Raw genomic sequence first — 71,486 nt, forward strand, 5'->3', positions numbered from 1 at the left:
TTAGAGGTGGTGGTGGATTGGGAAAATAAAACATAGGAGATGGGGGGAGGGGTTGGTTGTGGCATGATATTGGCAGTAGCTTTTTTGTTTGTTTTGCTGTTGTAATGACCTGGGCCAGGGTAAGTGGTGAAGCCAAGGCTTTGAGTGTCCTGCCTAGCTTCTTTCAGGGTCAGTAAATGCTTGAAGCAAAGGGCCACTTCCGATTCAAATTTGTAGACTGAGCAACCCAGTAAAAAATGTTATGCTTGCCAGCACAATTGGCGCAAATGCACTCTTGTGAGTGACAATTGGCTTACCATGGTCCGTTGAGCTGCACACAGGGCAGCACGCTTGTGATCTACAAAATTTGGCTGGGTGGCTGTAGCGCCAGCACTGTTGACAGTGACATTGCCTTAAGGGTCGTCATTCTGCCGAGATCAGACTTAGCACTGAGGGCATGGTTTGACTTGAAAATCCCCCCCCCCTCACGTTGGGCACTCTAATTTAGTTATACAGGTGGAGCGGCATACTGTCTAACTACACCCTCCTTCAAAGTTACTAGAGCAGTAGTGTCCATAATTCAATACCATGCAAAGGTCATTAACAAAAGAGGAAGAAGGGAAGGGGAAAATTAATAGGAAGAGGAGTAAAGGAGTTAAAGGTCTCAATGTTTGGTTGAATCCAGAGCAGAGAGAGTAGGCATAAATGAGCATACTCTCTCTGCAATGGATCCCTAAGCCCCTGCCTCGTCAAGGGGTTGGGATCAGGGGGGATGGGTCAATGAAGAACAATATTCTTTGAGGATACAGCAGCAACACAATTATGGATTTTCTTTATTAAATGCAAGTCATGTACAAAATTTCTTACCGTAGCACCACATCATCACCTAGTTTGACTTTAGATGTCTAAAAGACTGAAACTTAAAATTTTGTATACATGACATTTTCTGGAATGTTCATAATACAAGTATCTTTAAAAAAAAACATATCACAATAATTATATCAGCTTTTAAGTTTGAAAAATTATAACTTTTCTTTGTATGTTTCTCTAAATGGTAGTTACTGGGATTAGAATAATTCGTGCTCAAATGTATAAAACTAAAATCATATCCAAATAATGAAATAATGTACTAATTAATTCATAATTGACAAACCAGTTTTTACTTACACCTGACATGAGGGTAGTAACATGTCTAAAAAACTTCAGTTGACTACTGATCAAACCAGCATCCTCCTCCCACTGCTAAAATTTTGCTCTTTTCCTACTGATATGTTTACCTGGTAATTGAAGTACACATTTCTGTGTAGGATATGTTTAACTGGTAATTGAAATACACATTTCTTTATGTATTTTTTAATTCACTGCTTATATATAGCCTTCTGTTAGCAGAAATGTGGAGTATGTGTGGGCAATCTACTACAGTAACCAGGAAAAGTTGGAAGAGGACATGCTTTTAGGACAATGCTTAATTTTTAAGTGAGGGGATTTCTATGAGTATATTAAAGTAAAGCTGGGCCTATGTTTCCTGTGCTTTTAGGACAGTGGGACTGAAAGTTAGGTAATGATGCAGCTCATGGCAGGAACAAGTTTTCCGACAATGACAAGAAGGACCATTTGAAGGTGCTGAAAAATAATTGAAGGAAGACAGTCTATCAAGTAATTCGAGGACATCAACAAGTGCCACCTCTTCTCAGAAAATTAGATAAAATTCTTACTGAGAGTAGGATTTGAATCAACAAATGAAGCAAAATTGACAACCTGGATGGATTTTGCATAACAAAACTTTTGTGTAAAGAGCATTTTCATTATGAATGTTAGTCATACATCCATAGTCTTCTCAGAATGACATGTACTTCATGATACATGGTGGGCTACCCTCATTGTTACAAGGGGCTTGATAGAGACACTTCCACATCCATTCGAAGCATTGCACATGTGGTAAGCAGACTGAAACATGGATAAAGAGTGCCCTTTTGAAGCACAGAGCTTTTGTAGTCTGTGCAAGTTAAATGTCCCTGTTAACAACTTCAACCTTTCCCACTTAACATTCTCAACAGAAAAGTGCCTTGCTCCCATCACCTAACTTGCAAGTTTCCTTGGTGTGCCAATGGAGTTTGAATTAAAGTGAAATGATCACTCTCACTTCCTGGAGAGATGCCTTTTAACTCTTTATTAAACTCTGCTTCATTACATCAAGCATCTATTCACCACTGTTAATCCACCCTCAACTATGCATCAGGTTTAAGTAAAAATAGATTTGTATTTATAATCAAAATAAAATTTAAAGAAACTACAAACAATCTGTAAAACAGTAAACAAAACAATAACACTCCAGAATTTTAACCTAATGGGCACAACCTGGACACAGACTTAGTGAAATTGGCATATGGGAACAATACTACATAAATCTGTTCAGTGGGCATTGGACAACTGCTAATTCAAGATAAAAGCAACCAAACTTTTACTAACTTACATAATTCACATGGTACAAATTTCAGCATTAAAGTTATTAATAAAAAAAAAAAGGGAAAAATGCTTTTAAGAAACCCAGGTAAGGCTAAATCAGCAATACATAGCATAGTTTGACATACAATATTTCCTTTGGCAATTAAAATGGGAATCAGAAATAATGAAGTTTACAGAATAGTGCAAAATTGTATTGTTAAGCAGAATTAAAAATACTGTATATTTCTTCCTATACTTTCGATTTAAATATAGAAATAATACAGTAAACACAATGTTAATCAATGGAGTATGTAGTTCTTGTTAATGGATAACACCCCTTCAATCGATGTCATAACTACTGTACAAGAAAATTTACTGATGTGACACCTGTCACTGAATCCTACCTCAAATTTAGTTAATTTGTCATGAAACTTCAACAAATAAACATGATAAAACAGGCAGAGATATTTTTGTGAAGCAGTATCAAGATGACTGTAGCTTTGAAAACACCTTGGGAAATGGTGGTATTAATACAGAAAATAGGGGTAACAGAGCACAACCTGAGTGAACATAGGCAATATGAGTAAACTAAACACTAAAACTCAACTTTATAAAAATAATTAAACTTTCAGACAATTTTCACAACCATATTAGTTTTGGGTAAAATAAAATTTGCAATACATTAATTACATAATACTACAGCACCTCATCACTAGACAAACAAACATGACTGAAGAAGCATGCAGTACCTATTATATTTCAACAGACAACTCTATTTCTTTCATGTGTGGCTCAGGCTCAGATGTGAGAAAAAAAAAAAATTGAGGCTGGTGAAAACCAACTTTTTTTATATATCACTCCAAAAGAGCCCTACCTTTACACATGGAGACTGATTTAGGGTCTGCTTTAGAGATGGTAAAATTCAACTGCTGAATTCATGTTCAGTAATATATTTAAAGAATTTAATGTTAAGATGTATTTCGGAAGAAATTCTTGTGAATCCAGCCAGAACACAGCTATTGATGATCAGCTACTACAGTAGACTCAACTATGGCTTTGGTTTAGAAAACACCAATTATCAATCATAAAAACTGTAAAGTAAAATATCTCGAACTTTAAAAAATATATTGTGCTTATTGTGTTATACCTTCTTTATAGGCCTATTATTGGCAATGAAAATTTTTGTGCTTGACATATTACTTTGAATATTTACTGTTTTAAAGTAAAATTGGGAGGACATACTTTTTGGAGACATCACTGTGAGTTAATTTATAAGTGGAAGCAAATGTTATATGAAAACATAGTCAGTTATTGAAACTCAACTAAAACATTCTACAAGATAAAAACTGAAGAAAAAAGAAAGTAAACATTATGTAAATCTGATTATAGATCATCATGAATGGCTGTGTCCTGGGCAAATTCCTATACAACTAAATGAAGATAATCTGCTACAAATGCTCGCATAATAATGTTCAAATTCTGAATTGTTTCGTAATGCAATGCTGTTGCATTATCTGAATCTTCATGCCACACACTTGGAAATGGCACTGGAATTAAATGGACAACAGGCACACCTGTAAAATGGAAAAAAGTATATTAAAAAAGGTACATATTACAATTTATCTCTGATATACTTTGCAGTTATTTGGTTAGGTTACCTAATTTGAATGTTTTTATAACCTGACAGATGAAACAACAGTTCAGTACTGTGTTGTACTATATACATATTATTAGAAAAATTGCTTAGTCAGTTCACAAAAACCAGTGCCACTGTCATTTAAGATTGGCAACAACAGATTATTCATTGCTTGTTTTGGTGCCTCTCTTAAAAATTACCTCTCTGTAAGTAGGATGTGATCATCTTCAATGCCTGGATTCAGCATTGACCTTTGCTTGAACATCGTGGCAACACTTTGTTAAGCATCCTAAGTCCTTGGCTTATCAATTTCATATGATAACATACGAGCATACCAACGATCTGTATTTTTGAAATAGTTGAAGAACTGGACATCTTCAGTTCCCAGAAGATCTAAAAGGACAAAGAGGTCCTGAAAAGCAACAGCACACATTAAGGGACAAAAGAAGACTGAAAATAGCTCAAAAGAAGTTAAATGATACCATTATTAATGCCAACATGTTGTTGCTCCTTTATGAATAAGTAGCGTTTTACAAAATCCAGCAGCATGCAACATTGTAAGCAATGTAGTAATAAATTTAAAATTCATCACTCATAGAAAACTTTCTGCATTACAAACTTTTTCAGCATAATAACAAAGCAAACTACTGCTGCACATTTCGACAAAAATATCTGTATCAAAACCAAGGACTTATCTCACTGAAACTAAGGTTTAAAAAATTGCATGCAGCTGGATATTCAAATGATAAAATCAAAGATATAACTTTTGAAACTTTCAAAATTATGGTGTTTAGCTTAACTCTTAGGTATGTATATACAATAATTTTTGCTCTAGCTGAAGTGTTTACACTACTGTACAGTATTATTTTAAAACAAAGACAAAGTTTGTAGAAACACTTAGAATGCCTAATAATTTATGAAAAATAGACGAAAGCCTTTAAAAGTATTAACCATTCTTTGAAGTTTACTAGTGCCATCCTTATTGCCTTCAGGATACAGCTGGTTCTGTAACTTTGCAGCCAAGTTCCGGGCACCATACAACGAATCTGTTTTGGACCATGTTCGGAATGCTTCCTCGCCATCAAAGAAAATAAATTGTAGAGTCAAATCAGACTGCTGTAAAAAGGAACCATATTGTTAACCTCAAAATTAACAACAAGTATGCAAAATTAACTCTGGATTTCTGAACTGTATGGAAAATATATCTCATAATCATAAAGGCCAGTTTCACAATACATTTACATACAGCAGTCATCAATAAATTTTTATAAAAATACATTTACAGTAATTTACTATCAAAGAAGTAAAAAAGATTATTTCCTAAAGATTATGCTTATCAAAGTAACTTTTGTAATGAATTCCATGCAGGTGTTAGAACAAGGCTTACGATTTAATGAAAATTAGATCATATAGTGCATTAGCTGAAATTCAACCAGACTATTTAATGGTACCACTGAAGGTTAAATCTTACATGATGCCTAAAAAAGGACTACCTGTAGCAAAGTACCTAATATTTTTACTTGGCAAACAAACAGCTAGTATAACTTTAGGAACCAGAAAAGAAAGAGTGCAAAATAGTGGTATCTACAAAGTGGATATTTCAGAATAGAAAGCAATACACAACAAAATATTAAAATGCCAACCTTGTCATAATAGTTATGTCAGTCAATTAACCATTTAAACCACATAAAAAACCAATTAGTCTCTTAAAGGCATCATACCTGCATCAGTTTCCCAAGACCTCCAACAACAATAGAATATAAAACATGAAAGATAAATTCTGCAATAAATGCTGCACACAGCACGCTGACACTCAGTAAAGTGCACATAAAAGTTATGTGGAAGGATCTTTTTTTAAACTGGGCACAAGCACAACTACAGAGGTGATGAAATAAACCAGCATTTCAGTGATGGAAAGAAATTTATTAATAGACTTTCACTAGTAAATTGTCTCTCAGTGAAACAGGAGCCAAAATTGCTGCAATATTTCCAAATTAACTTCAAATCCAGTCATGCATGGCAAAACTATTTGGCAATTCATATCTTAGAGCAATGAGCACAGTCCAGGTCATGTAACCAGCAGTTCTCCACATACACACAAAATTACCATCCTACAAACCATCAACATTCTAGCAAGAAGCCCCATTAGACACTGCTAGAGGTGGTATACAATACTGGAAATAACATTAAGGGATGATACACTAACAATATTTGGGGTGATATCTGGGGGATCATTGAGCAGCTGAGAGGTATGGCAATCAGTGACAGAAATTTTGTGAAATACTGAGACAGATCAGATTACCGAGAAATTTAGGCAATGAACCAGATGGGAATGTGACCATAAAATTTCCTAAGATACAAAAATGTGAAATAAATCCACCTTAAATCTAATTCCACATAAAGAGATCTTATGCAGATTTCGAGACGTAAAGGACTTGACAGATATGGTAACCACATGAAAAGAACATCTTGTAAATTTAAGACCAAACCTCCAGAAAAGGCACTGGATATTTTAAGTACAAACCTCCCAAGGAAGTACAGCACTGGTTATTTCAAGTACAAACCTCTGGAGGAGGCACTTGAAATTTTGAGCACGAAACTCCAGAGGAGGCACTGGATATTGCAAGTACAAAGCTCCAAAGAGTAGCTAATGTATAATAGTACAGTATTGAAAGAAAAAAGTATAAAAACATAAAACAGCTTACAGTTTAATTATGTAGTGTTTGTTTGTTGCCTTGGATGGCACTGTAACCTTGGTTTAAACCTAAAAGCAGTAAGAAGACTCGCTGCTACCAAATAGGTAAATTATCTCGTGTGACAACATGAAAGGAGTGTAATGGAATGACATTCTTCATATACTGTACTTCAAGAAAAAGTAAAAAAAAAAGTTATGGTATTCCTTTACTGTACATTGCAATATGAATGCAAGACCAACCTATGCTGATCAGGATAATAAAAGACATCTGCATCTACAATACAGGCATAGAATATTTAGAATGGGTAAAGCTTTATCCTGGCATGAACCATACAATTGCCCTGTGAGTATACATTTCAGATTTATTTTATATTTTACTAATAGAGTACTTAACCTCAAGATATTAGACCCAAACTGATTACTATACCCAGAAACAGATCTAAAATCCCAAAAGTGAGTTTTTCCATTTTTGTATACAGTACAGTATTTCTAAAGTTACAGTTCTTAGTTTTGGTTTTAAGTTTCACATTTCTATGAAAAAATGGTGATTTACACTACTGTACGCAGTTAACTTCATACTGATGCAGTATTGAGAAAATAATTACCTTGCATGTGAATTCTGCAAGATTACTACAAAGCTGCCTCCAGTACTCCAAAGTTGCAATAATTTCTCCATGAATATTCTACAACACACAATCAATTTCCCAAAGTAGGGTAACCGGATGAAGATAAAAGTCTAACAAGCCCCTATCCTTTGAACAAACTTAAAGGTTTCCTCCCAAAATACAGCCCTTAAGAGGTGCACTCTGGGCTGTACTACAGGTACTTTGCAACATCTCTACTGCACCCAACAGGGGTGCTTTCTGCTTTTCATTTTTAGCATTCCCTTTTGTCTCTTCTGAATTCTCTGTTCAACTTCATCTTGTTTGAGTTTTTACCTCTTGGATGAAATCCTTGGGTGAACACTAATAAGAATCCAGAAGTGAGACTCAGTGGGTTACCTCATAAAATAACATTTGTAATAATCCCCAAAATACTGTTGTGAAAGGTACCCCCAAAATACTTAAGATTTAAGAAAGGTACTTCACACACCATCCTTAAACACAATCCAGTTTTTTTTTTTTTTTTTTTAACCTAAAACAGTACCCTATGACACATTGTGATGCCTTAGAAAAACTCTTCAAATAAAATGTTTGCTTCAATCATGATAATGGAGTGCTGGGTGATTATCTTATACTAAATCTTGGGGAAATACAGCTAACCTTATATACTTTGCCATATAATGCTATATATCAGCATAATTTAGAACGAGTGAGTCAGGACACTGCTGATATTCAAATCTTGAAATTTTTTTTAAACTTTAATTTTAAAAACTGTATCTGAAGTTAAATTTATTTAAAGAATAGCAGGGATAAGCAAGCAACTATCCCATTCTAGTAAAAATTATCAGTCTCTCGATCTTAAAACTTAAAAATCAGGATATTTCTAAAAACTGTCTCAAGCATCTTGTGTTAATCTCAACAATTTCACATTTTTGCTAACAATTTTGCACAAAATCCCTCTAGAAAGCATTGCTAATGCTATGCAGGCAAGCAAGTACAGTATAAGTATGTCTACATTTTACTGCAGCTTGATGTTAAGGAAGCAACAAACGTGCTGAAAACCTTGTGTCTACTTAAAAAGAACACACTGGAAATCAGATCCTCAAGAAGTACTCTTCACTATACAATGAGCTTCTAGGTAAAAGAGTATGTAAGAAGTAGCACTCATAATTTCTGATTAAGGTACTCACAACTTTAGGTATAAACATCAACTTGTATGAATTTCCTGGCTCTGAGCCACAGCAACACTTCAGCTTGCCAAAGTACTTCAAATTATGCTGAGGCAATGTCACATTTGCAACAAAGTCACTTCCAGTGGTTGCATCATTCTGACTTACAACAGATCCCATCAAGCTTTGATTGCCCAAAGGCTTCCTCCTGTTATTTTTCTTCCAAAACTCACGTGCCTTTTTCTTGTTGCAGTTCTTTTTTGAACTACATACTCGCTTGTTTTTCTTCCTTTTCACCTTCAAACACTATAAGAAAATAAAATTCTTTATACTATAATTAGAGTCCCAAGTGTTAACCACTTTTCTCTATCAATGGCATTATATAATAACAGCAATATGCATGCCCTTTTAAATAACCTCAAGAGCCCCATAAAACATAAGGACAAAACATCATTAGAATAAGCATTAAGATAGAAGCAAAGAACTGACACTCCATATACCATTTATGGAGGCCACTACAATACAGTATCCACAAAGGAACAAATTTTTTCCAAACATAGTTTAGCCATAAAAATTTTTAATTCAATTACAGTAGTCAGCTTACCCATGAAGAGCAAGTAGAAAATAAACTGATCATCAAGAGGTTTCCTCAACAGACACTACATACATCCAATACTAACTCTTCCATGGACAAATATTTTCACAATAAAACAAGCTTTTTATACAAATCTATTATTCCTAATTGGCCTTTACTCCATATGACTGACCCAGTCATGCCAATTTGATAGTGTATGAAAGAAGAAAAGTTCCACAGTACATGCCCAGCTCATACTTAACTCAGTATTCACACGTAAACTACTTCAGAATACTGGTGAATGTGAATATGCATACTGAAATGACATTTAATGAAATTAAAAATGGCATGATAACTTGGAAACACTCTGTAGACCCTGGAGAGCACAGCACATGTCCTACTCATATGCAGCACATGTCCTACTCATAAGAAGTCACACAAGAGGAAAGAAAAGTTTTGCTCGGCAGGACACGAGAGTAAGCTAGGCATGCGTGATGGAACTTTTCTTCTTTTGGATTCGTACAAATTAGTGTGTGAATGGGTGAGTTTCACATGGGATAAGGGCTTATTATGATTAATGGGTCCATATAACAAAGTTTTGCATAATTGCAAAAGAACATATACAGTGCATATTCAGTATCCAACAAAGATTACAGTACTACTCTGTAGTAATAAAGTTTCAGCCTGAGTTTGAAATCTCAAATTCTCTGAGGATCGCATAAGCAGGAACTTGCACAGTAAGAATTTTGGCAAGTCAGTAAATTTGAAGGGACAGTTTGCTTTAGCTAAACTGTGTGAAAGCACAAACCAAAGGCAGCCATGAGTACTGAATTTAGATTGATATTTTTTGCTTTTCCTATACTGTACAAAATTATATAGTACAAAGGGAAATTTTAAGTACTGGCCCAGTAATAATAATAAATATCTTCCTATTAGAAAATTATGCAAATTTACTCCAAACCGCATTTAACAAACAATCTAGACAAACTGGCAAATCTCAGTGTTCAACAATCAAACTGTATACTATCTGCCCAGCTTAAGCTTGTGTTAGTTTCATGTGTTCTAATTGCACACGTGTCATGGTACCTGTACTCCACTACCAGCTACTTAAATGATATATGTACTTCCATTTCCACATAAATGAAACTTTCATGATTCCATGCACACTTGTATTAGCCATGCATAATTGTGTTACAGTTCTTCTAAGAGCATCATGAATTATGCAAATTTCTTTTTTAAATAGTCAGTGAAGGGGCAACATGATATTTAAGATTCTTCAAATGATGGAAAAATTGTATTGCAATTCTCCCTTTATGTTGATGGCCTCCATTGTACAACATATTCCTGTGTGAATGATTTCACACATGTAAAATGACAAAATAATGGCACTAACATTTCTCAATTATAAAACTCCAGTAGTTTTTTGCCTAATCAACTTCTTCAGGCTCAAAAGTCAATCTGGTTTTAGTGACCAAAAAACATGAAACTTTGTCTTTAATGCTCCAACTTTCTATCTGCAATTTTCTTGCTCCTACCATACAGATACTGTATGAAAAGCAATTTGAAAGGCCTCAAGCCTAAGAGTTCAACCTGTGCACAGTTAGCACTGCTTTCTCAGGGTGACTTCAAGACTTATGGCTACCTTTAATATATGATCTGGGTTACTGCTTCAGAGGTACAATGTTACTTGTACGACACAAGTAAATTTTCTTGATAGCTTTTACAGCAGTTCTCTTTTCATATTTTTGTTAAATTATGGCACATTTACTTTTTTTTATCATATTAATTAGCTTTTCATTGAAACCTTAAAAACCCCCAAGTGTACAGTATTGAGATTTGATTATATATTTACAATCTCAAAAATTAAAAAAATGAAGACCACAAAGCAAGAATAACGTAAAATTAAAAGCTGCAACACATAAAAAAATATATTTCACAGGAAATCACATGACACCGTCAAGTCGCAGAAAAATCAAAATCTAAACTTACCGTCTGTTTATTTCTCTCAAGGTTTGCCTGCATCACTTTTGCCAAGTTGAGCATCATAGCACATGGAACTGCTGAATCTGTCTTTTAATGAATGTACCTTCACGGTCAATTTGGAATCATAATGGCAGGCTAAGACTAACTGTCGTGGGGCATGTGGATCCAAAGTTGCTATTACATTGGTAAAGGTTTTACGGCCTACAGGGGTATTACTGTCAAATACATCTTCTTCCACAGTCCAACCAAGGCCTTTCATGGTATCAATAAGGTGCTGGAAAAATACAGTTTTGTCTAGAAAGAGCTCTGAGTACATGGAATAACCAATCTCTCAGGAATCAAAACAAAAAGTGAGAAATATTCATCAATAACCAAGCAGAATTCAAGTTGTCTTTTAGAAAAATTGCCCATGAAATAAAATTCATTTGACAAAAACTTAATAATTTTTCAACTTTCACAATAAAGCTCCTTAAACCTAAGAGTATATTCAAATGAAGGTATTAACATTTTTATACAAATGGATCCTTGTTAAGCTGAAAGTTACACGGATATCAAAACCTGCACACGAAAGGATAATTCTAAAACCTATGTGACCTTGGAAACCATAATCCCCAACAGTCCCACTACTTTTGACAATTACAATATCACTTCACAACAATCTACAAATGTCACTGACTTTGTAATGAAGTTTGCTCTCTCTTAAGGCTCAAGTACTAAAAAATAATTCTATTAGCCCCACCATGGCTAAATGCTCATCGGAAGAAACTTATTTCATGCATAATTAAACTGAATTAGCTTGCATTCCCTGTAATTAATTCACACAAAGTAAATACTGCAGATGGTCATTAATTAGAAAGGAAAAAGCAGTTATTAAAAAACATTATGTGCCTTTAGCTACAGATCATCTTTTCTCATAATAACATATTAAGAAGCTGTCAAAGTGGCATGGCTCTTAACTCGAATAACTAGCACCCAACAAATTATAATTTCATTAAGTTAATGACTTCACTTCTCTAGTACATGCACTTACATATTATTATTTTACATTAACTAAGAGGCCTTAATAACAACTTATCACCAAACAAATGAATTCATGGGCAATTCTTCACTTGAGTGCTCTTGAATCGGATGCAGCTCACTTTTTGTTTTTCTCAAAACTTATCAATATAATTATTGCATACCATACATGGAACAAACTTGGAAACAGATAATACAGGACAATGAATAAGAATTACTAAAATATGAGAAGTCTGCGGAATTATGTTAGTCAGTACTATAGTCAGGAAAAGTAAATTACTAAAAATGTACTGTACTATAATAACCTTTAAAAGGAGCTACTGTACATTTATCTTAAAGAAGCAATGTTCGTAAATTATTACAAAGTACTAAAGGGATATTTAGGTAGTTCAGGTTTTACTAACATAACATGTATTTACATCACTCTGACATGTGTAAATACAGGTACCCCTATGGAGTGGATAACTGTGTATAAAGGAACCACCAGTAGTATTGTATCAGAATCAACCTATCACATAAACATGCTTGCAACAGATATCTTTAATCATTTAATACAATACAGAGTATACTAATATGAGAAACTGTCTAGTTCATGTAAATAATGAGTAACTGAATATTGCGAGACTTGTAATCTACTAAACATACATACATCATATACTGTACATACGGCAGCCATGTGATTTCAATCCTGTGGACACAGGTGCATGGATATAGCTGTGCAAGAACTGTACAGTCTTCACAATTGTTCCCTTGATCACTGTGTGGATATATACAACATACATCAACCGGGCATGTAATCATTCTTGCAGTCATGCTGTGTACCAATTCTGCAGTCTACACACACACACACACACACACACACATTCAAAATTTTTTGGTGGCTAGAAATAGTCACTTACATTGCGCACTTTTGTATGGTTTTCAGTGCCTACAACACGAGGAACCATTATAGGATCAAGCACTGTTTTGAAGTGGTTCATGTCACTCATCCCCGCTATTGCTCGAAGTTCCTCATCGCTGAGACCAAGGCCTTGGTGCTCTTCCTGAAAAATAAAGATTAATTATGTAGCCTTGTTCAAGTGTATAACATGCTGTTTAAAACAAAACAACATGCATATGTTCAAAACTCCCTGTGAAGATCATTGAACATATAGGTAAAATTAGAGGGGAAGGTTAACGTGATATTACAGGATGAAGATTTGTACCCATGTAAACAGCCTGCATACATATGGAACTATCTATGCGTACCCAGTACTGGGCAGGCTACGCAATATATGTACAGTACAATACATGTATACTGACCCATATTTTTTAACTCTCTATCTCTTACTGGACTTTCCATCTATCTATTTTAATTCTTTATGGGTCTTTCCATTATGGCACTAGCATACTGTCATCAAACTTTCACTATTTAAGTTTTTTTTATGAGTATAATTCACCTTATAATAGAGAGAGAGAGAGAGAGATTGCCAAAAAGTGCCTCGGACAAGGTCTTAAATTCAAAATAAGTTTACGACTGACGTACATAATGTATACCACTTTCATACAAAATGAACAGTAAAGTATTAAGGTCATGGTTGAACATTCATGATAATCCACTGGTTCTTGTGCATCGGAAACTAGGCAAAATAATGCTTAAATTGTGAATCAAGTTCTTAAAATCTATTCCCCACTCAAAATCGAAAGCTGATTAGGCATATATGCAATGCAAAGTATGATTCTTTACATTTCATGTGCTCTTCGAAAATTATAACTAATAAAAAGTACTATGAATTCACGATATTTCAATCCCATTAGAAGTAAAACAAATCCTTTACTGTTCTTCTAAAGGACCAACGTCGACAGCTAAGAACAAAGTGGCCTCTCGGAATTCAAAGGGAATATCTGTTGACAAAAACTAGTTTTCCGACGGTAGAGTAAAACGAGGAGGAAGTGGGGGTGGGGTTGGAAAGGGGGGAGTACAGCTCCCTTGAAATCATAAGCCATTGGGAGGGGGGTTGGCAGATATTCATTACAGAGGAGGCATACAGTGTCAACAGGGAAATGCAACGGTCAAATAAAATTATGAAAAGGTAAAATTAATGGCAAGGTGCTGCTGATAAATCAACTAACACATATGGTAAGTAAAAATCTTCATGAGAGAAAGACAACACAATAAAGAGAAAAATCTGCTGTATGTACAAAGACATACAATACACGGGGGAGATTTGTGTGGACAACAGAAAGTGATGCTATGAATAGTGTGATACTCTGCACAGAGCTCTGGAAGCGTCGTCTGCCTGTGGCGGTGTTTGTGGCGTAGTAAAGAGGAACCAGGTCTAAAAAATACTTAAGACCTTGATAAGAACCACCTTTGATTTTACGAAAAATACGGCAAAAGGAATCTTCTGAAGTTCAATGTTTGATAAACACAGGCTATTCAAGTATTTAACACCCCAGCCCCCCCTCTCTCTCTCTCTCTCATTACGCTGATGAATTTGAGAAACTATGTTAAGGTATGAATTCTAGTACCAATCACAGCACAAATCGATCTAAGCAGCTACATCACTGTCAAGGATAAAATTTCCACTATAAATTCTTTCAAATATTTGTAGCAATATAATAACGAACCTATAATACCTGATAACTTTTAAAAATAGTCGCACACAATTTAATATATAAAAATATAAAAATCACGATGAAACGGACATCTACGCAAACAAACATGCAAAAAAACTAACTACATGTTAATAAGATAGTGAATGGATCTAAGAGAATCTATAAATTTTCTTAAAACTGCAAGGGCATTTTGGCACCTGAGACACACCAGGATAATTAGGTCACTTCAATTCAGAATGCTTACGTCACCATCATTTAAAGAGGTGAAATTTTCATGTCCAAAAATAGCCAGGTAACACATTTTCTCATGTACTGCCAGAATTAATTTAGATTTAACATTTTTTTGGCTGGATTACCTCTTAATATTTCAGTATCAGTCTTAAATTATAAGACCCTGAAAATCCGAATACACTTATCCACGTCAGTTAAATTTTAGTTCACATTTATATTCTGCTGACGCAGTTAATCTCTGTTCAAGCAACAAAATGACTACCATCTCTTAACTCTAATTTTATTTCGTCACGCCATGTTCTTATATTTGTTTATGCGTCACTATGAATAATAACACTCTGATACATCCAGAGTGGAAGATCTTTATAACTGTAATGCCATTTTATATCAAAATTAACCCATGTGCATACAAAAAATATTTGTATAAAGCTGTCATTTCAAACTAATGAGGACTGTCAAGTTGGTAAACATTTTTAACCGGCACACGGAGAGAGAGAGAGAGAGAGAGAGAAAATTCTCATTCATGGTAAAAAGGATATAAACTGCCGTGTCAGTCATTAAACATTACAAAGGCAAACAGCCTTATAAACAAAACTGTGTGTAGCCAACACTAATTATTACTTTTAAAAGCCTGACTATTCTCTTGTCCAGTAACCTACAACGGCCACCAACAAATTCTAAACCTATAGTTCACATTCGTGATAACTGCGACGGACACTACGCTCGCAAACCCTACGTTATTCAGAGTGGCCTTACTGAGAAACGAAGTCTGCAATCGATGTCTCTTCCAAGAATGTGACAATAACTCTGATAGTTGATCGTAAACTAACTACGATTTGGCGGCAGGGTGACTCCAAAACACGAGCTTAACTCTCCAGAGTGTGAGAATTTCATAGCACGTAATTTCAATATAGGTTTTGTATTGAAGGACAAAGCTTTCTTCATTACACATACAATTCGTTAATAATTCAGTCGCGATTTATAAATTCTAAATACTTCTTTTTGTATATCAGTTGTTTTTTTATGATTTACCAAATACGTGACTTGGATCTTAACTACACAAAATGTTAATAGCATACTTTTTACAATCTACGGCAAAATTAATGCTCCTTTCGAGCATGGTTTGTAATGTATTAAAAAAAACAAAATTTAAATCCTACATTTTGATAAGCGTAAACAGATAAAGAAAAATTTCCCTTGCTTCACGAGAGGAAAGACATACATATTACGAGTTTTCCCCCAAAATTTCACTTCCTACCCGACTCACACGGGCACGCAAAAACAAATTTGGAGAGTTTTTTCCATAAAACGCTAAGCACTTACTTGAGACTTGCTAAAAAAAAAAGACAAATATATATTCACACCAATACAGCGTAACATACGGACTTGATACTGACTTTCATACATTAATAAGAAAATAAACACAAGACTACGTCAATGACTGTACTTCAGCTACATAGAATGATTCTCTTGCAGACAGGATACCTAATCCTATCAGAAATAGGACCCTAACAAATAACAACGACTCGGCTGCCTAGGATCAAGACCTCCCATGGGGGCAACGAGTTACGCGCAGCCAGAGTAAAGTAAGCGTGCCATGTTTCGCCCATGCGCCCCCCGCGGTGTCAGTGACCTGAGATATCCAATGTCATACGAGCTTTATTACCGAGGACACCCCGTTCCCCTCCCCAGCACAAGGACCCCACCCCAGCCCGATCCCTTCTTCTCTCTCTGTGTGTGGCAATTTATCAATAAAGGCGACCCTCATCTCATAGGAAAGAGATGGAAATAAATATTGAGGAAGGAATAAATCCAAATAACAAAACTTCTCGAGTGCAAAATTAAATGGTATTTCACCATGATTACACTGCGTTCCTATAAAATAAAATATATTCCATTTGCAAAATCAATATATTCCATCTGCAAAATCAAACAATCTCCTTTCCCCCATTACAGGCCAATAAAGCCAGCCAAGAACAACCAGACGCGGTCTAAAAATACACTTCCAGGACAGCTTTCCCTTTTTTCCAAAAGAAAACCAGAGAACCAGAACCGCCCACGTTCTGACGTCATTAACTCGCAGCACGCCCACGTGAAGGCGTCATTAAGCCCGAACCTCCTTTTTCTCGTGCGGGACTCTCGATAAATACAGTACTTACCAATATTAACCATCTCTCTCTCTCTTTCTCTCTCTGTATGTGTGTGTAAGAAGTCGATGTCTTTCTCGTTAAAGAATATTTTCCAAGCTCAAGGAACACGAGTTTTTAAGATTTTCCTTTTATTTCAGTAAATTAATGCCAAAACTGTGTGTGTGTGTGTGTGTGTGTGTGTGTGTGTGTGTGTGTGTGTGTGTGTGTGTGTGTGTGTGTGTGTGTGTGAGAGAGAGAGAGAGAGAGAGAGAGAGAGAGAGAGAGAGAGAGAGAGAGAGAGCATCGGTGCCACCTACATTACCGCAATATAAAAATATTTGGCATTTTCTCCAATTCCACCAATGACCAGAAAATCGATAGAGCCATGTAATCAGTCGCGCCAAAAGAGGCGAAGAGGATATTCTAAGGGGAATGGATCGCAACGAGGCCCAGCCATCAATTGTGGACGCTACTGAAACCTATAACTTTCCATACACGAATGAGAAGGGCAATTCTAAGACCAATAGGTCACAAGGAGGCACGCAAACCACTGACTACCTTTATACGTCACTGGAATAGCTCGTTACTTTCCAATAATGATCGAGCCAATGGTTATTGGGCAGAGAGCGGGACTCGTTAACGACCTTCCGTACAGTCACGCTTCTTTTTGGGTAAAAACCAAAGCGTGTTCACAAGGTCATCGCAAGGCAATTCAAGTTAGTCAGACGATTATTTTTCCCTCATGGAGGTAATAACGAAACTCGTTTCCAGACTTCCTTAATTGTCCACAACGAGGCGAACCATTCCATAAATGGTGCCAACCTAATGGACCATATGAGTGCCGACAGGAAGGTATCCAAAAATAAACTTGGATAATGATGATGATGATTCCGTGCTCAATCCTCCGTCCATTTACGTAACTTGTGCAGCAAATCTATCAGCTATATTTACCCACTGGTTACCGTACAAAACGAACCTCGTTTGGAACCAGACAAAAGGCGCCATGAGGACACCATCACAAAGTTTTGTAATCTGCGTCCTTTGATAAATGATTATGAGGTTGGAATTAAAGACATTACCCTTGACAATCTAATTTCTGAAGGGGCTGGATATAAAGAGGGGTTTTTAAATCAAGCAACTGTGCATTACTAACAGTGGAATGAATAACCCTGAATTAAATTAGATAACACAGGAGTCCACGAAATCAGTAATTAAACACATGATACAGTTCTGACACCGGCGAACACCACATCCCAACATCGCTCCCCCCCCACTCTCTCAAAATTTTAAAGGTTTCACATGACTATTAACTATGAAACTAGAGGTTTGTAGCTCAGAAGCAGCAGGAAATTGTTAGAATTTCTATAAATCCGAACCAAAATAGCGAAAAAAAAAATTTCCACAACTACAACCAAAATTGCAGAACAAATTTCAACGTTAAAATGTTAAAATGTTAAGTTAAAAGACCAAACATTTGCGATAAACCCCAATAATAACCATAATTCACGTATGGTTTCTTGCAATATGGTTTCAAAAGAGAAAACGAACGCAACTACCGGCCATGATACAGCAGATTCACACAAAAATAGATGAAATCGGTGGAGACAAGGTTATTAGGACGCGAAGAACGCATTTCTTCACTTGCATTTCATGAAGATTTTCTTGGTAACATTCAACTCTTTCTTGGCTTAATACCTCAGTCAAGATGATCACAAATAGGCTATTGCATCTGAAGTCCTACTGCAACACGATCCTTCACATATCATTATTAGAAAGGATTTCCTAAAAGTTACAGTTTCTCTATATAACTGGGAAGTGAAGAGTCTGCAGTCAAGACGAGATAATGATGACATTGCATGTATTAACCTACATTTTTTTGAGGTAGGGGTGAGAGTTTGGGGGCGGACAGGTATAGAAAGTAGCACAGAATTACCGCTGAAGAGGAAAAGCTCCCAGCAACTTCAACCATCCACAAAAGTGGAAAGCTAATTCAGATGCCTATAAGAACTCTGCACGCTGGCGAACAAAATTCTGCACTCCGCCCAAATTACGTCAGGAAACAGACTTCATATCCTTATAAAAGGCTCACGAAAAAATGAGATGTGAGAGGAGGTTCACAAGTTTTTTTTTTTTCAATGAGAGGTGAAAATGAGGGCAGGCGGAAGTTTTTCAAGTGGAAACACTCGTGAAGAGGATGGAAATGCAAGGGATGATAATTAGAAGAGGGCACATTGGCATTGAACCTAAGGTACCGGCTACGAGTGAGTTGCGCAAGGCGTACTGTGTGCAGTAGCCTCAAAACCCAACAATGGGACAGTGGCTGATATTCAGCAATGGGATATAGTTGTGAAAACGTAAAAGGACAGACATACTGACCATTTGCTATTTTAATTACTGCATTCATTATTAGCACAACCACCGACTTCTCTTAACTGTTCTTCTTAACAAGGATACAAGCTGTCTGGTGATGTGAGAGGTTTTAGCCTTGGGAAATAAACTATAAAAATAACTACTCACCGTGGAGTTCACAGAGACTAGACTTGGTGGGAAAGGAAACATATGGAGGCAGAGTACGATAAATGATTCCGGTATTCTGTAACCGAAAACTTGAATAAGTCCCCTATTCACTACAGAACACCTGATAACCCTGGCTGGTCCCTGTAACGGTCAATTACACTTACAGCATTGCAGTTTGGCGTCATTAGCAAAAGGCCCCCAATATTAACACTGACATTTTAATGGGACTTCGTTCCCAGCGATGGTGGGTGGTCCACTTCACGTTCGTTACAATTACATAGACAGTCCAAAAGAAACTTATAATTTATAATCAATATATAAATTCTTAATTTATTATTTTCAAAAGTCGTAAGGCCCACTTCCTTCATTTATTAACGAAGTCCTTCATACACCTCATTATCAACCTTTTCGATTTTGTTTTTGCTGCCATAAATGCGAATATAAAGCGATATGGCATACCTTAGCAACGGGTATGATAACTGACTCCATTTAAAAAATTATTTCCCGGATGAAGATGGCTCCACACTTGCTGACGAGGATGTCAAAATTACTATAAACCACTTGTAACATCTGAATGATTACGTAGCTCGCCCTCTCTCCCTCTACTCATTTCGACTAGGTCCACGGATGGCATACATAAATCCCTACTTTCATATATATGTATAAATACATATGTATAAGCTAGGACATACAAACATCTTATGGACCCAAGAAAGAAAAAATCATTGATAGAGAAGAGAAGAGTAATTTCCTATTTAAGAAAAAATGGTAGCCGCTGCAAAGGTATAACTTCATAATAGCACGCAATGTTATTCAAAAAGGTTTGCAAACTTTCTACTGCTCTCGATTTAATTTCATCATGTCTTTAGATCTTATGTAATCAGTATACATTTTACGGAGGTAAGCACGGTAGGTACAGAACTCCAAGCCAGGTGCGCGACAGTCAAGGACAAACGGGTATAACTTTAACAGAGGAAGTAAGTCCACACGATGGTGTAACAAAGAAACGGAGAGAGAGAGAGAGAAGAGAGAGAGAGAGAGAGAGAGAGAGAGAGAGAGAGAGAGAGAGAGAGAGAGAGAGAGAGAGAGAGCCTGCCAATTAAATAAACCACCCTTACTGTTAATAAGGGAGGTTTATTTAACGTCCTGTAATAATCTGAAGAACTACGAATAGGCATCTATACACTATATTTTCAGTTCTAGCTTTACTGGATATAAACTGCTCATCATCTTCAAGGACGTTCGCTGACCAACCGTGTAGTTTACTAAAACCATATTGGAATGTTAAGCACCGAATTTCGTGGATTGCCAAGTGTTATTCTTAATAGTTTTAATCCAATCAGTTATATATATATATATATATATATATATATATATATATATATATGTATATATATATATATATAATATATATATATATATATATATATTCCATCAATTACAATATGTTAAATCTAAAAAATACTTATCTTTATTCATTCTAAATTAACATTCTAGTCAGTCCCACAGGAAAACAAGTAAACTTGACTCTGGGTGTATGCAATATACTTCAAAGTAATCATAACAAAAATAAGTGCAGCAGTTCGGGTAAACGGCTGTAACAAAATTATGCAAACTGGTGAAACTACAGATGATGATACAAGGCTCGGGTTAAATTACTTTTTAATACCACGCAGAAATTAAAATAAAATTCAGATTCACATGTCTATATCTGACACGAGAATTTAATGCCTTAAACATATAGGTCACCACGAAATATGGTAGGGTTTATAAATAAACACCAGAAACAACAATGCAATCTACTTAATTTCTCCACCACCCCACAAACCAAAGCTGGTAACTGAAACACGCAAAGCTCATTAACTTGACCACCTGCACGCTGTAATAAATACCTCTCGTGTACGGCTGTAATGATAAAATTACTTTTTGCTTAGAAATCTCAACGTTACTTCCGAAATAGGAAAGAGAACAAATAATTGTTTAAAAGTTGTAACACAAAGCTTCCGACATCATGAATGAATTAAAACGGAAAACTGATCTACATAATGTTGGCAATTCCAGAACTGAAACTAAATAATTTAGTTGCCGATACCGATAACCTTCAAAAAAATCTCGCGCTCCAAACTAAATAAGAAAGATAAAGACCAGGATAATAAATTTCAAGAATATTTAATAAACTGACTACAGTAGCTTGGAAGCTTTAAGCCCCCAGAGTTACAGTGGCGACTAAACTGGTAGTTCACAGGGAGTCTCTATACTTACTGTCATAGGTGGAGCTTAGGAACTTTTTGAAAAATAAACTACCAGAACAACTGTGCAAAGGATTCACTGCGTTTTTCTGTTAGAATTCAAATGTGATAAAATGCGTTTTATACAAGGAAGATTAAAACCGCATAAAATATTTCAAACCGTACTGGGAGGCATGTCCCTGCCTTTAAATCTATGGTATATGCTATTATTTTTCAGAAACTGTTTCACAAACATCTCGTTCTGTATATGGGAACTGTTTGTCGCATTATTATTATTATAAACGGAAATTATTCTAAATTAACTGCCTTGACATCAACTTCAATTCTACAAACACGTTATATAAGTTTACCTGAAACATACATTATACACACACACACATATATACACTGGAAAACACAACATACATGTATCTACCGGAAATCCGGCGGTGACAGAACAAATTCAGCCATCCGCTTCTGTCAATTTCGAGTTGCCGTGACCAACAGCCGTCACCATTTGTCACATGATTCCGACAAACTATAAATAAGCATAACTGTGACAAAATGACCGGTAAATACTATAAAACACGGGGCAATAATTCCAACTTTCGTGGAAAAAAAAAAACGGATGTTAATATTATCAAGAAATTCCTCCCTTCCTTCCTAAAGCAATCTGACATCGTTTCCCACGACAGCTGACATGTCCTGCCTCAAAATTTATATGAAGGTAGTGTCCGACATCTGGCTCCTGGCGTTTTAAACACCCTGTATTTAACTAACTTGTTTCCTGACTTCGAACACCCTATATTTCGAGGACGATTGTTCCCACATATTTTTTTTTCAAAGCAGAGACCAACCGAATGCAAAACCCAATGCCTCAGACTTTACCGGAGCTGAAGAAAATAACCTTCGGGCTTAACACTCAAGGAAGCGATATCAACTAAAAATAATAAGATTCCAAACACTTTTGCTGTAAGAATTTTTTTATATTACCTAGTCAGGCACTTCAGCGTCTTAAATCTTATCACATAATGATTATTGATTCTAGACACGACTGTACACAATCTAATCAGCCTAAAAAGAATGAACGTATTCTACCTTTTGGATGCATCCTACTCCAAGATGGATACATCCAGAATATGTAAACAGAAATCTAACTGTGCTTCTGTACCATACCTCGAATTTACTTTCTATACTTCTATTTTTCGTGTTCAATTTTATATGTCCATCTACTCATTTGATTTAAAATGGTATTTTATATCTTTTGTCTCACTGACACACTCATTAATTAATAATACAATGACGACGATGCTACAAAGCAGGGATAAAGATAAAACAGCAACAGTTAATAAATGATGTCCGTAAATGGTTAGGGTTATCAGAGGCCGGAATTAGTATGTTTTCATTATCTTTTTATACATGAGGAAATGCTTTCACTACCGCTAGATATTAGGAAAACAAATCTATCCTTTGGTTAAATACCGTACTGCCGCTAATTTCGTGTTTTTTTTTTTCTTTATAAAGCACATGATTTGAGTGGACTGACATTTGAATTATGAACATTTGCTGACACATTTAAATAAACCGTAAGGTTGTCTACACCCACAATGACAACAATGGAATCTAATCGTGTCATAGAGAACCCAACCTATGGTGTGCTTTAAACAATAGAGTAGCGAGTTGGACGTGACTGTACTACAGCGTGTTTGGATGAGCTCCTGAGAGAGAGAGAGAGAGAGAGAGAGAGAGAGAGAGAGAGAGAGAGAGAGAGAGAGAGAGACTTGTATGCGTGGAAACATTTGATGTAAACGTGAAATGTCACTGAACATGTAGGGCTAAATACTTTCTCCAGATATCGGCTGCACGTCTAGAGACACTCTCATGTTGAAGAAATGCCACGATTTACAATACAACGACCTAGTCGATATAAGGTTACACCGCAATGAAATATTAATCGACTGACAGGAATGGCTACGCATTACAAAAGCCAGCCAATGCCAATGGAGCTAATATTACTATTCCGGCATGGAAAGAGAGAGAGAGAGAGAGAGAGAGAGAGAGAGAGAGAGAGAGAGAGAGAGAGAGAGGAGAGAGAGATTGTAATATGAAGATAATGTCATTCTAGCTTGGACAAGGCTCTCGCTCTTCTCAGTAGCCTGAGAGAGAGAGGAACACAGCTGCTTACTCATTACTGGCATAACCCAAGGGCATATAGATGTAAAATGTACAAACGAAAAGACATTAGTACATGCACATTCATTGTTAAAAACAGAGGTAAATAAGCTTTACCATCCAATTCATGCAGCCATGATGTATACTTTCTGTCTGGAGAGCGAGACTTGGGGGATATTCACCCCCACTTTCTCATCGCCAAGTTTCAGAAGACGTCAAAACTACGAAGTTATTAGTTTCGATGTATTCCCGGAAACACGGCGCTAGGATCGTTACACCTCCCTTCATGCTCGTCATAACGTCTCTCTCTCTCTCTCTCTCTCTCTCTCTCTCTCTCTCTCTCAAGATGTCCATCCCCCTCCTTTCATACGCACTCACGAACATATGTAGATACTCCACAGCAGACAGACCTTATTCATTTACAAAACCATCATTAAGTTTTCTTTTTTTAATTCGTCTTGACATTACCCCTAACGGGGTATTCCCAACTATAACGGATCCACAATATTCCTAGAAGCCAGCATGGTCCGGGTGAGTTGGGCAAGAAAGCATCTGAAGGTAACCCAGTAATATACTCGTTCCTCGATGGTTGTCGTGCTACTGTTTCAAAGTTTCAGTTACTGCAAAACGTCTCACTGCGTCTCACTGCCATTCTTCCCCTTTTGGGAGACTGGCCTTGAGGTTTATTTAGATATCGATATGAACTTGAACATTTTAAAATTGCCGAAGGAATTCTGACTAAATTACCCTGTACGTTTTCCTGATATGTACTCCAACTTTCCAAGGTGAAATCAGGCTCGACTTTGGCAGAAATGTATTGGTTATCCTGACAGTAGTAATATTCTTTTGGGGGGAGAGAAGGGAGTTGAGAGGGGAAGAGTTTCAGTGATAAGCAACAAGGGACTTGTTTAAAGAGCTTTACCTCCCTTTATGGTCCTATTATGTTGCAAGGTTCGAAGTTCCATCTTTAATATTATCGAAGCTCTTTGGGGCAAAACTGTAAAGAACACAACTATCATAATGCCAGCAAGATCCATATGGCTGTTCACAAAATGTGAAGTTATGATAAAATTCTCTCCAGTTTGATGGTGACGTACAATATTCATAACCATGAGAGGTTGAAATTTCACCTCTACAAAATGCAGATGAATTAAAGAAATCCCTGAACTACGAAGGATAAGGATCGATCCAAACTCTCACTGCCCTAATCACACACACACACACACAAACACACGGAATACCCGACATTATATACATGGGTATTTAATGCCATTAACAAATACTTGTCAATGAATACTACATATATTCTTACTTCATACAGGCTTATCCTCCTCATAGGCGAAAAAAGAATTGCAGAAGAGGCAGGAGTGCCAAAATTCAGAGACAGGGGAAAGGGAGTTTGATGGATGATGAACGACTTACAAAATTTGCAATATCGGACAAAGTTTTACCTGTAGTGTCCTGCAATCAAAAACTAAAGTCTACATAAAATCCTCTCCAGAAAAATTCTCAGGGGAGAGAGAGAGAGAGAGAGAGAGAGAGAGAGAGAGAGAGAGAGAGAGAGAGAGAGAGAGAGAGAGAGAGAGAGAGAGAGAGAGAGAATCTTGACAATCTATGTTTTTGTCATATGAAAAATTTAGGTTATTTCTTCAACAAGTTTTTGAACTAAAATTAGAAAAACTTTATATACCTAAAAACAAGACAAACCTTAGCAGTAACAGCAAACCCAAGTCAAGATGAATGAAAGTCCCATATAGCACTAGAAGACCTATTTACACACGAGAAATCTGTCATCTACACAGAAATTCCAGCATTTTAAAGGCAAACTTGAGAGTTTCACTTTCCCTACTCCAATAAGTTGCTGTTACTACAGTACTAAAAATATACCTAATGGGCATAATATACACACATACAGTACAATACAATGAGGTACTTAATCAATGTACCAGGAATGTACTTAGTGTTTCACTTCCCTTTCTACAAGCTCATTACAGTGTACTGAGTTAAACTTTGTATCTCAAAACCTAAACTGATGCTGTTAAAAAAGAAGTACCAAAAAGTTACTCAAGATAGAAGCGCAATATATGAACTATCCTACATAACCTCTTTCTAAATCTGCTATCAAAGAAATCTGCTTATCAGAAAAGACCTAACGCATTATGCAAGGCTGGCATATTCTAAAACCATTTCCCACGTGAGAAGCTATATGGGTCATTCATACAAAATATGAGCTACACTCTAAAACACACACAGGTACCAGTGGGTTCTACTTCAGCCATGTTGATATTGATGACATCAGCAAGTAGCTTCAGGTTCCCAAGTAAAGATAATAAGGTCACTAACATCTGAAGAAACCTGAAGCAACATATTACCATCTTGGAACTGGCACCCTATTAAAAGAAAATATGGACTCCTCAGAACAATAAAAATCCTAAATTCTCCAGGTATCATTGTGAGCCACAGCATAAAAAACACATGCAGTGGATAACACACCCCATTAGTAATACAGGCTTTGAAGGAAATATATGCAACAAAGTTCATTATGGTAAATTACGCAATAACAAGAGCATGATGGGTGCTACATCATGCAAACTGCTTCCTGTTTTACAAAGTGTATTCAACACAGCTAGGGAAAATAATGCTATTTTAAATGTATGCCACAGGAATGATAAAGAGGCTGTCAGTCACTGATTTTACAATAAATTCTATCAAATACTGAAGATATATATTTTAACCTAAGCAGCAAATCTGTAAGAAAAAGGCTATAAAATAAATTACTGCAGAGATTTCTCACAGTTAATGCATAATAAATAATCTTTCCCTTTAGTACTGGATTAGGGATTCAGTACCTGTCATTAGTTGCCAGTGCCACAAAACAATAAACAGAAATTCTACTGGTTGTCACTGATGAAGAGAATAAATAATTACTGTACTGTAGCGCCAAAGAACATGCTATGGAAAACTTGTCTGCACTGACATCTGAATTCCCCTTATATTTCATCTTTCCTTTTTAAACAATAATGCAGTCTATTAAACAAATGCAATTTGCTCATTTATAAAGATCTTAACCCTGTTTACAAAATTCTTCCATATCAGAAAAATCCAAACCTACACCAAGTGGTGGACTTATGCACAATAACAGGGAAAACTCATTGTTTGGCTATGGGCTGTTATTATCATGTGATATGTCCAAAAATTTTTATACTAAAAAAACAATTCATCAAGGAGGCATTGGGTAACATGTGCCATTACATTTAGCTGAGGGATCTCTGACGATCATGTTGTCATCCAAACATAAAGGGATATTTTTGGAAAATGAATGACCCTGACTGACATTACAAATTCAAATATACTGATGACTAGATTTGACTGGAACAAAACAAGTGGTCTTATAAAATTTCAAGAATGATAATAAAAACTGAGATAGTCTTGCTAATAAAGACAAGGTTAAATTAATACATTACTGTACTGGTGTATTTTAAAGACAAAGAAGTTACTGGATGCCAAAGGACTTCATCAATTAGTATTGGAAAGGAAATATCTCAGAACGCCAAAAAAAAAAAAAAAAAAAAAAAAAAATCAATGGAAATATTCCAAGATACAGCATACAAGTTGCCTTGTAAGTGAGTTAAAGTCAATATATTTAACCTGCAGCCTACAGTTGTCTTATGGGGGCCGCAGATGGAGTCAAAATAATTAGCACTCAATATCAACCCACCCTGTATAGGTGCATGAACTTTAGTGGATTGTGTATTTTACTTAAAAGGGAAGAGCAAAGTAACTAATGGATTAGAATAAGGATAAAAGTCTCATATATCTGCCAAAATGGTAGGCTATTTACCATGATGGCATAACTTACCATAAGGAAATATAGCCTAACCTACCATGGGAAAATGTGGCCTAACCTACTGTACGGAGATATAGCCTAACCAAACATAAGGAAACCTAACCTAACCTACCATAATACTACAGTACATGCTTAACTGATTAATAAGTGATTTGTAGAGTTACTCTCATTTTAGTTAAAAAACTAAAAAAATATTAAACTTACAATACTTCATGATAATGACTTTGTGTATACAGAAACAGATTTGTATATTTTTATATAAAATAAGTTTTAAAAAATTACGGGTCTAGATATATTGGTTTGTTAATTGGAATGTCTAATTAGTGCTTTGAGAAGGAAAACCTCTACAGATCTTTCTATAACAAATAGGCTAAAGCCATAATGTATAACAATTCTACAAAACTGTAATAAAAAAGCAGGACTTAAAGTATTCTTCTCCCTACCAATTATGCTAATTTCTGTAAGAACTGATTGAAATAATACACAGCAATCTAACTCTAAACACAGTAAACACAGGTAACCCCTGTATAACACACACATATAAATTATATAATATATATATTCCCCATATAATATATATATATATATATATATATATATATATATATATATATTATATATATATGTATATGTTATATGGGGATACCTGTTTAGAAAATATACAGAATATATATATATATATATATATATATATATATAATATATATACTCAATCTTACTCTAAACACAGAATCCCCATTAAAACACACACAAACACAAACACACACACACACACACACATATATATATATATATATATATATATATATATATATATATAATATATATATATATATATATATATATATATATATATATATATATATACATTATATGGATGATACCTGTATTAAGTTAGATTGCTGTATATTTTCTTTCATTCAAGACTTATGAGTGTTGTAGATGAACATGTAGGTTCAGTCATGTAAGTAGATACTTACACAGGCTAATGGGCCAATTGGCGCACAAAACACACGGTATATTTCATTGACGTTACATTAACAATAATTTTATCTTATTTTCCTTTCTGAAATGAGCATAATTGTTAGGGAGAACAATACTTTAAACCTTGCTTTTGACATTATCTATCTATCTATCTATCTATCTATCTATCTATATATATATATATATATATATATATATATATATATATATATATATATATATATATATATATATATATATATATATATATATATAATATATATGCTGATCTTTGTCACTTAAACGCGTGGTTTTTATATTCATAAATATTAAGCAATACATAATACTAAAATTAATACCTTGGGGATAACTTAAACCAAAGGGAAATTAAAACTCATATATGCATCTGCGCCGTCAGGATTCGAACCTGACCTTCGGTTTGGATAAATGATATACGGCCGACTTGGACCATTTGATATTAAGTATTTGTGGCTTAACGTTGGTGAATATATAAAAAATAAAAATATACGTCTGGCAAGGATACTAGCGCAGTACGCATAAATGCGAGATACGGAAATCCCTTTCACCAAGGACAAGTTTTCACCATTTGTCTCGTCATAATGAATCTCATATTTATGTGCTCTTTCTGCTACTGGGGATTTCTTTATCCTAAATTTAACCTCATATCATATAACGTCACTCGCTGTTTACTTTCTAAGAAACAGGTTTCAAAACTTTCTCACGAATTGCGCCTACGTGTACTGTATTTCCTAAAGCATAAAGGAAAAACTCTTACGGTATAAACAAGGCAGTCATTAACAAACCTTATAGGCTAACGAGTTGTTTATACAATGGTAACATTTAAATAACCATGACTAATTCCGATAAATGAACGTTGCTTATCAAGACGATAACGCCATACGGAACGCAACCCAAATTTCGTACCTTCACTAATCTAACGCAAAATAGCCTTCAATAGTAACATATTACGTAACTAAGTGTATCAAGCTCTTCATAGGATAGCAGGCATTACTTACCTTCGCCTTATACCAGAGAGTCCGACTCCTCTTCTCCTGTTTAATGTCACAAGAGGCAGGGGCAAGTGTTGCAAGAGTGTAGAGAGCAGCCACGTACGTCCACTTGCCAAGCATCTTGGCTGTTGTCTGCAATATCACAGTCATATCAACCTACACATTCGCTGAGCCACACTGCCGGGGGATAGGACCGCCCACAAAATGGAGCGTTCAGTCTCTCACCCATGAAAACAGAAATCATCGGGCGAGACCAAAACAGTTCGCCTGCGTTCGATTTTGTTAACGGGTTCTCCTGTGCAAAGTATAAACATTATCAACTGGCAAGCTATTTAAGGAGCTACTATAATTTCACTTAGTAATAAAACTATACAGTGTGATTTTTAAACGCGAAAAGAGATAAAAATGAACGTATTTGTTTGTAAGTTGAAATGGATATCAGTCTCAAAAAGAAAATCGGTGGCCTGATTACATACGAAAACAACCCAGCTGAAGACAGATGAACGTTCCACCAATCTCTTATGAATATTAGATATACTACAAGCTCACAAACGTCTTGCGAGCGTCATGTAATCAACCATCTTTCCACTCGTACGGTAACCTGATTGTAGGTTGAAACGTGGAAAAAATAGTATTTCATATTTATAAATAGCAATTTACACAACTTTATGTTTACCCCAGTTATCTTAAAAAAGCATACGCACATCTTACATGAGTTTGCAAAGCAGGAAAGCAAGGTGAAGCCATAGGAAACCGTACACTGTACTTTATTTGGAGCAACAAATGGCAAAAGTCTTACTTTGCATAAAAAAATTCGACGTTGGTTGAATTCTATGATCACATTCTTGTGGGGGGGATTTGAGTAAGGGTGATGATCGAATGGATGAGAGAGAGAGAGAGAGAGAGAGAGAGAGAGAGCCAAAATCGGTCGTATTGTGGGGTTAGTTTAGTTATTTCCGGCACAATGTTCAATTCGTCTACTAAATAATTACTGCCATGATTTTAGATTATTATCAGGGAATTTTTACAAAGTATTTAATGCAATGAAGGATGGAATGGCAAAGGGTCAGTCAAATTATTTTCTGGAGTTCATTTTATCAGAGGCAATAATACTTTCCTGATAAAGCTGAAGCTTTCATTTGTAATATCGCAAAGATAAATTATTTTTTCCTAGTGAATTATGCTACAGCTTGTGGAATTCCTTTTATATATATCTCGAGCTGCACTGACGAATGTTCAAATTAAAATTAAATATAATTTTTACTATACATTTTTTCAGAGTCCCTGTACCCGCTGAAAAATCTTGAGCAATATGCCTCACCCACAAGCATCTTTGCCAAACTGCCACTCTCTCTCACTCTCAATCTCTCTCTCTCTCCCCCCAGAGCTTTATCATGGATTGATGTTTTAATATTGAACAATGTTCCATAAATTTTTATTTTCTGAAAATGAACGTCTGGTCTTAAGGCATATTGCAATTTAATCAAGCTTTTTACATATGACAAAATTTTATGAGAGAGAGAGAGAGAGAGAGAGAGAGAGAGAGAGAGAGAGAGATAAAGCTGTACTAGCTATATGCACAGTGGCGTTCCTGAGGAGGGGGGGCAAAATGCGAAATTTAAATTTAAGAAATAAAATTTCTGAAATTTGCATTTACAAGTGCCTTTAAAATGATCCTACAAATGCTCATTTTCTAAAAATTTTCCCCGGGGGGCTTACAGCAGCCCTCCCCCCCGAAACCCCTATCTGCTTTGGTTCGCTTCGCTCGCCTCCCACCCCATAAGAGGGGGCCCCAAATGGGACTGTGCCCCCCGGGCCCCAAAATTTCTAGGAACGCCCCTGTATATGCATATGGAAGTTGATAGAAACTAAGGTGTATATGCATAGCTTTACAACCCAGTGTCTTCTTTTTACTATAAATTTCTTATCCCCAAGATGCTATTACCACGGGGTGTTGGAGCAAATGTTTACTTTACTAAGCTACCGGCCCCACTCACATGAACACCATGTTTAATAATAGCCCCAAGCAAAGACGGTAAATATCTCGGCAACAGTAAATTTCAGATGGATTTTAGCATGACTTTCGTGCTAAGCATATTAAGGGAAATTAAGAGAGAGAGAGAGAGAGAGAGAGAGAGAGAGAGAGAGAGAGAGAGAGAGAGAGAGAGAGAGAAACTCCAACATCGACAACTGGTATCAAAGTAAAAAATAACACAGGTGTAGCAGGAAATTATTCCCCCCTGACTGAAATTCCCCCCCGGGGAAAATTAGCCTAGGACTGATTTCCTCCCGGGAATAACAGCCCAGGCTGTTTTTCCCCCCGGGGGGAATTTTGGACCTAGGATATTTTTCCCCCTCTAGGCCATTTCTTCCCCCTACATGTATCCACCTTTGCGGCGTGTTCAGTACAAGCCCGTTGGGGATTCCCGTATAAACATAAACAAAAGACTGTAAAGAACAAAGACAATTAATGACCCCCAAGAGGTAGTGTGGTCGTGATGATAATTATCGTGTGTGGCAGGCTGTCGTTGCTACACGTCGCCGTCATAGCCATACTCTTATAACAGTAGTGGGGTTGGGGGAATCTTGGCCGAGAGGGGGAATATTATCCTGGGACGAAATTCCCGCAGGGGGAAATAGATCCTGGGCGATATTTCCCCCGGGGGGAATTTCGGACAGGGGGAAATACAGACTGTTACACCGGGACTAAAATCTTCTGAGTTAATGCAGGGTCGGGGGTCTGGGCTACTTTAGGCCTAGTAGGCATTTCAGAGGGAGTATGATCTAACCAGACATACCTTTACTTTAACCTAACCTCGGACGCAGTCCTAACCTGGTCGGAGGGGCTTCGTTCGGCCGGGCCTCCCCAATTAAGTTGTGATCCCTCACTAAATCCAATTTGTAAGAATTATACCTAAAAATAAGGAAAATGACGACTGTGTTTTCATTACCTCCGTTGTAACTTTTCGTAATGGATGTGAACGACTTAAAATTGGCTGACCTTTAATCGTGTGCCCTAAATTCGTTTTCTTTAAACACCACAAAAATATTTGATAGAAAATGTACAAGCTTTTAAAGGCCGAACGATACTAGTGAGATATACCAACATTACCACATTTACCACAGAAATCATTTGATTGGGCTCATTACCAATTTAGTGAAATATATAAAGGATATTTGGTTTGAGCATAAAATAATATGGTATTATTTTATAAGTTGCCAATACATGACATGAAATTGTAACCTACATTTTTGAAAAAAGCACTTCATTCTCATTATTTTGAACGCCAAAAACGCTTTGCGAAAATGAAAAATACAAAATTAATCAAATAACGACTTATAAGGTACGACAATACCGGACACCCTCCATAGCTAATACGGCAAAATTGTAATCAGTAAACACCCCTAGGTTACGTTAGGTTGGCATTTTTAGGTTCTTTTTTGAGAGAGGTGCGAAATAATGAGCAGAGAGACAAGTACTGCTAGTTTATTGCTTGTTGTTTCAGATTTAGCTGGCCTTGTGCCAGCACGGCCTCTTACTCCTAGAGCAGCCCGTAAAGTTTATTAGTAAAAAACAGCTGCTTATAAAGCGGGATGTGGATGTCTGCATAGTATGCAGAGACCGCTGGTACAAAGATTTACAGGTGACCCGAGGTCAAACAAGTTCCTTAGATACAGGACAATTCATATGGAGAACATAGTGATAAGCAATGGCTAACACATAGAATAAATAACTTGTCCATAATAAATGACTGCCTGGAAAGATAACATGTACATAAATTATAATTGTGATGGTAAATATGTATATTCCACACGACCTCAGGTCGGGCAAAAGGCACCTCAGAAAAAGAGATGTTCTTCATAGAGAATGCGTTGAGTGGGGACTTTACAATACTCCCCCCTCAAGACGGAGGTAATGTCTGGTTAAACCAGGTACCTTCTGGGGCGACGAAGGGGGCCTCTCTTTCTTGAGGTCAAGTGGAGAGAATGGTCGCCTTCCCCAACGCCCTCTGTAGTGGTTTGTTGTGGGGCCTTGCCAGCAAGTTCCTGGGTTTTCCGGGGGCGTCCCCGCTTCCTTCCTGAGGCCGGGGTTGTTTGAGGGGCTGCTGTAACCCGCGGGTTTTCCGGGGATCCTCCACCGGCGCCCTCCTTCAGTGCATGCGGGAGAGGTTGCGAGAGAAAGGTGTCCACCTCCGAGAGGTTCGCGGTAATTTGTATGTGGTTGGGAATGTCTCCGTCCATGCTCTTTTCGCGCTCTCACTTGGAGTGTGTGGGAACACTCACGCCAATACACGCTGGGGAAGCGTGCCATGTGGGTCCACTAATGATGTTGGCGGCCTGTCGACAAAGGTCGGTTAGAGCCCGAACGCTTTGTTTGAGTGTCGTAGTCAGTCCGTTAGGGGCGTGGATTAGGTACTACATCGGGCCAAGACTTACTCGCTGTTTGGGTCCCTCAATGGCTTCCGAGAACCACTCCGGGGGTCACCACTGTGAGAGAGGTGCGAAATAATGAGAAGAGAGACAAGTACTGCTAGTTTATTGCTTGTTGTTTCAGATTTAGCTGGCCTTGTGCCAGCACGGGCTCTTACTCCTAGAGCAGCCCGTAAAGTTTATTGGTAAAAAACAGCTGCTTATAAAGCGGGACGCGGACATCTGCGTAGTATGCAGAGACCGCTGGTACAAAGATTTATAGGTGACCCGAGGTCAAACAAGTTCCTTAAAATACAGGACAATTCATATGGAGAACATAGTGATAAACAATGGCTAACACATAGAATAAATAACTTGTTACTTGTGCATAATAAATGACTGCCTGGAAAGATAACATGTACTGTACATAAATCATAATTGTGATGGTAAATATATATATTCCACACGACCTCAGGTCGGGCAAAAGGCACCTCAGAAAAAGGGATGTTCTTCATAGAGAACGTGTTGACTGGGGACTTAACAATACTCCCCCCTCAAGACGGAGGTAACGTCTGATTAAACCAGGTACCTTCTGGGGCGACGAAGGGGGCCTCTCTTTCTTGAGGTCAAGTGGAGAGAATGGTCGCCTTCCCCAACGCCCTCTGCGATCTACATCCAAAATATGCAGAAACTGGAAAGAAGGGAAATGGATGTAGGTTTTAAGAAATGTAGGTACATGCATCCTGTAGCCATGAAAACCAAAATCAAAATCAAATACATAAAAAACCAAGGTAAAAATGAAACAAATAAAGAAAAGAACAAAGATCATGTGATGAAGGCAAAAAGCAAGCCAACAACACATTATGAAATGTCAGCACCACGATATGAGCCATCAGCACCTAGATATAGCACAAGGAACAAGCAATGTATCTATGATGCTGGGGATGGTGCAGATATGGAGATAAGTGCAGGTTTATGTACAAAGTGAATAAATATGAAGCTGAAGATCAAATATAATGGAAAAGTTGGATTTTTTTAATGTACGAATTTCTGGAAATGAAAAAAAAGATCAACATATCAGAACAGGAAAGAGACATGGGAAAATCCTTATTATTACCCATATTAGATAATGGAGATAATACGCATAAACCATCATAGTGATGCAGGGTTTAGTTTCGTAACTTAAAAGAAAGATAGAGTTCTTAGAAGAACTAACCCAAAATGAAAAAAAAATAGAAATATTGAATATAAGTGAAACCTGGTATTCCCAAGAGACTGGTAATGATGACCAGATAAAGGGTTTCAAACTTATAGGTCAGATAGAAAAAATAGAAATCAAGGGGGAACATGATATATGGAGAGATGCCAATCAGGAAAAATCTGTGAGAAATATAGTAACACAGAATGTGAATTAATAGGTAGAATTTGAATCTGAAAAATTAGTGAACATTGTAATATATAGACCCCTAATACTAAAGAGTTTGACATAATAATTGAAAATTGGATGAAATATGTAGAAATCACAAGGACTGGACTATACTCCTAATGAGACTTTAACTTTCTTTTGTAGAATGGAAAGAACGAATAGGAGACTGTGGTTGTATTTATACATATAAAAGAGAGCAATAGTAGTGCAGAAGGTAGAGGCAATTTGAAAAGCTATTAGATATGCTACTAGAACATAACATTCAGCAAATAAATCACCTACCAACAAGAAAGGATAATATTTTAGACCTAGTATTTGTGAATGAGGTGAACTATGTTAAAGAATTAATAGTATATAACACGAGTATTTCGGACCATAATGTCATAGAACCTAACAGTCCGTTCCAGAACATACGAAAACAGAGAAAAGCAAGAGACGAAAAAATGGGAAGGATATGGAAAATACAATTTCTATAGTAAGAATATAAATTGGTCAAAAATAAATGAAGAATTAAACAAAGAATGGGAAAACATATTTGTAGTGATGATATACAGGTAAATACCGATATATTATATAAAATATTAGAGGAAATAGTGAAAAATATATACCAAAGAAAAAAGTAATCATCAGTCACGAATTCCAAGAGACAGAAAGGATCTTGTTCCAGAAAATTAGAAAGTGGAAAAAAGCTCTTGCAAAAAGAAAAGAATGCATGGAAAGTGATGGAACTAAAAAGTAAGATAGAAAATGCAGAACAAAAGATTATACAATCAAAAGAAAATGAAAAATGGAACCTAGAAGAAATGACACTACAAAATATCAAGCAGAACCCTAAAATTTTTATTCATATGCAAACAAGATGAATAAAATAAGGTAGAAATAGGCCCTCTAAGAATTGAAGGGCGATTAACGAATGAAAAAGGAAATATGTAACATATTAGCAGAAAGATAAGAGTGAATTTACACCTAGAATTGACAATGAAGATAATGATACAGAAATAAGAGATGAAAATACTGAATACTTATCAGATATAGATATTACAGAAGCCGATATTGTGCAGGCTATTAATGAAATTAAAAATGGATCAGCAGCAGGACCAGATGGAGTACCTGCCATATTGTTAAAGAAAGTGGTTCATTCAATCGCAAAGCCGCTAACAATATTATTAAGACAAAGTATAGATACAGGCAAGATTTATGATGAGCATAAAGCTACTTTCAAAAGTGGTTCAAGACTAGAGGGAAGTAATTATAGGCCTGTGAGTCTGACATCTCTTATTATGAAAGTATATGAAAGGTAATGAAAAAAAATATAATGAAACATTTAATGAAAAATAGATTGTTCAATATAGGACAACATGGTTTTGTACCCGGAAAAAAGGCACAAACCCAACTGTTAGTCCACCATGAAAGCATATATAAAAATATGATAAATGAAAAAGATACAGATGTGGTTTACCTAGACTTTGCAAAAAGCTTTTGACAAGGTAGATCATAATATAGGAAAAAATTAGAAAACATAACATTGTTGACAAAGTAGGAAGATGGATAAAAGAATTTTTGCAAAACAGAAAACAGATAGTGATTGCAAATGATGAGAAATCGGATGAAGCTACGGTAATATCCGGTGTACCAGATACAGTGTTAGCTGCATTGCTGTTTGTGATTATGATTGCAGACATAGACAGTAAGAGGACTCAGTAGTAAGAAGTTTCGCAGATGACACAAGAATAAGTAGAGAAATTGCTTGTGATGAAGATAGGCTACAAAGAGACCTAAACAAAATATATAAATGGGCAGAGATAAATAGGATGGTATTTAACTCTGATAAATTTGAATCAATGAACTATGGTGATAAAGTAGGAATGCTATATGCATATAAGGACCTAATAATGAGACAATCACAAACAAGGAAGCAGTTAAGACCTTGGTGTGATGTTGAATAGGAATATGTTATGCAATGATCAAATAGCAATTCTATTGGCAAAATGCAAAGCAAAAATGGGAATGTTGTTCCGGCACTTCAAAACAAGAAAAGCTGAAACATGATTATGCTTTATAAAGCGTCACGACGTAGTCCACTTGAATATTGCAATATAATATTTACCCACACTACCAAAAGGATAATAAATAGAGAGTGTACAAGGGTCATTTACAGCTAGAATAGACAGTTAAGGACCTTGACTACTGGGAAAGACTACAGTTCTTAAATTTATATAGTCCCGCTACATGGTAATTCAAGATGGAAACAGGAGGAATTACCGAAAACATCATGGAACTAAAATTATCAAAAAGAGCAAGCAGAGGTAGATTAATAGTGCCAAAACTATACCAGGAAAATTAAGGAAAGCACAGGACATTAATCCACCACGCACCAGCATCGATAATGCAGTGTCTATTCAATGCGCTACCAGCTCATCTGAGGAACATAACAGAGTGAGCGTAGATGTGTTTAAGAATAAGCTCGACAAATATCTAAGATGCATCCCAGACCATCCAAGACTGGAAGATGCAAAATATACCGGAAGATGCATTAGCAACTCTCTGGTAGACATCAAAGGTGCCTCACACTGAGGGACCTGGGGGCAAGCCAAACGAATTGTAAGGTCTGTAAGGTAAGGTAAGTGGTTTGTTTTGGTGCCTTGCCGGCAGGTTCCTGGGTTTTCCAGGGGCGCCAAAGTTAGTCCGTTAGGGGTGTGAATTAGGTTCATCTGGCCAAGACTTACTCGCCGTTTGGGTCTGTTAATGGCTTCTGAGAACCACTCCGGGGGTCACCACTGTGAGAGAGGTGCGAAATAATGAGCAGAGAGACAAGTGCTGCTAGTTTATTGCTTGTTGTTTCAGATTTAGCTGGCCTTGCACCAGCACAGGCTCTTGCTCCTAGAGCAGCCCATAAAGTTTATTGGTAAAAAACAGCTGCTTATAAAGCGGGACGCGGACATCTGCGTAGTATGCAGAGACCGCTGGTACAAAGATTTACAGGTGACCTGAGGTCAAACAAGTTCCTTAAAATACAGGACAATTCATACGGAGAACACAGTGATAAACAATGGCTAACACATAGAATAAATAGCTTGTTACTTGTGCATAATACATGACTGCCTGGAAAGATAACATGTACATAAATTATAATTGTGATGGTAAATATATATATTCCGCACGACCTCAGGTCGGGCAAAAGGCACCGCAGAAAACGGGATGTTCTTCAAAGAGAACGTGTTGAGCGGGGACTTTACAATACTCCCCCCACCAAGACGGAGGTAACGTCTGATTAAACCAGGTACCTTCTGGGGCGATGAAGGGGGGCCTCTCTTTCTTAAGGTCAAGTGGAGAGAATGGTCGCCTTCCCCAACGCCCTCTAGTGGTTTGTTGTGGTGCCTTGCTGTCAGGTTCCTGGGTTTTCCAGGGGCGCCCACGCTTCCTTCCTGAGGCCGGGGTTGTTTGAGGGGCTGCCGTAATCCGTGGGTTTCTCGGGGTCCTCGCTGGCGCCCTCCTTCAGTGCACGCGGGAGAGGTTGCGAGAGGGAGGTGTCCGCCTCCGAGAGGTTCGCGGTAATTTGTACGCGGTTGGGAATGTCTCTGTCCATGTTCTTTTCGCGCTCTCACTTGGAGTGTGTGGGAACACTCACGCCAATACACGCTGGGGAAGTGTGCCATGTGGGTCCACTAATGATGTTGGCGGCTTGTCGACGAGGGTCGGTTAGTGCCCGAACGCTTTGTTAGAGCGCCGTAGTTAGTCCGTTAGGGGCGTGGATTAGGTTCATCTGGCCAAGACTTACTCGCCGTTTGGGTCCGTCAATGGCTTCCGAGAACCACTCCGGGGGTCACCACTGTGAGAGAGGTGCGAAATAATGAGCAGAGAGACAAGTACTGCTAGTTTATTGCTTGTTGTTTCAGATTTAGCTGGCCTTGTGCCAGCACGGGCTCTTGCTCCTAGAGCAGCCTGTAAAGTTTATTGGTAAAAAACAGCTGCTTATAAAGCAGGACGCGGACGTCTGCGTAGTATGCAGAGACCGCTGGTACAAAGATTTATAGGTGACCCGAGGTCAAACAAGTTCCTTAAAATACAGGACAATTCATACGGAGAACATAGTGATAAACAATGGCTAACACATGGAATAAATAACTTGTTACTTGTGCATAATAAATGACTGCCTGGAAAGATAACATGTACATAAATTATAATTGTGATGGTAAATATATATATTCCGCACGACCTCAGGTCGGGCAAAAGGCACCGCAGAAAACAGGATGTTCTTCATAGAGAACGCGTTGAGCGCGTTGAGCGGAGACTTTACACTTTTAGTGCCCTATCATTTCCCGGCCCACTTTTGCATGAAAAACCCAAAATGGTTTCTCATGCAAAAATTTTAAGGCCAACGATGAAGTGAAATTACGTAACATCATCAAAGTTCATTTTCACTGCTTGAATGATCCAAGGGTTTCAAAAAGTGGTTTCATATGGGAAATTCTGTCATAGAGTTATTTATTATCTAACTCCAAATGGCAGATATACTAACCGATATTTGTTCACTGGTTTCTGATTACCAAAATGTGAAATCTATCATACGCTACAGGCTTACTTTTTGATTACAACATATAGGCCAATAGCTTTTTTCTTAAGTTGAATGAAAAGTAAGTTCAGCATATTCATATGATGTAAAAAATAACGATACAGAGAGAGAGAGAGAGAGAGAGAGAGAGAGAGAGAGAGAGAGAGAGAGAGAGAGAGTGTAAAATTCGGCATTGTCGTTTTGGTTCTGATTAAAGGCTCATCAGTTTAAGGTTTCATAATACACAGACTAAGTTATACGCACGCCTAAAGCTCATTAGTAAGATAGTTAATAAAAGAGACACTGAATTCTCAGTTCAATATTAAAAGAGATAAAAATGCTACTAGATCACCTCTGTATCTCATCGGGTAGGTTTATTACAATCTTGAAAAACGTCGTATTTCAAGTGAACTGGTCAGCCTTGGAAAAACCTATCCTGCATCAGAAGAACTTGTGAATTTTCAGTTGGAGGGTTATATTGGTATTTGAATGTGTTAATACATTAATCTTAAAGTGTAAAAGTATAAAAAGTAAACAAACGTGCACACAGTTTTTTGAACTACAAGGTTGTTAGAATAAAGTAGGCTATACTTTGTCATTCAAAAGATCACGTTACTAATAACTCCTCCTATTTTACTAAATTCTGCCTTCAATACTGAATGTACTGGTAACGTTAGATGCAACAGTATTCTGAAATTTTTCGAGCATAGCTTCTAACGGTTTAAGACCCCAACATTAGCTGTAAGGAAGCATTCTTGGCTAAGAAACAAGTTTCCTATCGCTAAAATTACGAGATACGAACATGGAAATATCCCGACTGAAAAACTTTTTACAGTATTTGGTAGAATTTTAAAATACTAACACAGAAGCACAGACCAAAATTTAAGATAGACAGAATTTAGAATTTTGGTCAAAGGCCAAGCACTGGGACCTATGAGGTAAAAGAAAGGTGTAATAGGAGGAAAGCCTCGCAGTTGCAGTATGAATCAATTGTTAGGAGAGGATGGAAAGTAAGATGGAAGAAAGAGAATACGAACGGCAGTATAGTAAAAGGAATGAAAGGGGTTGCAGGTAGGGGCCGAAGGGGCGCTGCAAAGAACCTTAAGCAATGCCTACAGTGCACCGCATGAAGTGCACTGATGGCACTATAACCATTCCCCTTCTCTTACGGGGGAAAAAATGTAAGTAAATAAATTTAAGTATATTCATTAAAGGCTGCAAAAAGGCAAGTTGGTAATACATGTAAACAACCTACTTTCAGTTGCGATGGAAACAACCGCTGGTTATATTTCACATACTGTTAAGTGTCACTTTAGTTGTTTTCTCTCATTAGTTCAAAGTGGTTATGAGTTTTGTACGTTTTTATTGTAAAATAGTTAATGCCGTTTCAAGTTATTGTCAAAAAAGTTTCAAAATGGCTAGTTATATGCTTTATACACACACACACACACACACACACACACACACACACACACACACATATATATATATATATATATATATATATATATATATATATATATATATATATATATATATATATATATATATACATACATATGTATATATATATATATATATATATATATATATATATATATATATATATATATATATATATATATATATATATAGGCTTAGATGAAGTTTGAAAGATCCTAATAAGCAATTTTATTGCGCAACTGCTCTGACGTTGTAAAGTAATGACTGTACGATGCCGGCAACACGATGAGAATTGCATCAGGTGGCACTTCTAGAGAACGCTTGAGTTTCTTGAAATATATTTGCATAAAAAACGTTTACGAGATACGAATACGGTACTACTACTACCACCACTACAGTTACTTTTATTATTATCAGTATCAATATTGTTAATATTGTTGGGTAATTTACACATAACAGAATACTCCTAAGGATAAACAAAAGAAGCAGCAGAACAGAAGGATACAACGTAACATACTAATTCAAAGAGCCGAAACTTATATTTGCCTGATTTATCTGTTGAAGGTGCCAGTTTCAACTTCTTATTACTACTATTTTTATTCTGATCGCAGTTACAGTATTATCACTGTCAGGCCCTCAATGCAAAAATGAAGAATATGTACAATTTCAGTTAATAGCCTTACGTACAGATTCCAATAAAATTCTATTACTATAATAACGACATCTTAAAAGTTTCGGCATAAGGCGTTAGTCTCCCGGAAAATTGAAGAGATTTAGGAATGACCTTCATCTTGGCTGCGATACACACGAGTTGCCAGTTCTATCCGTCGTTGTCTAAAGCAATTAAAAAATGATCACGTGAACATGCAGTACGCATTTGACAAAGAAGCGAGATTTGCTTAGTTCTCAGTAGTCTTATCCCACATTATGTTTGCAATTCGCGTAATTTTTTTTAATCGAATCACAAACTTTTTTTTATGCTTTATCGCCATTATTTTTATGTGTCTCAGCTTGTTCTTCGTTATTTTTCACATACGAGTGGACCTTATGAGTGCCGGCCACAAGGTCTTACGAAACTAAGGTGTTCCCGTTAAATATATAAAACTAACTGAAACTATCCAGGGACACAGTAAATACTATAATAAGTTACTTTGGGAATTTCCACCACCTTTCGTTATCTGAAAATGGATTTTTTTTTTGCGTCATAATTTCTTTTTCCAAGTAGGCTACTAGACAGACAAGGGCTTTCAACTTTTTCCAGCTAAGTACCCTCTAACTTATCCTCACTCGAACCATATCCACATTCACCTGGTACTAAATATGGCACTGGTGTTCAATTAACCGGTACGGAATAATCATGGTGTAGTTTTAGAGTAACCTGTAATCAACATGGTATGGTTGTAAATTAGCCTGATAATGAATATGGATTAAATTACAATTAAGAGTAGAATGGTAATCTGATGAAAATGATTGTTTGAGAATTTAGTGAAATTATTATTAACTTACTAGTAGCATTATAATCCCTCTCTCTCTCTCTCTTCACAGATTCAATATGTATTCAGCAGGGACTCAAGGCTGAGAAACGCAGTAAATTTTGTTCGCAGAAGGTGAAGATAAAGAGAAATATTTTTTCTCGTACTTTGTCTACATTGTTGTAACATTGAAGGTTACTGAAATATCCTTGGTTGTATCTGTCGCTTCTCACTGCGAGAAAAAAGTGGGAAATGTGGAATAATTTAATCACAAACTCGACAAGGAACACAACATGAAAAAAAGGGTCACTTTGCTATGATCCTTATCTCGCTCAGAATATATATATATGAAAGGCCGAAGTTTCAATTTTTAGCAGTTCGTGTGACAGGTAGCCTAGCTGCTATTCTTATCGTCTCCTGTATACAATATAATATAATATAAAATATATATATATATATATATATATATATATATATATATATATATATATATATATATATATATATATATATATATATATATATATATATATATATATATTCTATTCATTACCTCTTAACAGGTCGTGCCAAAAGGAAGGCAGCTCATTTCTCGGAGAAAAATGCGGTTCGTTTCGTGCGTTTTAGGCATATTCCTGGCCCTAGGCCCACAAGCAGAAGCGAAGGCACCGCTCAGGTACCACGAAGGTAAGCAGAGGTTCGAAGATAATATATAATCATTCAAGTAATTATTACAACAACATATTTTGAGAAATCATTCGGAAATGCTATTAAATGAACTTGAAAGAGACACCTGCAAGTTTTCCTTTATAATGGAGAATTCAGTTTTCCTTTTTCAGCCACATATTGCAGTTTCATGTTCCCCTTAGTTTTTGAAAAATCTTATAAACTGTAAAGATCGATAAAAATGTCGATAAACTGGCATAAGTTTTGAAAAACTTTTGAATACTATGATTATCTCTATTTTTCGCAGATGAGTATCACCCGAGGTCCCGGCCTTCCATCGTTATGAGAGGCGAAGGTGAGTCTTCAAAGTTTCCAGCTTTTCCTCGATTATGGAGTGTTATTTATTCGTTTTTTTTTTATCTAGAATAATTTGAAATTTCTTAAATTCTTTTCACTTGGTGTAACCAAATTTAGAGGTTCATGATTTGCTACTATATCTGAATTCGATGACTGGTCTAGTACTCTCTCTCTCTCTCTCTATACACATATATATGTATGTAAATATATGTATACATAGATATGTATATGTATACGCATACATATGTACTGTATATATCATTTTATATATATATATATATATATATATATATATATATATATATATATATATATATATATATTACATACAGTATTCATACATATATACTGTGTGTAACAGTACATACATTCATAAATATATATACATACACAAATATATATATATATATATATATATATATATATATATATATATATATATATATATATATATATATATATATATATATATATAAAACCTCGATGGCTCAGTCGGTTACAGCAGCAGCTTACGGACTTCGTAGAGGTCTGTGGCGCGGGTTCAAACCCGCAAGCCGGCTGATCAGAGAGGCAGACACTTTGCTATCCGTGTAGACATCCCGGGATTATATATGTAATCAACGGATAGGTTTTGTAAAAGCAAATGGATGTTACAGACTAAATACACACACAAAACAAAGCCACTACAACACCTTCTAAAAAACATAACAAACATCTCACACGTCTCGAACTCTCGCCATACCCTCGCAATAACTTCTCGCTGCTGGGAAGAAAGGGCGTTGGGACTGGTATGATGCATGAAACATACGTACCAAGGTCTAAGCGATGTCAGGCAGGGCAGCCGATCGAGACCACAGGTCTACCCAGAAAGGTAATTCAAAGCCAAATCAAAAAGTCCTTCAAAAGAAGGCATCGTGCTTTACCCCATACAAAAATGGGAATAAAAAGCACGTTAAAAAAAAAAAGAAAGATATATATATATATATATATATATATATATATATATATATATTAAGTACATCAATATAAGTCATCAACAGTCTTGTTCTTCCTTACTTCTCTCAGACAAAGCCTACTGGATACAAGACGCGCAGGACGCCCTGACGAGGCAGCTGGGAATCCAGCTGCGGGAGAAGCAGGCCAAGAACGTCGTCTTCTTCCTCGGGGACGGCATGTCCTTGAGCACTGTCACCGCCGCCAGGATTCTGAAGGGCAGCAAGACGGGCAAGTTCGAGAGGGAGACTCTCTCCTGGGAGGAGTTTGACTTCGCTGCCCTCAGCAAGGTGAGGCGGAGGGCGGGGGGCGTCCTCGGTTAATAAAAATAAAATGATAAAATCCAGATTTAAGCAAAACGGAACTATAATGAAAATATTGGCAATTTCTTTGCAGTGTTTAACCTAACGGTTCTATGTTGACGAAGGTAATTGTTTACATGAACAGGAATTCTCTTTCGCTGTTAATTAATGTAATTTATTTTCGTAAAATATCATGAGCTATGTTTTATTATTATTATCATTATTATTATTTCACTATTATTATTATTATTATTATTATTATGAACAAAATCAAAACTGCCACTACACCTACTACCGCCACCAAGTAATAATAACAATCATAATTTTTTCGCTATTCGTTACCTACAATTAAAAGCAAGCTCCTTTCACAGACATACAACACCCAAATGATCGTCACAGACAGCGCCGCCAGCGCCACAGCTTACCTGAACGGAGTGAAGACCAACCAGGGAATTATTGGGCTAGACGTCAACGGGGTCAGGGGAAACTGCTCCTCCCAGCTGGATGAGTCCATCTATACCTCCTCCATTGCTCAGTGGTTCCTGGTAAGAGAAAAAACAACACGCTGGTCACTGCTACATTCATATTTTAATTACTACATCGTGGCTCGACCCCTTGTACCATAAAAGTTCTATAATATTAGCCACTGTATGCACCTAAGTAGATGGAAGTGAAGTGTGTGTTTGAACATATGGCTGGGAGAATGACTGGTTTGGTGTAAAAGTAAGTCTGAGACAAGAGTGTGTTATGTCTCCATGGCTATTTAATATATTTATGTATGGATGATGCGTGAAGTCAAATAAAGGACATTTACTGGGTTTAAGGGTACAGCCATAAGAAAATGAGTCGTGAATGGAGTATGGAATGCTTGAAGTGCTTGTTAAGGGCAGTGGCAAAAAAGTGCTTGCAAAACGAGAAAGTTGAGAGTAAATTTGGTATTTTCAAGGTGGATCAAAGAATGTCAATATGGATGGAATCTGTTGATCTGTATAAGTATTTAGCAACAAATCTTTCGATGATGGTAAGATATAAGAAGAGCTGAGTCACAGAACCTGTGAAGCATGAAGATGGTGGCGTTTGTGTGCAAGAAGGATTAACCTTCGTTTATGGAAGTGTGGATGCTGAATACGAGTGAAAGATAAGAAAAGGTTTAAGCACACGTAGCATAAGAAGAATTGATAGGGTAAGAAGCATATATATATATATATATATATATATATATATATATACATATACACACACACACATATATATATATATATATATATATATATATATATATATATATATATATATATATATATATATATATATATACTGTATATACACACACACACACACATATATATATATATATATATATATATAATATACATACACATATACTGTATATATATGTATGTATGTATATACGATACCTGCTCATGGGTGTCTGTGTTTGTGTGTTGGGGGGGGTGGGGTTGGGAGGTCTGTCTCCCTTGCAATAATTGACGGACCTTTCATCAATTACGTGAAATGGACTGCACGGCAAATCGGAGGAGAGTCGCGCAGGTATCCGACTTCATCAAAATGCACGAATTCGTAGTGGCTGAAAGTACTGCTAACTCGTTACTGTATAAAACTTCAGAAATTCAAGGAGGAAATGGAAGTGTGATCACTAGGCCTAGTAGTTGAAATCGAAATGGTGGACCTAATTTGTTAGTGTATGATCATCTAAGTGTTTGTGTTTGTGTTTGTGAGAATTCACCGCATTACGTTCGATAAACATGTAAAAAATGACTTTGAAAGGCTTCTTGTTTGTCCCGAAATTCTCTGAAGACGGCTAGGGAAAACTCAAAACCATTGTGTGTGTCGTTCTCGAAACCTTCATCCCATCTTCGATATAGGTGTTCAAAGTTGATTTTATCTTGCCTTATGACTGAATGAAAGTAATTTAATACAGTCAAACAGGCATGTTTAATATTTTGGATGTACTAAACTGATTATAGGGTCTGCAGTGGGAGGAGTTTAATGACGTCATCAACAGAAAAGTCGGTGGATTTCGTCTCTCTCTCTCTCTCCCCTTTTCAGTCAGATCAGAATCTCACAGTATGATTTCACAGCAATAACAAAAAAACAACCGCAACCGATGAAAGACATATCAGCAGGTGTAACTATTCTCGACGCCCTTTCCACCAAAGAACTCACACTGGCAACGTTTTTATAAAGAAAAATCGCGAATAATTACACTTTCAAAGCATTTTGTTGTCCCAAATCTATTATAAGATACTGTATTAAATTTAACTCTCTGTAACGAAACATTTATAGAATAATACGATATATATTTAAAAATAATAACGGTTACGTAGCAGTGGAAGGGAAGCATTTTATGCCCTGTAGGTTTTCAGTGTTGATTTTATCGAGGTAATAAGCAATTATATTACTAATTATCATAAATTATAAAAATTCACGTAAATTCTGACCAAAAATTGATATTGTGGGGATCTGGATTTATTGTTGTAGGTTAATCATTCTGACAGGGCCTGGAAAGAAAAGTTGACGTAAAAACAAAAATTTCATTTGTTTTGTCTGTGTTTGCATGTCTGTCACAGGGTAAGGGTTTGATTTTGAGTTATAACCCTTTCTGGAGTGACATAGAGGCAGTGTGCAAAATTTTGTTTGGGTCTGTCAAGTGGTTCAAATTTCTATAGAATTCAAACACATACACAAACATTCACTTTTACATATATATATATATATATATATATATATATATATATATATATATATATATATGTATGTATGTATGTATGTATGTATGTATGTATGTATGTATGTATGTATGTATGTATGTATGTATATATATATATATATATATATATATATATATATATATATATATATATATATATATATATCTGACCCATGATATTCAAAAGAAAACACTTCTTTAAATCCTCTTAAATATTACCAACACTGCAATCAGTGCCATTCTTATCAGAAACCCTCACCATCTCTGTCACCTTTAATTCTTATCGCTTTAGGAAGCTGGAAAATCGGCCGGTTTCGTAACGTCCACCCGCGTGACTCACGCCACCCCTGCTGGAACCTACGCCCACATCGCCGAGAGAGACTGGGAGGACGACAGTTATGTAAGTTTGCTTCACGCTCTTCTGTTGAGATCGTATCTAATTTTATCTCTCAAATAGGGAACGATCTCTTCCAATTTGTGTAATTTTGTGAGAAAGTGGCCTAATGGTTTTGAAAAAAGGAATAAGTTGTGCAAGCTGCTTAGATATTGCTCTGGGTCTATTTAGATTCTTTCATCACACCGTGAGTTGCAATTCTCTTTAGTGAGAACTCGGTATTCGCTGTTTTAAACACAAGACACACACACACACACAAGCATATATAAATACATATAATAAACGATAATACATGAAACTTAAATGCAGTTTTACCAAGAACATTAATTTCTATTTTTACCTATCAAACATTTGGATTATTATTATGTTATTTTGGTTGTGAAGCCTGTAAAATTGTCAGGCAAATCATGTGGATCAATAATCTTAATTTTTAGGTTGAAGACGACTTAGCTGATCCTGAGATTTGCGATGACATCGCTGAACAGCTGGTCTTCAGAGAGCCTGGAAAACATTTCAAGGTGGGTTTTTAATTATTCCGTTAGCTTTTGGGCCTCACTGTAACTCGCTCTGAGTAACAAGAGGGAAACGAATGAATTTTATGCACGAGTTATTATCGCAATTTTGCAGCCTGATTTCCCGTGCTAGTTTTCTTAAATAAAGAAAATGATTAAACAGAACAACACAAAAGTGTTGGAAATTACCTTCTTATACCATGAAATATACCTCAAATTTCAAAAATTTTATCTCAGGAACTGTTATCAGGCACAGTATCGCATATAATAGATGTCAAAAATGAAAATTTTGCCAACTGTAAGCGTAATTTGTGCAAGGTGATTTATTGCAATATCCAGGCTTTTTATGGTCACTTATTCTGGGATTACCGAGGAATGCAGAACATTCCCTATTCTGTGAGAGGCATGAAGAACTGAATACCTTTCCCAGACACGTAGAAAGACCCCAGATTCTTTACATCTCCCCTGATTTCACGAAGGTTATCCTGGGAGGCGGTCGCCGTGGTTTCACTACCGTCGAAGAACCTGACGTGGAGGAAGGATCTGCAGGACACCGACGGGATGGCAAGAACCTCATCAACGCCTGGCTGGAGGAGAAGGAGAAGATGGGAGCCTCTGCTGCCTACGTCTGGAACAAAGATGACCTCTTCGCGGTGGACCTCCAGAACACCGATTATCTCATGGGTAGGTCAAGTATCCCAGACTTTTTAGAGACTGAGGTACAGGTCAGGGATATTTTTCGTTCTTTAATATCTCAAGACGTATTTGGGTAGCAATTGCACATCCACATACCAAAGTATAGAAGCTTGCAATAGACCTTGAGAGTTCAATTTGACTGGCAGTAGGTTACAATACGGCCCAGATAGCCATCAGAGTGAATGGGTGAGATTGTTGACTGTTGTTCTGCAGAGGACGGTCAACCTTACGAGGAAGTAAGAAGAATTGATTGATGGGATAAAAGCGAATTCTGTGGCTTTGCAACTGTCGGTGTCGATGTTGCTGATGGATTAATAGTTCTGCTAACATCTGTTGCAAAAAATACCATCAGTTCAATAAGGAAAAGAATGTCATACTTGTTAGGTAGCAAACACTCACTGGGATCAGTGTATTGTGTATTGTGAAAGTATGTCTGCCTGTATATATGTATGTATATATATACAGTATATATATATATATATATATATATATATATATATATATATATATATATATATATATATATATAAAATGTTCTTTCTTCCATAAGGTCTATTCGCCCACTCGCACATGGACCTCGTCCTGGACAGAGACGAGACTCAAGACCCGACTTTACCCGAGATGACCAAAGTCGCCATTGAAATGTTGTCAAAGGACCCCAACGGCTATTTCCTCCTGGTCGAAGGTAGGGAAAATCAGACGCTGTATGCAGAATATCTTAATATACCACTTCATGTAAGAGAAGATATTTATTGGTAGCTTCCATGGTAGAAAGTTGGGGAAAGATCTTTTATTTTCTCTAGCTATCAGTTTAACGAAGACTAGAAAAGATGAAAGATTATTTTATATATATATATATATATATATATTATATATATATATATATATATATATATATATATATATATATATATATATATATATATATATATATATATATATATATATATATATATATATATATATATATATATATATATATATATATATATATATATATATATATATATATATATATATATATATATATATATATATATATATATATATATATATATATATATATATATATATATGAGATCCATGAAATACAAAAACCACTTGAGGCAACCTTGCTGAGACGTGTCATCACAGAGGCCGAGAGGGGCATACCTACCTAATTAACTTCCTGATGAGAACCATATTCTTTGGAAGCTAGAATTTCAAGTCAATGGCTCTTATGGGCTTGTTCCATATGAATAGGGTTAATCTTTGACTAATAATAATAATAATAATAATAATAATAATAATAATAATAACAGGTGGAAGAATCGACCACATGCACCACGATAATCGGGCACGCAAGTCCCTCTACGAAGTCCTGGATTTCGAGGAAGCCGTCACCATGGCTCTCTCTATAACGGACCCAGAGGAGACGATTGTCATCGTCACAGCTGATCATGGACACACGCTCAATATCAACGGCTACGCAGAGAGGCACGAGGACATTTTTGGTAAGTTTTTGGTTTCTGTCCAATTTTGTTTTTGTATGACTGACGATTCCAAGTCCGGATAATAGTGGAGGGATAAACATGGGATGGGGGGAATTTTCTTATAAAAAGATAAAATAAGATTTACTGAAAGTTGCAACAAACCTTACAGCTTAGGGACACAGGGCAATGGGTGGGTCATAATGAGATCCGGTAGTTTAGAAAAACTTTTCATGATACTCCTCTGAAAAAACTTTTCTTTCCAAGATAATCTGAAAAATTCCCCTTCCCAGGATACTCTGGAAAACTTGTTTTTCCAGGATGCCCCGAAAAAATTCACTTTCAAGGATGCTCTAAAAATACTCTTCTTTCCTGGATATTCTGGAAAAACTTCTTTCTAAGGTACTCTGAAAAAACTTTTTTCCAAGATACTCTGAAAATTCTTCTCTTTCCAGAATACTCTGAACAAACTTCTCTTTCCAGGATATTCTGGAATCAGCGACATCGATGACAAGAAGTTCACTTCCCTGAGCTATGGAAATGGCCCTGGCTTCAGACTTGCTTCAGACGGCCGTTATGAGCCCACCGATGACGACATACGTAAGGTTTAATTTTATGTTATGTCGTTGATTTAATCTGCAAGTCCCTATCTTCCAAAATGGCTGTCTGACAAAAAGGACATAAAACATGTAAATTCACTTTAATAATTCAAGAAAGACAAAGGGGACAGAGAATTCCACTTCCTCAGAGTAAATAGTAAGGAATGTTTAAACTGCTTTATCCCGAAGAGTGTGAGATTTTGGGTAAAGACCTCACAGCTTCGTCTACACAAGAAGTACTTATATCATCCATTTCATGTTTTACAAGCGCTTGGACAATAAAGAGAGAGACACACACACACACTAACTCCTCCACTCATTCTTACAGAGGACCCCGAATTCCAGTACACTTCAGGGATCCCAAGGGACTCTTCTACACATGATGGCACCGACGTAGGAATCTGGGCTCACGGTCCACTTGCCCATTTGTTCACAGGTGTCTACGAGGAGATCTACACCCCTCACGCCCTGGCTACGCCGCTTGCGTCGGCAACGGCCGCAAATTCTGCGACAAGAAATAAGTTTCTGAAGGTTTAGAAAGTAGTTTAGAACTCCCCTTCGCCATTTCTGTTTCCTCCGTAGGCTAAGATGCGATGATGATCGTTTAATCACATGAAGTCATTTGTAGGTTTTTGATTACGTAATTTTAAGCAATTTCTGGATTCTAGTACAAGAGTTACGGAGTCTTTTCTTTATCTGTTGAAATCTGAAGTAGTTTCTTCGTTCTTTTTATGAAATGTGGAGTTTCTACACCGTATTGAACGTGCTTTGTAACTATATAAATTCAGAGATTATTATTCTTGGTATAAAGCACAAAGTGTACTGTAGCCTATACTTAAATCTTTTAAGAAAACGACCTTCAACGTGTCTGTAAAACACACGAAGAGAGTGATTTTCGACTGAGAAATTTGATTCTAAACTCGAACCTACTCGGAAGATCGTTGGCTGAAGGCATTTCGTAAGAAAACAAATATATCAGATTTTCACTAAATCTCCTTATCTTGTTTCAATCATACATTTTGCAGGACGTTCTACAAGTAGATGTAAGATTACATGCTGTCCAGCGAGCTTTCACATCATATGATCAACGATGTTTGAATACAAGACTGAATGAATTAGGATATAAAGCTGAATGTATCAGGTTAAAAGACTGAATGTATCAGGATACAAGACTGAGTGTATCAGGATACAAGACTGAATGTATCAGGATACAAGATTGAATGTATCAGGATACAAAACTGAATGTATCAGGATACAAGGCTCTGAATGTATCAGGATACAAGACTGAATGTATCAGGATACAAGATCTGAGTATTACTGAAATTTTTTATAACACCAGCATTACATAACAGTAGGTTTTTTAACTGTACTACATTGTTTTCGGCACGTATTAAAAAGGAGTTGATTAACTAAGTACCAATGTTTGATTTTCCAGTTATTGGTATTTTGTGATGTACTGGGTTTCAATATGTTTGTGAACAGCAGAATCTCGTCCTAACACAAATGCAAGACCTCAAAAATACTGGTTTCCTGGGGATAAACCTAAGAAGCTATTTTTTGGGAGAGAGAAGAGGTGGGAAAGACAGTGGAAAACACAGTACAGTAGATGAATAGAAGAGCGTATGAAAGAAGAAGTTGTGAAACCAAAGAATGTTGGGAGAAGTAAATTCTCGACCGTGTGACGGCATTGTTGAGTACAACCATCCATGGCATAAAACATGCAAAAAAGAGGAAAGGTTGGTAGATTTTGGTCCAGAGGTCTACACTAGGTTCTTGTTCCACTTCTACAACAACTAAATTATCTCCCACGGGTCACGTTTAGAATTTAGGCCAAAGGCCAAGCACTGGGACCTATGATGATGTCATTCAGCGCTGAAACGGAAACTGAGAGTAGAAAAGCTTGAAAGATGTAATTAGTGGAGCGGGATAATGGGAAAAAAGTGCAAATGGTGATACAAGCAACAGATTTGGCATGAGAACTTTTATTATACCCATAAATCAAAATCAACCTCCGGTCACCTCAATATCTGGCTATTTCCAAGATGGCTGACACTTTTCCAAAATGGCGGGAAACTTGTTGTATATTTCAAATATTTTCATTTCATAAGCCTATAAAAGTTGCATACTGTCCATATAATGATTGAGAATTTGTATTTTGGCATTCTTACTGTCATGAAGAGATAAAGTGAACCCCTCTTTCCAATATGGCCACCATATGAACACCATATTTCCAAAATGGCCGCCAAAGATAAAAAAGTTTTATGTATCAATTAGTTTTAGCAAGTGCAGCTGCAGAGAGCTGTGCAGCTAAGTCCAGATTTGTAGCACTTGCACCTTCCATGGCATTCCTTTTTGCAGCCACACTTATTCAGTTCTTGGCAAGATTTTGCTACTATTGGCAAATATGTCCAATATGGATCGGCAAATATGTCCAATATGGAAAGCAGGTGCCATCAATCTGTTGCCATCCACAGTGTTTTGGACTGGGCAAAACTGGATGACATACTAAAGACTGGCACCAAATGTGCCCTGCTTGAATGGCAGCTCTCTTGCAATGCTCTCTAAGAGCAGCCCTTGTAGGGGGAATGCAATCATAAGCTCTTTGCTTTCTTGCAAAGAGATCTCATAAGCTCTTTGCTTTCTTGCAAAGAGATCAAGTCCAGCCTCATTTATATTTTTATACGAACTGCTTCTGTCGTACATTAGCACCACGAACTCTTCAATAATTTGCAGGTCTTCATCTTCTACAGCTGCTGGTGTTGAACTTAGTTTGGTGAAGGTGGGTGTGGCACGCTGAAACACAGTCCATGTTTGCCATGCAGACTTCTTCCCCCTTTCCATGTAAGGCAGACACCGTGTCACACCTGCTAAATGCATGGAAAGGGAAGGGCTGAGGCTTTTTGGTCCCATGGCTGCTGCAATTTTCATGGATAGGTATCCACCTCATGTCTTTTCCTCTACCAAATTTAATCCGTAGTTTGTCCAAACCAGTTTTTTCCATGCTAAGATACTGCTATGATGACAACGTCAGTGTCTGAATTACATATGATTGCACTTGAGATATCTTCATGCTCTGCAGCATATGCAGCATGTAAAGGACTCTAGCATCTGCCTCTTCGTGAGTGCAGCCCTGTAGGTCAACAGTGTCTTGTTCAGCTTTGCTACAAAGTGCAGCATCCTTTAGTGACAATTATGCATGATGTATCATCTGCTTGAGATGAAATGATTGTGTCTGCCAAATATGCAAATATTTCAGTTTTGTTGTGGTCATTCTGAGGAAGCTGGCCCAATTGTTGTGAGTTTTAGCTGTGCACTCCTCCGGCGAACTCCTGTGCTCTTTTCTGTCTTGTTTTGCTTTCATACTGTCTGTCCTATGCACATCAAATACAATGTGCATTTGCTTGTACTTCTGTATGTGCTTCTGAATCTTGGATAGGACTTCTTCTTTAGCATAAGACTCAAATGTAGACCCCTTGGTTGTTCTCAGAGCATTTATAAGAGCTGCACCATCCATTATGATAACATCAGCGGTAGGCTTCCTTTGTCAGGGGATGTCTGATGCATGCTGTTCTAGTAGAGGCAGCAGCTGTGACTTGGTGCACTGTTGCATCTGTCCATTCTATGCCAGTGATGGAGGCAATTTTGATTTTCATGTTGAAAGAATTCATTTAAATCACACTGTCTGTTCTGGTTTGCAGTGACTGTTTGCCCTTGGATTCTGTAGGAGAGATATTGCGACTGAACAATAGGATTTTGTTCTTGTGTGCTGGTTCATTTAATTTGCTGTGTCTTGAGCCTCTCAATAAAGTTTTAGAATTGTGTCTGTCCAAGGCCCTTCATAGATCTCAAGGATTCACTAATTTTGCTGTCCATAATTTCATGACTGTCAGCACAATCAGATCCACTGAATCTTCTCTCAAAATGGTTACCCACTTTGATTACTTGCCAGATTTTCAACCATTTCAAGAAACATTTTCTGCACAAGTTTCAGTTTCATCATGATGCTTACCTCAGATTTTGGATTAGCATCACTTCTAGTCTCAAACTCAACGATCAGGCGGCTTACTTCAGGACCAGCCACTGTCCACCTTCTGAGAGCATCTTCATCTTTCAAATAGGCCAACGGCTCCCCATCTCCTTTCACATGAGCATTATTCTCCTCGTGTGCTTGGTCTATAGCCATTGAGGAAAAAGGCTGAGTGGTTTGTGGACAGTGAAATTTCCTCAGAATTCATCAAATGTCATTTTGGAGAGCCTCCATGTCCTCAAATGAATTGAAAGCCACCTGGCATAATGTACATGGAAATTAGACTCGGTATGACCTGATGAAAACTGACACTAGAAGTTCTAGCTGAAGCACAAGATTCCAAAAGTAGAATTGGGGATCCAGCTTTAACAGCTTAGCTCAATTTCTTCTGCTTCCTGGATATATGCCATATAGGCAGCTTTGGGCAGCTGATATAAAATGCAAGCTGTCACCTGGTGGGCTACACATGTCTTCTTCAAATGTGAAGCAGAAATAAACAAATCTGCTGTTCCAGGAGTAGCTATTTCTGCTTCTGCAAGAGCACCAGTCCAACCACTGTCTTTCAAAAGACCACCCAGATTTTGAATGCTGCCATTTCTATATGCAGCCTTCCAAACATAATAACCATATCACCATACTGCAATGGCCAATCCCATTGAATTTGCTTAGCAATTGCAAACAGTGGCTGATCAACTGCTAGAACTGGTTTGGCCAGGATTGAGAAACTGTGTGGTTGCTCTTGCAATATCCATGGCATGTTTTATCATTGCAACTGAATGAGCTGCCTCTGAAAAAGAGGCAACATTGATGACAAGCTTATTTCAATGGGGCCTGTCACTTGAGAAGCGTGGTGATGCTGCCCAAGCATATGGACACAGCATTTTCACTCCTCTGTCTGACAAACTGACTTTCTCAAGCTATTCATACTCAAAAGAAAGATGCTTTGAAAGCACAGCCTGTTGGTGTCCTGCACTTCCACTGGACGAAGGGAGGGATTCTCATGTTTAAAGGAGCAGGAGGTACATTTGTGTAATATTCAGGAAGAGAAGGTACTTTTTTGACTTTGTTCCACTTTGATGATTTAAATAGTTTCTGTCCTCACCCTTTTCATCAGTGCTCGGATGCTGAAACAAAGATATGCCTGTCCCATGGAAGGATGTTTTGTGCAGTTGTGGCACTTGGCTTATGGTCCAGATTGTCAACAGCACAAGTTGTAAAGAGCCCTTTCTTAGTGTAGTGACAAACTACTTACCTCCACAGCCCTTGTTACAACTGCTTCTCCTAACCCTTTAGTCAATTCCAGAACCCTATCATAGTTGATGCTGATTCCATGGTGATGGAATGTATCAATTAACTGACGCTTCCTGGTTTTTGCAAAGACCAGGAGACCAATATATATTGGAAAATGGAGGTTCTTGACTTGGAATGTCTGGAGAATGTTGAAGATAATGGATTCTTTCGACACTTGGAGTGCAAAAGTTGTGCTAAAGCTTAGATCAGTAGATGATGTTCCATATTTAAGTTGGGATTTTATCGCCACCGTTTTGTAGCACACTTACAATTTCCAACAAGCTTGGTGGCACAGATTCTTCTAGTGTCTGGGCTGTTGGTTCCATCAAATTCTATCTCATGTTCAAGCATCTGTTTCTCAATATCTTAGCTGCTTTGGCCAATGATTAGTACATCATTGTAGTCACATGCCGTGGCTAGGGCTTTCCCATTTTCCTCTTTGTAGGCAAAACCAAATTTCTTCCTTTAAAGTCCTCCAGTTCTGGGATGCAAGTATCTGTTCTTTCAACCGTGTTGGTGTGCAAAGGAAGCATCAACATTTAGCTGTTCCAGTCTTTGCTTGTACAAATCATAAAGTTCTACCATTGTAAAATAGCAGCACCCATCTGTAGTCAGCTGCTTGTGTCTTATGTACATCTCCAGCTCAGCAAAAGCATGGGCACATGCCTCTGTCTGTACTGCACATAATCATCTCCAGTTTTCTGGGAATTTAGCCAGGCCCTTCCCCGTTGTACACCTGTCAGACAAGATGGGGGTGATACATATGGTCCTGAGAAACAATATCTCCAGCACTAAGCTTGGCCAGAAGTTTCTCATCTAGTAGTTGGTGGTACATCGTTGCAGCTTTTCAAGTAAAGGTACGTCATGGCCAATCGTAAATCTTTGATTGGTGCTGGTTGGTCACAAATAAAGCATATTCCTTCTTTCTCAGTCTTAGATTCTTCTGCATCTTCTTCATCTGCCTTCTGGCTACTACGTGTGAGTTTTGCTGATGGGCATCATCATCTTCTTATGTCTTACACAATGACTTCTTTTTCTAGTTTTGTTGTTTTGAACTTCAGCACATGATTCATGATATGTTGCTTTGTTATTTTCAAAGGTTCAGTAGAATTCCATCACCTTCATCGCCTTTGGGATGAAATGGTGCATAGGCAATTGCATTTAACTTCTTTACAGAATTCAGGAATGTTTGTAGCAAGGGAACATAGCCAGCACCAGATGCATCAACTAGTCTTTCAAGTGTGTCCTCTTGCCACAAGCAACAAAGCTTCCAGTTAGTCGTACTATCTCTCTTCAGGAAAGACGTTGACTTCCTAGATTGTCCTGCCATTGCTTTTGTTCTACAGGCCGAGGGTTTATCCTTTTCCTTTTACCACCTATATAACATATTTGCACTTTCAGATATGGGTTACAACTAGGCTCAGATATGTCATAATCCTACCCCTAGCCCGATCATTCATCCAGTGCTATTTAATTCCCGTGTGATCTGTACACCATCTATTGTAGAAGACTAAAGCCCCATCTTCCTTGGCTCGGCTCTCACTCGCTGGCACATCCTGTCAATTCAGGTGCAGCTGTTTAACTTTGAAGTGGGCTAGCTAAACAGCATTTGGGAAACTAATAACAAATCTCTGCCATTAGCTAGCACTGAACCCCATGCTGAGTTTCACAGCTATAGTGTCAACCAGCATGCCCTGGTAGTACACTGACACTGCACTATTACACTTTTACATTAAGCTTATTAACCATTTTTTTTTTTTGTAAATGAGTATGAAAATTAATTAACTGGGATTAATTGATTTCTAATCTACAAAAAATGAACTGATCAGGCTGAAGTTACCCCAAATCCATATATTACCTGACCTTTAGCCTCATATATGAGCTTAATACCAATTTTGGCATTTTGGCGGACATTTTTGATATAGTGACAGCCATCTTGGATATTTCTATGCAGAGAAATGATGTATCTACATATATAAAGGCTTGTTTTTAATATTTTAATATAAACTGGGAGTGACTTAGGGATTTGAATGTGATTAATCAATTAAATACTAATATTCAAATATCCACAGGACGCCATTTTGAAAACCTGTCGGCCATCTTGGAAAACGGCAAAATTTTGTGTGGCCGGAGGTTGATAATGGGACCAAGGGACAAGAAGAATAGTTGAGCCAAGTTTCATGCTTGTATCACCATTTGCACTTTTCCCCTATTTTTTTTTTGTAGTTACCCGCTCCACTAAACAGGGGGAAAACCTCGCAGTTGCACTATGATTAACTGTCAAGAGAGGGTGGAAAGTAAGGTGGAAGAAGGAGAATATGAAAGGAGGTGCAGTAAAGGAACTAAAGGGGTTGCAGTTAGGGGCCGAAGGCACTCTGCAAAGAACCTTAAGTAATGCCTACAGTGCACCGCATGAGGTGCACTGACGGCACTACCTTCCTATGCGGTGGGGGTCACGTTTGTGCAATGCTTCTTGCTGGCATAAAGCCAGCCTAATCTAAAACAGCTAAATGGACAGGCTCATAAATATAATTAAATGCGCAGAAATAAATTCTTGGTAATTAAGATAAAGTAACTAATGAAAACCAGCTCAGATAACTTAATTTTTCAAACCGTTATTTTATGACTATTTCACGAAGTTTTGCGTTTTTTATTTTTCACAATGAACAAAAAACAGAAAGCTCAAGTAACTTTCTTTCTTATCGCACTATTTATCGTCTCAAAGCAAAACCGCACTTGCAAAAAAAAACCTTCAATTCACATGACGCAGAAATGCGAAAGCCTTACAGCTGTCAAAAACCTGTTTATTTTAATTTTTTTCGCCGAAACATTGTCACGTTGCTTTGCTCTCAAGGAACATCATTTCACAAAAGTTTTTTTGCGAAGCAGAAACATAAAATCCCCAGAGTTATAAAAAACTATTCCACACATGTTTTCTGCCGCAGAAAAGGGAAAACAAGAACTCTGAACATCTTTTGCCTTACAAGTTTTTTTTTTTTAAAGGCACGAAATTAAAAGAAGGACGCTCTAAAATCTCTTTATTTTCAGCTAAATGTAATTTGTTGACGCAGGTGCGAAAAGTCAAACGGGTGCAAAATCTTTATTCTGTAATGAGTGTTTTTTTTTTTTTTTACAGAAACGATGAAACCAAAAAGTTGTATCTAGAGAAAGCCTTCACTATAGTCATTTTCGACGAAGTCATGAAAAAAACTTTCTAAACAAAGCTTTTTATTTTCAGAAATAACTTATGATGATTTTTTCCGCAAAAAAGTTGCCAGTTAAAAGAACTTACCATAAAAGGGCATAATTAAAAAAAAAAATTCACGAACGCTATTTGTCTTGGCGCGTCGTCGTCGTCGTCGAAAGTACGCCAGTGACCGACGCAAGCGGCGTAGGCCAGGGTGGGGGATGGTTTTGCCTCAGACGCCCGTGAAGAGGTGCGCGACCGTGGGCCCAGATTCCTACGTCAGTGCCATCATGTGTGGAGGATCCTGGGGGATTCCGGAGGGTAGGGAGAAACACTGTCGTCACAAAAGGAAGAAGAGTAGTTTTTTCTATTTTAGAGATTGTTTAAGTGGCAGGGAAAAAGCACCAGGTGTTTTTTCATCTAGAAAGAATAGTAATTTTTTCTTTGGGATTGTTAGGCGGCGTTTAAGCAGGAAAAAAAGGCAACGGGTGTTTCTTGTTCTTCCTAAAGAATGACATATAAACTTATTAAGCGGAAGAAACGTGGTTTTTTCTTGGGAGAGATATGTATATGGTTTAACAAGCATGGAATAAAGCAGTTTTTTTTAAAGAAGATATTTATAAAGAGCCTCTGGAAAGGAGAGACTTATAAAAGTCTTCAAAGAGAAACAGGAAGAACTTTCTACTCGAGCAGAGATTTATAACTGTCTTCTGAAAGGAATAAAGTAGTTGTCATTTGAAAGCAGGAATTTGTAATTTCTTCTCAGAAGGTGAATAAACGTAATATCTTTCTTATGAGAGACTCATAAATGGCTTCTAAAATGGAATAGTACTGGTGTAAACAAACAAACATCCACACGCATAAAAAAAAAACATTCGAGTCAATCCAATTAACATTTCATGACACACATATATATATAAGTAAACACAATATATATGTATAAATATATATATATATATATTAATATATATATATATGTGTGTGTATAATATACACATGTATATATATAATACATATACTTATATATATATATATATATATATATATATATATATATATATATATATATATATATATATATATATATATATATATATATATATATATATATTTATATAATCTATATATTAATCTATACTAACATTGCTCACTAATTTTACAACCAATATATACATTTTGCTTTATTTTATTTGCAAAATCTAAACAAAAAAGGAATAGGAGAGGTTGGAAAATAAAATGGAGTTTACCCCCAAAAGAAGCTTTAGAAGATTGTCAGTCTTTTTCTTGTTAATCTTTAATCATGTATTCTTCGTAATAAATTATTACGTTTATTTAATTTTGCACACACACACACACATATACATATATATATATATATATATATATATATATATATATATATATATATATATATATATTATATATATATATATATATATATATATAAAATTTTACAAGTCCTCCTCTGAAATATCGACCATCTGGGGTTAGCTGGAATCCCGGTCCATTTCGTAGCTCAGGTTGTGTATCTCTTGTCACAATGTCACTGTCACTGGACTTAAAGATAATAATCATATTGGTGTTATATTTATCTGTGCACATACACACACATACATATTTGTATATATATAATATTATATATATATATATATATACTGTATATATATATATTATAATGATATCTTATGATAAATATGCTCTCAGTAAAATTAATGTTTTTGTAATTTTGGTATATTTTCTCGTGTTTGCCATATGTTGTGTTTTGTGTTGAGATATCAGGCCTCACATCTAAAAGGGTTGGTTGGCTGTGTGATAAGGTATGATACATCTTCCTGTAGGCTTTTGTGTACACAGCTGAATGTTTGCTCAGGTGGGTGACCACTAGAAATCCTTTATGCGAGAGAGACTAAAAGCACTTAAGTTATCAGCCAAAAGGGAGAAGGGATGACAGTCGAGGATATTGCTGGTTCGCCTCTGTGTTTGTACAAGTGTTCAAACTGGAAACCCCTTGTCAATCATACAGATAAGAGGCAGGCCTATATACCTCTCTGAGCCAGAGAATAAATTCTATTTATTCGTGTTGGAGAAGAAGAAACTCTGTTTATTCCTGTTTCTTCCAGGGTGACAACTTTTTAAAATTTGCCAAACTGGCAACTCAGGTTTAACCTCATAGAAGATTTTTGGTAAAACTACTTAGTTCAGACAGAGACCTGGTAAAGTTAGGTTGATCTCTCTCTCTCTCTCTCTCTCTCTCTCTCTCTCTCTCTCTCTCTCTCTCGCTCGCTCATCCCTTCTTCATGTAGAAGAGTGTAAGATTTGTGGTCACTCTCCCAAACATATAAGTTTTTCGAAACTGTTAATAATATTCAATGCTCCCCTGGTAGGATCTGATGCAAGAAAAGAGTGTTAACAGTAACAGGGCTTAGGTAAAAGTGCATATTGCTGCAGCAAGAAGAAAAAAGGAATTATGTAAAAGTGTTCAGAAACTTGTAAAAGGTAAAGTGGATTTTTACTTATTTTTTACCATGGTAAAAAGGTAGATATAATCTTTAAACAGATTTTGCCTTAGTGAAATTATTGTTGATAAACTTTTGTGCATTTATATGTTCTTGTTTTATATTTCTTTTGTGTGTTCTTGTGTTTACAATTTCATAGTTTTATAAATTTTTGTTTGATTTAACATTTATTTAATTAGCACTTTATATGTGTTGATACTTTAACATAGCCTGCTTGTTTTGATTTTCATTTGTTAAGATTTCTTTTTCAAATTTGGAGTAAATCTTAATAGTTTGAATTTTGCTTAGTTAACATAATTTCTTGATAAATTCAAGTTTTTTAAATTAATCTTGTTTAAGAAATAATTAAATCTTAAGTTGTTTTCAAGTAATAGTAAATTTTTCAGATTGTGAATGCTAATTATAACTTTTGAAGTTAGAAATAAATTTTTGTATTTAAAGTTTTAAAAGCACTGTGATTTTTTGACCACCAGTGAATAGGTTATTTGTTATGTACAAAGGTGAGGTAAACATGTTTTGTTCTCTCCTGTCCGGAAGTGAATGAAGACCAGGGAAAAAATTATATTGTTTGATGGAGATGCCTTTCCTCTAGCATATTTATTGTAATAGTTATTACCTTCATAGCTTCATAAACTTAGACTGATTTTTACAAGATAAGCAAGTTTTGGGATCACTATTTTTTAGAGTGTTCAGCAATTATTGTTATTGAGGGTTCAGGCATCTGGCTGAAGTGAGGTAAAATTTTGGATTTAATAGTTGTGTAATAACCAGGTACTTGATCACTTCGTGACAATATATATACTGTATATATCTTAGATAGATAGATAGACAAAGATATAGATAGATACATAGATATAAGAACGACATAAAAAAATATAATTTTCTTTACCTAAAAATATCCTCTTGGCTTGTAACCCGTTGATGCGGGCGTGTGACCGTGATCGGCGGTCACAAGGATGATGGTTCCTCTGAGTCTGTCAGGAAAGGGCCATGCTGACGGCTTCATGAAGTCCAGGGTCTGTACAGGGCCTAGCCGTGGGTGCATGAGGGTCAATGTCCTCCTGAAATGTTTTACAAGCTGAGTGGACCTCATTGAGGTTTCAGTAAAGTTATTTCGTTCATTTTAGTTTTCTGTAAAAGAAACATCTGAGATGGCTATTTGTCTGTCCATCTGCACTTTTTCTGTCCTCCCTCAGATCTTAAAAACTGCTGATGCTAGAGGGCTGCATATTGGTATGTTGATCATCCACCCTCCAATCATCAAATTGCAGCCCTTTAGCCTCACTAGTTTTTTTTTTATTTTATTTAAGGTTAAAGTTAGCCAAGATCGTGTGTCTGGCAACGCTTTCGGACTCGTTGCCTTCTGATAGATATTAGCGTTCAGGTTTTTCATAATATTGTTAAGAGCAGAATTCACAAGGTTTCTTTTTCCCCTAATGATTCATTATTGGTATAACTCCAAACAGGTTTTGAGCGCCTGCGAAGCTTTCCATACCCAGCTGATAAAAAATATATTTGGTCATATAAAATATTACGATGATTAACTATAAAACTTGATAAAAAGCTGACCACAGCTTAGGGTTTATGATCCTACTCCGAAAATAACCTTCGTTTTTGTCAAAAAGTCCTTTGGTAATTTTTTAACAAGACGAGGAAAGACCCTTTGTCAAAGTGGCTAATTCTTTTTGTTTACTTTTCTGATATCATCCACACATAATGAGATCAGAACAGCCAGCTAGTCTTTGAACCAACGCTTCCTTTACAATAAAGTGCCTATCTATATTCTCTAACAGGTTTCTCATACCTTATTATTAACTTTTCGGATATTCTTTTTATGAGTATACATACAGGCCGTAAATCATGGTTATTTTGTTTTTATAATGGATTCTACAAAGTAATGGCAACTCTCGCTCACTTTCTACTAAGTGCACACATTTACCATAAGTTATTATTGCTTGCACTATAATGCCATTCACTCTTTTACAGTACTCATCACCTTTACGTAAATTTTCCTCCTTTCCCTGAGGCCTCCCACAATTTCTCTTGGATACCAGAACATTACAAATTCATCATGTTTTCTAAACTGAACTCTCTTTGAAATTCTATTTACTTACCTTCAACTAAGAGGAAATATCCATTTGGATCTTTGGAGAGCATTTCAATGGCAAACTTAGTCATCTCCGGCAATGTCGGATCCATGGACACGTTTCTCGTGAGGACGGTGTCCATGTGAGAGTGATCAAACAGTCCTAAAATGAAGGAAGTAAAGTAATGATAATCTTTTTTTCTGCTAAGTTTTTATAACTATACCGACGACATACGACTGGGTTACGGTTTGTTTACCAGGACAAAATTCCCGAAAAAAATAGCCATTTTAGAATATCATGTATTTAATGTTCCAAACATTAAGAATAAAGCTTTCTGTCAACTAATAATTATCAGCAGATACATAATCTGACCCATAAGACAGTGTTTTCTGAAGGTCAACATTTATGAAGTCATCAGTGTTTCAGCAGCCAATTGGGTTAAAAAGAGTGCCTTTGACCTCTTTCCTCGATCTTCAAGGGCATCAAGATCCCTGACTTACCCAGGAGATAGTCTGATGATATACAGCGACGAGGTTTTTTTCCAGGCAAGTGACTAGTACCTACCACATTCATCCCGATGGCTCCTCGGGCCTCACAGTGACCAACTGTCATCCACACCTAGCTCCCGAGGTCTAAATGGGATGAGGTTGCTAGCTCAATGGCCAAGCCAGATAATATTATCTCGAGTTCTTAAAGAACAGAAAAATACAACCGAAAGGTGACCTTATTTTGGCAACTTGACCTACCCATGACATAATCCGTGTTCTGGAGGTCAATAGCCATGAGGTCCTCTTTGTTCCAGGCGTAGGCGGCAGAGGCTCCCATCTTCTCCTTCTCCTCCAGCCAGGCGTTGATGAGGTTCCTGCCATCCCGTCGGTATCCTGCTGAGCCATCTTCCACGTCGGGTTCCTCTTGGGGCCTGAAGCTGCGACGACCACCTCCCAGAACGACCTGCAGTTGGTTCAAAGAAAGGTTGACATTTTTTCTTTATTGAAGTGAAGGATGAGTTGGAAAAAATAAGTGTGCTTATGTAGGGTAAGAGCATAAACACAAAGCAAAGGAAGATTATAACTGTCAAAGGGAAACGTTTAAGAAGAAAAAGAAAAAGAAGACGAAGAGGAAGAAGACCAAGACCGTTAATTACACAGACTTTCCTGAAGATGACCAAGTTAACATGTCTAGAGAAAAACAAAAGAAACTGAGGGAAATGTATAAAGATAAGGGCAACAAAAGAATAAAAAAACAAGGACAAAAAGGTGAAGCGGATAAGCCGTCAATTAAATTCCGAACATTATCAACCAAAACAATTCTCAGTATCTTACCTTTAGATGTCTTCCAGGTTCTCCGTACACCAGCTGTTCAGCGATGTCGTCACAGGTATTTGGGTCTACGTAATCGTCTAAAATCTAGGAGAAAGACAGGTGGAAGAAGTCAAAAGCAGCAGAATACAATTAAAACCATAATAAAATGGATATAGTTTTTTTAAGTGCATGTTTACGTAAGAGTATGTATTATATGTTGTTTGCTTGATATAACTGTATTCGCAGTCAGATTGCATGCTGCTCTTGTTAGCCTTCGGTAATGAAATGTTTAGATCATCTAAAGCAAGAAAAACAAAAACAACAACAGTATAACATCTGTCACTAATTATGAGTGCATAAATTTGCTCATTTTCAAAAGCTGAACTTATCTCCCTTTTTCCAGATATACGAAGCAAGGAAATTCTCTACCTCTCTTTGGGATGGCTTTCTACCCTCCACTGTTCTATAAGTGTGGTTATGAACCTAAAAATAACAGCAATAATAATATTTACGTGTTTGTCATCTTCCCATTTTCTATCGGCCACATGAGCGTAAACCCCGGCGGGAGTGGCGTGGGTCACCCTCGTTGTAGTGACCAGACCTGCTGACCTCCCGGCCTCCTGTGGATTGGAGTATTGAAAATAGTGGGGTAATGGCATTTACATGTAACTGTATGTGCTCTCTTTCAAATATTTACGTAATATTTCTTATTTATATTACCAGGAACCACTCGGCGATGGATGAGGTGTGGGTGGACTTGTCATTCTGGCTGAACAGTTTTCATAGGTGGCGGTGGCGTCGAGTCCAATGATGGCCTGATTAGTTTTCACTCCCCGACAGGCTGTGGCACTGGCTGCGCTGTCTGTGACTATGTCTTCCGTGTTGTAGGTCTGTAAAAGCAGTTGAAAATATGTTACTATTATTGCTATTAATAATGCTGCTATTGATGATAATAACTGCAAACGAGAAACTAAATGTATTCAAGTTGTTATTATTCTTGATATGGGCACAAGACCTCCCCCTCACCTTGCTGAGGGCAGCGAAGTCGAACTGCTCCCAGGAGAGAGTCTCCCTCTCGAACTTGCCCGTCTTGCTGCCCTTCAGAATCCTGGCTGCCGTGACGGTGCTGAGGGACATGCCGTCCCCGAGGAAGAAGATGACATTCTTGGCCTGCTTCTTCAACAGCTGGATCCCCAGCTGCCTCGTCAGAGCGTCCTGCGCGTCTTGCATCCAGTAGTCCTTGTCTGGGAAAGGTAACAAAAAACCTAGGTATTGGTGCCTTAGCCCTTTTGTAAAGCTGTATACAGAAAGGCCAGTAATTAATGATGGCAGTGTAATTTTTTCAACAAAGTGCAGAGTTACTGATGATTCACGGTATCAGCATTAGAATAAGAGGCATAAAAAGCATATAGATCAAACGTATTATATTAAGAATGAAATAACAATTAGCTATTTCTAGCTTGTAAAACACACATACACACACACATAAACTATCCATGAAACATTTCGAACGGATTATTAATTCAAGCTAGACTGTGTTGTTCAGGGACAAAGTGATTTCCACAAGGTTTTCATGGAAATATACTAAAATAGCAAGGCATTTAATATTTAAATAATATTTCATAGGCCCATAAGGTGCGCAAGTTTTATCAACAAGAGTGATGTAACTTCAGTACAACTGTAATTCTCAATAACAAAACGAAAATTACGTTGTTTATGTTATACTAATAGAAAATGTCCTATTTTCTTTACACTTACATGCAAAAGTACATTCGACCTATATATAACGTATGTACACCATACTCTAGCATATTTTTACAGATCCTTCAAAAGTAACACAAAATGATGAAAAGTGTATGGACGAATGTATTGTATACAGATTTCATATATTCTTGAACGTAGTTTGTTCTAAATGAGAATAGCACAAGAACACAAAAGAATACGTTCCTTTGTATATCTACAGTATATGCCATCCTCCCTGCCTCTCTCTCTCTCTCTCTCTCTCTCTCCAGACTGACCTTCTCCCCTCATAACAATGGAAGGACGAGACCTAATGATAGTCATCTGGAAAATTGAAAGGTATGTCGAATATAGATACATGCAAAACGAATATCAGCAATTTATTTAATCTAATTCTAAATAAATTACCTTTACATTTTATTAACTGTGTGAAAATGTTTACAGGATATCAGCAAGGGAATAAATAAGCATTTCGTCTTTTCTTTTCACTGAGAGGATTAAAAAATAATAATAAGAGAAATCATAATAATAATAATAATACATTTTGTTGTTCTTCAATGAGAATCGGCGTGTTCTCTCATATTTGACTATTTTATATATAAAACTTTCTTTTAAATCGATAACAATAAAGATTAAACTATTATTATGATCTTTACATTTGATATGAGAGGAAAACACTGTATTCTAAGTCATTTATTCATTATTTCTCAATGATTCTTTTATGAAGACTTTGTTTTACCTTCATGGTATCTTAACGGCGTCCTCGCTTCCCCTGAAGGGCCTAGGGTCAACAATGTGCACGACAAGGCAGATTACGAGCTGCATTTTGTCCTCAGCAATGAGTCACCCTCTTTAGAAACAACCTGGTGGGAAGATAATCAAAATGATTTTGTTTTTCTAAACACATAATTAAAAAAATGGTTTGATATCCGTGTGAGCTTGAGGTACGCGAATAACTGTATGATATTTTATATGATTATTACATATAAGTATATATATATATATATATATATATATATATATATATATATATATATATATATATATATATACATATATATATACAATATATATATATATATATATATATATAATACTTACTTTTAACATTTACTTACTCTGCCTGTCTCTACTGTGGAGGGTAACTGAACCAGTGACCTAAATCTTCCAATATATAAGTCCCGTGCGAGATAAAAACCAAATTACGCGAAAAGTTACCTTGAAGGTTAAGCACTGTAAAATGAATCTTTCTGTCAATGTCCACAATGAACTATTAACACGAAGAAAAAATCCGGCATTTTCAGCCGTTCTTTTCGACTAAGTACAGAGAAACTATTAAGAACAACAACAGATTGCGATTTAGCATTTTTTTTTTTTTAGGTTTCTATGCTTTTTTTCGTATTTGTTTACTTTAAAATGAAAATATAACACGATAAACGTAACTGATAAGGGGCAGGACGCCCTAGGAATCTGGGGAGGTAAAGAGGGGGAAGGGGCTGGTGCACTGGGGAAACCAACGACTTTTCAGAAGGGGTGATCTACTCACTTTCTCACGGACTCCAGTAATAATATTTTTGGGAGAGTCCAATATAACCTCTTTCCCAAAACACTCATAAAGTTCAAAAAATGTGACGACGCGGGCAAATGAGCATTTGTTGTTGTGGAACTGACCGCAACAGTGTCGTAACACACAGCAACAACACCATGATGATGGTAAGAACAGAAAACATCACAGAAGTACAAAGATTTCGAAAGCATTATTAAAAGGATTGTAAGAGGAAAATCTACATTTATTATTAAAATAATGCTTTCAGAGATCAAAAGATCACGTAGTTTTATGATAAATATTCACGTCTATGTGGCGATATCTGGGATTTTTTGCAAAAGTTTGGGAATTATTTCATTGTATTTAACTTTATTCAAAATAGAAATACGTGAATAGTCTTGTTTATTTACTCTTTAAGTAATGATTAAAACAAAGGGTTTTGGTAATGTAAACCATACTATTTTCATACTCTAAAGTTAATAATGAATAAAACGTTCAAGTATAGTTACAAACGTGTATCCAGATCTATGAACAATGAGAATCTGTCTGTGTAATATTTTAAATATATATATATATATATATATATATATATATATATGTTATATATATATATGTATATATATCCCAGTTTTGATATATTTACTTTGTATTTCTCAAATAAACATGGGGTCATAATGTTGTTTAATATCATATTAGTACTTCAGATCTCAAAAGAGTTAGTGATTTAGATAACTCAACAGCAGCAATATATGAATTAATAATATATTTCTTTGGATATATATGTTAGAGTATGTATTAAAGAGAGATATCTGAGTTTTAGACTGATGTGCCATCTGTCACATATTAAGATCAAGTAGGCTATAGTTATGAATAACAATTTTTGATCCGTTCTAAAACCAACTTGGTTTTTTGTTTTGTTTTAAAATTGCCAATCATAGTGCTAGAGTTGTTGTCTGTGATGAACCAAAGATTTCATAAAGCTTGTCCCATACGTTGAGGTGAATATTCGAGTTACTGCTGCACCAATGTTACAGATATTTGGTGATATTCTGAACTATGAAATGGGTATTAAAACGACACAACTTCAATCGTTGTACATCATCTCTTATTCTAGAAATTTCTCTATATATATATCGTTCAAAAATATATATATGACGTCATACGACTATATATTTCATATGAATGATGAAAACATAAATTAAACCTAAAGATTTGAGAGGGTTATGTGGTTTTCATCCACTGTAATATTGTCTGTATTCACACAAATTCCATGTTGTTTACTCGCTTTTATCAATTCAATCTTCCATTAAAGAGATATGCCCTAAGCCATGTTTTATCGCTCACCAGTTCTACCTTTACTACTTCCAGATTAATTAATTTACTCATTTACTTTATTAAATATCTTGGACACGATAACTAGTTAACATCATTGAAGAACACTACATAAGTTATTTTACCTTAGTTTATCACATAAAAAAGTCTTCATTATAGACCCACTGCTGTAAGGTACAGAAAACGTAATTTTAATGGGGAACTATAACTATTGAGGTCTCTTTCCTAAAGTTTCACGAGGTGTAACATTGAATTTCTTACGGATACTATTAACGAATATCGGAGAATATGAGCATGGCGTAGTTAATAGCAGATAAACATGATTAAATGTAAGTATAAAAGAAAGTACACACTACCAAACTTTTAAACACGTAACCTGATTGGAGCACTTCACAGAGTTCCCTTGAACTTTTATCATAAGTCCGATAACTCTAGATGCTGCAATGATAACATGGGACACTACCTAACGATAAAAAATTCCTCAAAAATTCGCCATTTTAAAGCGTACTACATTGCAAAATAGATAAATGAAAGCATTTCTGGAGACTGTATTGGACGCGCAAACATAAGAAGCACGATTAATTTTAGCTCTGAACGGTCTCCAGCAATAATTCATGGGGCA

General features: G+C 36.5%; 3 pseudogenes; 1 reads left to right on the plus strand and 2 right to left on the minus strand.

Moving 5' to 3' along the window:
- Positions 1–799: 799 nt before the first annotated feature.
- Positions 800–30,031, minus strand: LOC136846543 (glutaminyl-peptide cyclotransferase-like; annotated as a pseudogene).
- A 13,639-nt stretch (positions 30,032–43,670) lies between these two features.
- Positions 43,671–52,394, plus strand: LOC136846546 (alkaline phosphatase-like; annotated as a pseudogene).
- Positions 52,395–64,943: 12,549 nt separating this feature from the next.
- LOC136846313 (membrane-bound alkaline phosphatase-like) lies at positions 64,944–68,310 on the minus strand (annotated as a pseudogene).
- Between the last annotated feature and the right edge of the window lie 3,176 nt (positions 68,311–71,486).

The sequence above is a fragment of the Macrobrachium rosenbergii genome, chromosome 15 (genome assembly GCF_040412425.1).
Source record: "Macrobrachium rosenbergii isolate ZJJX-2024 chromosome 15, ASM4041242v1, whole genome shotgun sequence".
NCBI classification, from domain to species: domain Eukaryota; kingdom Metazoa; phylum Arthropoda; class Malacostraca; order Decapoda; family Palaemonidae; genus Macrobrachium; species Macrobrachium rosenbergii.